General features: G+C 45.0%; 1 protein-coding gene across 1 annotated transcript; it reads right to left on the reverse strand.

Annotated features, from left to right (window-relative positions):
- Positions 1–11,222: 11,222 nt before the first annotated feature.
- Positions 11,223–57,596, reverse strand: SCML4 (Scm polycomb group protein like 4). The gene is made up of 7 exons (XM_075089848.1): positions 57,388–57,596; positions 50,271–50,400; positions 47,479–47,679; positions 44,335–44,529; positions 26,537–26,803; positions 17,826–17,971; positions 11,223–12,601 (listed from the first exon to the last, which is right to left on the reverse strand). Exons 1-7 carry the CDS (start codon positions 57,586–57,588, stop codon positions 12,476–12,478), a joined length of 1,266 nt encoding a protein of 421 aa, XP_074945949.1. The 5' UTR covers positions 57,589–57,596; the 3' UTR covers positions 11,223–12,475.
- Between the last annotated feature and the right edge of the window lie 14,493 nt (positions 57,597–72,089).

The raw sequence follows: 72,089 nt of genomic DNA on the forward strand, positions 1-72,089 counted from the left end.
AAGGGATTAGAAGTCTGCCTGTGTGTTGTACCCTTGCTTCAAATTGACACCCTAGCCTTAATTCAGTGGAGAACCAAAGAAACTGCTTGCCCTGCAAATGAGCATTGATGCTAATGTATTGCAGTGGGGATTTATCAACAGGCTGACACCTCGGTACCCATCTTTTATTTGCATAGCAGAGAAATGTGAATAAAAATGCGCGATTAGCTCTGCACTGGTGAAGGTAGGAGGTAATTCTGGCATTAGCAGAGCTGCAGGCTCAGCCATGGGGAGTTTGGTATGTAAAACTGCTTTGTGTGTCCGTGAACACTGCAGGTGTGTAGAGACTGAGACGAGGCCCTTATTTAAAAAATACAGTTTATTAGATAAAACATACATAGAACCAAGTAAGTCCAATTCTTTATTAAAAATACAGAAATAATTTTGCAATAATAAAAGAAAGAATTGGCTTCGTCTATGAAACGTAAATCTGAAGGTTTGGGACCTTTTTGCTTTATCACAGCTGGTCCCCCTCTATACTACATTCTTAGACATAAAGCCTCAAATTTTGAAACCCAAGCAAAAGTCTGTTGTACAAAATTAAGAACATTCAGACCAGTAAAACTCAGTTTAATTAAGATGCAAACAGTAGCATACAGCACACGGAACAGTCAATATACAGTTATACATTAAAACATGCCTCTAAATCGTGACAGAGAATCCACTGGAAGTAATAAGTAACAAATAATAAAAAAACAATGTCTGAAGAAATAAAAAAGGAATCACAGTTTGACACTATATTTGTTAAATGGTTGCATATGTATTGAAACACTGTACATATTAAGAATGAATATATTGGACCCACCCATACAGAACATACTAAACTGACAGTTACCATTTTGCTCGGATGCGTGAATATGTATGAGGTGTACATATGGTGGGCAGGTGTGTATCTGTGTGCATACATCAGACCTGTGCATACATACACATAGAAAGGCACACACCTCCGCAGCTGAAGACAAATCACTTCGATAAAACCCTTTGAGGCAGGGTGAGAGCAATACTAATACGCTGTTTGTCACAACCATGCTGCTCCTGGGACTCCAGGCGTTTTATTCGCATGTTATTCTCACCCGTAAGTTGCACATTCATTTTACGTCAGCTCTCCCTTGTTTGCATATTTGCCAAGTGAATACAGAACTATTCAATATAATACAATGTTCACTGTTGGAGATCATTTATTAGGGGAGGTTTTGATATCTGAGAAACAGTGAAGCATTAAAGGGTTTACATTGCTTTTCCAATAAGTGGAACTAAGGGGCAGATATCTTTTCCCTGATCATACAATGATAGAATGCCCTGAGTTGGAAGGGACCCGCAAGGATCACCAAATCCAACTCCTGTCCCCACACAGGACAACCCCAAATTCACACCATGTCTCTGAGGGCATTGTCCAAGTCCTTCTTGAATATTGCCAAGCTTGGTGCCATGACTACCTACCTGGGGATCCTGTTCCAGTGCTTAGCATCATATGGTAATCCTGGCATAATTAATAATATATCTTATATTTCATCTTTAGTAAGAATTCTTGGTCAAAAATGGAGGCGGCCTGCATTAAGAAAAGTCATAGGCATCTAAGCTGTTTCTGTAACCCCAAATTGTTTAGCACCTCCTAACAATAATAGAAAAATAAAGTAATGCTAAAACATTGTGCTAAGTAAAATGAATGGACAGCAGAATGAACATTAAGTGAAAGAATTACTCAGGGTTCACAGAATTAGAAATTTCCTAGATTCAGAAAAGCACATCGAGCAGTCGCCTGAAACAAGGCTCAAGACTCATTGCAGTGATACAAAGGTGTGTGCTTGGCTTCAAATGGCACAGAACGGCATCACTGCATTGGGACCTTGAGGTGGTCAGAGGGTAAGATGCTTTTTTCTTTCTCTCTCATTGAAAGAAAGTGAAACAGAACAGTGCTAAGGCAAAGATGTGTAAAAGATGAATACAGAAGTCCTGATGAGTGGGTGTGACAGTAGTACCCTCTCACTGACTCTGGTGGGATGCTCTAGATTTATATGAGTGTCTGAAAAGAAGTAGCCTAGGAAGGATTACACAGCAGGACATGATCAAAACACCCTGGAAAGCTGGGTGGTGCTGTGCATTGGGGACGGGGCAGGAGGCACCATCAGAGGGCAGTGGTAGATGCACTGAGGGGAGGTGACAGAGTCTTTTCTTTCCAAGGGGCCACCCAGGCAGCATCACTCATGTCGCAGCCCACGGGGCTGCCGCTGACAATGTTATACTGCCAGGAAAATAATCCCAGCTGCCTTTTGCCATCAGCAAGAGAGTAGGGGCCTGGTGACACCAGTGTGGCAGCACTGGGTGGAGTAAAACCAGGCAGAATGATGAAAACAAGTTGAACAGTCTGAGCCAAGGACTTTCAAAATACATCACCCTTGTATACACCTCACATCCGGTCACAAGACCTAAGACTGAAGTCAGCATCATTCAAGCCCATCATCTCATCACAACATCACATTTTTACTGAAAAGGAAAAAGGAAATCTCACGATTTACATTCTATTTTTAATATACACAGTGGCAGGTGAAGGAAGCCTGGAGAGCTAACATACACAAGCTGATTTCTCAGTTTTGAGAGCAGTCACAGAGAAGCAGCATGTACCACATACTGGACAGGCTTTTGTTAGCTCCTGTGGGATTTGAATGAGAGCAGTCACAAATGCATTCTTCTAATGATGTAAGATGTGGAAATGTGTCTATCAGTAGTAAGTGGTATGGGCTGTAATAAATTTGTGAGTGACAGTGCGAGTGTGAGTTTGAACTCCTGATTGTAACCAAATTGTTTGTATATTCAGCTTTTTTGTCTCTAGCAGATTTTGTATGTGCTTGAGAAGATTAAAATAACAATATTCACTTTATATCTGATGTCTCTTAGAAAATATCTGTTCCTAAGGTTGTACAGTACTGGGAAAGACATGTCATTTGCCATTCAAGGAGGGTGAGATTAATATATAGTAGATAGGTAAAAAAGTCGAAGATTGTAAAATACCTGCAAAATGTGATGAAGACAGCCCTGCTTATCCAGCCGCTGCAGAAACTGAGCCTTATCTAGCACATTACAGACCATTAAAAATCAAAGCTAACAAACTTTGAGCCCCATTAACAGTACAAAAACAGATAATAGCACATACATAAAAAAAAAAAAACCCTTGTACATGCTTCACTAGCCTTGGAAGCTAATGCTGAGGAATTGGAAGGGACCTCAGAGCAGCATTTAAAAAAAAAAGTGTGAGCAGGAGTTGCACTATTTTGTGGCCTGATTTAAGGCTGCCACTTTCCAGCTGGATCGAAACTGTTCTGCTCTCATCCTTCACACTGTTTGGAAACAGAGACCCAGAGCCAAAATCTGATCTCATTCCCACTGGTAGAAGAATGCAGTAGCCCCACAGAAGCTACAGTCATTACTCTAAACTCACACTTGTGCATCTATATGTGCAAATCTGCCCTGCGGTGTTGCACGTATTTCAGTACAAAGGATGACACTGTAAATATTGCAATGCCAGTTGCCACACAGATTTTCTCACAATGCTTAATGTAGACTTACAAGCGTGGCCTTCTCTCACTGCTGATTTTGTCTATCCCACCGCTGCCTCCCAGCTGGCCAACACCGCTTCTCTTCTTCATCCAGGCGGATGACTCTTTCCTACCTCCTGTTGCCGTTATCATTGGCAGTGGGCACCTCTTCTTTCCAACCAACTTTCTGATTCTGGCTGAAAGCAAGCTGGACCTTCTCCATGTCTGGGGGAGTGATGCTGGTGGCTCTGTTCTCAGCACACATGGATGCTCACACCTGCCTTATGGTGTGCCATCCGCAGGGCCAAGCCTGGCCCATGTGGCCTTAACGTGCATCAGCAACAGGGTGGGAGCCAAGGATTCATCCCAGTGAGCATCATAACTGGGACTGTTCAAACCAATAAGCATTTAATCAGCTTGAATATCAAGAGGCAGCACAGGAAAAGATGGAAGGTAGAGGGGGAAACTGCACTCACCCTGTGTAAAAGTGCTGAGCTTTTAATGAGGTATTTATTGCGAATAGTCATCAGCCAACTAGTTAAAAAGCATCCTCAAAAAGTGCCTTCCATGCTGGTGAATGAAAGCAGTGGAAGGTTTTTTGTGCAAGATAAAGAGTATGTCAAAAAAATACAGACAACCTAATTAAAAGATGTCAGCGCGTGGTAGTCTTTGTCACAGCAGAACTGTTACTAGACTCTCCTGTGAAGAGCACTTGATTGAAAGGAAAGAAAGGGTTGCAGAAAACTACAGAGAAAGAGAGAGGGGAAACAGATAGAAATGGAAGAGCAGGGAAGAGCCAAAAGGTAGAGAAGGAATTGCAGCAGGGGTGAAGGAGGTACACATATACGGTCACTGAAAGATGGAAAGGACGGAAAGGAAGGAAAAGAAGAAAAGAATGAAAGTAACTACAGTGGGGGAATAGGAATAGAAAGGGGTGAGAATTTCCAGGGGAAAGACTAGACAGCAGAAGAAGACTAAGATAGAGAAGAATGAGGGCAGGGTGAGGGACTAACTGATCTTTACAGGCCTGTGTGGGTGCTATCTTTCACACGTGTAAAGCAAGGGCTGTGTGAGGACTAAGTCAGACGTGGACAGCACAGGGAGAAAGGCTGGAGTATGGTGAGAGCAGATGGTCTTGTGGGTAAGGCACTAAGTTCAGACCAGGAAGTCTGGGTTCAAACTTCTGGCTTCACCAAAGGTCAGGTTTAACAATGCTGGGAAGGAGGCAAGACGGTTTACCTCCCTGGAAGTTTTGCTTCGTTTTTCTCAGCGTCCTGCTATTTTCCCCTCATGTGCCATTGACTTCTATCTGTTTTAATTGTTTATCTGCAACAGGGACGGAAAACTGCCCCTAGGAAACCCTTCTCCTTAGGTTGTCCCTTTTGCTGCAGGAGGCTGTCAACTCTCTAGAGCAGGCTGAGTGTCTCATGGTATGCCTGCACAATGCCAGACGCAACCTCTACATGCTGCTGTGACACAAATACTGATAGTGAGTTTTTGATAACAGTAGCCTAACGTGCTTGTATTTTAACTGTTAGTAGATCAGATATTGATCTCATTTACACTGGTAAAAATGTGGGATAACTCTCTAAATTTACTGTAGTGTCAATGGATGACTGGAATTTATATTGATTTCTTGTAAGCATATAGACTGGGTAAGCAAGAAACTTACTTTTACTACTAGGTTTCTTAGACGGATACAATAAAAAAGCCAGTGTATGTCGACCTGCTACACAACTATGGCTATAGCAGCTTATGAAGTTTTTGTGCCACAAGAAAAAGAAAAAAGGGTATTTTTCTTTAAATACTGACTTCTACCGAGCTGATCAGAAGCCTTCTGGATGCTACAGCACATTAGAAAAGCCATGAAGAAGACAGATAAGTTTTGGAGACAGTCATTTGGTTCTAGTGGAACCTGGACACATGGATCAAGTCACAATACTGCCACTGCAGCAAATGCTCAGGGCCATAAAACACATTGCAGATCAGGAAACCATCAAAGTGGGGGATAAAATTAGTCACTAGCCTTTCACTGGCTTGGATCCATTGCAACTCAGAAGTCCTTTTTCCCCCTTTCTCCTGTGTTTCAGCTGAAAGACATTGAAAGCTGTGAAACTGCTCCACTCTGAAGTGTCCTTATTCCTGTACTACTTGGACTTCAAGTTTTTCCCATTCCCCACTCTTTTTTTAAGATCTGACAATAGGAAGTTGGTTGTCCATATGTCATGTTCAAAAAGAAAAGGGCAGCACGATCCCAGTTCTTTGTAACACCAAGGGAAATCTCTGGGTAATAAAGACATACTGCTCTACACAGGGAAAGTTCAATACAAACCTGGAGGCAGGGCACAAACGACGTGGGGAGCCCAGTGAAACCTGAGACTTGCCCATTTTTGAACCCCGTGCTTTCTAGCTGCCCTGCCCTGCTCTTGTTTCACTCACTTCAGAGCCTGTCTGTGCAGCCAGGCAAGCCTCTCTGAGCAACTCACACAGACACGCGCACTCTCCTGTCCAGCCCCAAATGCTGCTTATTGGCAGCTACACATAGACCAAGAGGAGCACGACTCTGTAGTCAGAGACTGAGTCTCTTCTGAAGTCCTGTGAGCTATTCCTGTCCGATTATGGCACTACCAAGAGACTCAACCCTTTGAAGCATGATGAAGTGCTGTGGATGCTGAAGGAGCCAAAAACTGTGGATCACTGGGGCTGATTTTGAAAAGTTTTATTTTTACATTCCACCTAGGGTTTCACCTCAGGGATGTGTGGAAATCTCCCAGTGAAGTCATGTTCAAACCAGGGCGAGTTTCTGCCTAGTGGCACGGCTGAAATACTCAGCACACGGGCTTTGGTTTGCTGTGAAGTGGAAAACCCAAACCACCCTCCACGAAACTCAGAGCTAAAACATAAAGCTAACTGGAGAAGGTGTTGGGATCAGGTAGAGGTGCAGCTGGAAGAGCTCTCTTCCAGGAAGCTAGCAGCTCTCCTGGGAGCAGGGGTAGAGGGCTGGCCCGTGGCGGCTGTCTCTGCTCTTTTTAAGGGAGGATGAAATCGCTTGTTAGGCTATAGTTACTATGGGACGTGGCTGAAGCTTGACCTGTTTTATGAGCCAAGCTCTGGTCTTATGAATTCAATAGAAAAGCTTGCGCGGACCTCAGTGGGATCTGGGTTTGGCCTAACATGCTTTATTTAGCGTCTTGAATGAAGGAAACTTTTTTCTTTAGATTACAGTTGAAAGATTTTTGGGTTTCAGCTTGAGTCTTATGGTGGCAGTCTATCACACCCTAATATTTCTTTCTTTTTCTTTAATGAATCATACTACTTCTGCACTTAGCCTCTGACCAAAACCTGTCTGCTTGAACTGCAATAAACCTGGCCGGTCAGTGATGTCTCTGCTGAAAGGAATGATCTCCAACCACACCAAGCAGGCACTGGCTGACCTCCGGGGTACCACATCCCCACCCACCCCTCCAGCTCCAGGCACCTGGTGGGGAGCTGAGGCTCTGGGAACAAAGGGAGACAGAGACTGTAAATTCATGTTTGCATAGCCGTACTTCTGAGGCACAGGGATTTGCTGGAGCTGGGGCCGGAATGAGCGAGTTGTGCTAGAGTCTATCAGATTTGTGAAGTACAGATGTGATAATACCACTGCAACCACAAAAGAATTTACAACAGGAAGTGTTGCAGCTGTTGCTTATTAGCATTAGTACAAATTACACAAAGCAAATTGTTAGCAGACATGTTTCCATAATATTTAACTCATGGCAGTGAATAAAAGTGATTCTTTTTCAAGCAAAATTTTAGATTTCCAAGGGAATCGGTTTCCAATTGTCCATGAAGGGAGCGTGGATTAGAGAGCAGCATGCAACTATTGCAAGGGATCAGAGGCAATATGTGCAGTGACTTGCCTGCTTTCTCTGGCTAAGGTATGTGAATTTGGGACCATATTTCTTGGTGAGAGAAGGAAAATCCTTATGGCTCCATATGACCCGATTACCAGTGGCAGGGAGTGATGGTGTGTGGGCTCCATGCTGGGTCTGCCGCAGTAAGGTTCGGCAGACAGAAGTGCTTGGAAAGGGAAAGAGGCTCTTGCTGATCTTCCATTTCCCTGCATTTTTACCCCAAAAGTGCTTATTATGACTTATTTCCCTAGCAACCCCAAGCCTGCTGATGTGGAAGCAGCCCGGGCCAGGAGAACAATGCCTTAACAGTAGCTCACGAGGAGACAAAATCCTCACAGCAACAGACTGAACACGGAGACCAAACACTGGAGCGTGACCTAGGAACAACCGACAGCAAAACCTTCCAGACCAAAACCTGGGCCAGGCTGCCTCTCTCCAACCAAACCAGTTTCAAGCCAGGTTAGTGGCTGGCTTTGGTGCTGCCGTACCTGCTGCCCCACTGGGCCAGCCAGCGGTGGGCAGCCCATTCGGGCATCTCCTCTGCTTCCCTCCTTGTCCCATGAGTAGGAGCTGAGCAACCAGCCCTGGGGGGGGAGGCTGCGGATCAGAAAGGGGAACCACCTGAACAGCATTTAATTTTAATTAATAAAAAGGGGGCATTTGATCCTTGCCTCTCTTCCCAGCACTTGGGCAGGACCAGCTCCATCCTAGAGGATGTCTGACCCCAGAGATGCTCCTCCGAGGGGTGAGCTGGGGGGGGCCACCCACGGGTTCCTGGAGGGGCCTGGGGGCATCTCCCTCCTGATACCTTTTTCCAAGTAGAAGCCATTCAAAAGAAAAGAGAGAGAGAGAGACAAAAAGAAAAGAAGGCATTAACTAATTAACTGAATGCTTTGGGGTATTATCTGAGAGGGTAAGAGCTGACAAATTCCGCCCTGACCTCGCTTGGCCCCTGGATGGTGCAGCTGGGGAAGGGGAGAGCACCACAGCTCTCGAGCAGGAAAGGGCTGTGGGGTGACTGTGCCAGGGTGAGAGGAAAGGCCATCTGTGGCCACCAGAGTTGGGGCCAGGCTTCCGAGCCGCTCCCTCTCTAAAGCCTTACGCCTGCTCCCACGCTGTCCTTTCATCCTGCCTTGCCCAGGCAGCACTGGCTGAACTGGAGGATTGTTTGTGCTCCTGCCGCTAATCCAACAGAGGCACCTTTTCATGCCAAAACTTCATTAGCAATTTTCTCCTTGTTTTGCTGATTATTGCTGGTTTCGCTAATAATGTTCTACTTAATCTCTCGCAGCCATCCTTTCTTTAAGAAGGAAAGAAGTATAACTCATGAAGACTGCTGACAACCTGTAGAAGTTCAGCGATCAGTTTAAGGGCAGTAACAGCCCAAAGTGATGCTTCACACGCCAGTCCCAAGGGTACCTACCTGCATTAATTTTGTTGAGCAAAGATGCTAACGCTGCAAAGTCCGCTCTGCTCCTCAGCCTGCCAAGCAAGACAGTGGGCTCAGAGGGGTGGAGGCATTCCCAGAGGCATTTCTTGAAACTCAGTTAGGTCTGGCTGGGAAAGGAGGCATTTTCTGGTGCGAGAGAAGAAGCCGTGACAGCAGGTGGGTGGGAAGGCAGCATGGCTGGCCTGTGTCGCAGAAGAGGCTGAGCTGGTTGGCCGTGCCAGATGCAAGAAGGTGCTGTGCTTGGGACTGGCTCTTGAGCAAGAGAAGAGCTCTTCCCAAATCCTTAGACTTTGCCTGCTTGCTTTTATTCAATTAGAGTGTTGAAACTGAATGAAGCAACCAGAGTGGCTTTCGATCCAGCTATGAGTGCTTAGAAGTAGAAAAGAGGCACACATATTGTTTTAAGGCTATGCTCATCCACCCACCTGTTGGGAACAGTTCAAAAATACAACTGGTTGGCTGCAGTCTGACGCAAGAGCTACGGACGGAATAGCAAGCGAAGTAATTTGTACAAGCAACGTCTAAAGCAGCAGCTAATGGAGAAGCGGCTGACATGCATGTTCTGGCTCTTTAGTGCTTGTTCTGAGGAAATGGCCTGACACCCTTGGCACAGCAGAGCTGCTTAACTACCCTCACTGACAAGACTTGTAAGAGAAAAAGTAGTTATAATTGCGATATTAGTGCAGTTATGTTTGCCTCCTAATTGCCTTTCAGTGAAAAAAAAAAAACAAACCATGCAGTGAGGAATTTTTATTATAAGCGTTACTTACATGTAAAATGAATCCACTAACTGCCTCCCCTGCAAAAGACAGAATATTAAATATCATGGGCTGGACAGTTCTGTTATACCTACAAGCGTCATGTCGAATGAGATAGCACCACTGACTGTATACATCAGAATGATACACACATGAAAACTATTTCAGCATATTAAGTGTAGGAACATCATTGCCACCATTGAGTCTCTACATACTGCGTTGGCATTATCAGCCCTCTCAGCTGTAATGTCCAGAGTAGGGGAGGTGGAGGGAAGGGGTGAGACACAGAGCTCAATGGGAAGGATTCTTGGTCAGGAAAGTCTGTAGTTGTGGGTTTTTTCCCCCACACTCAGAACAAAATGTGAGGTTACAAATTCTCCAGAAAAATACAATAAAATGCAAAAAATCCTCTTGGAGCAAAAATGTTCCTTTTCCAAAATGTCAAATTATGTTTTGACATTACTGAAAGCTGTAGTTTCAGTTAAATAGAATTTTATGTTAGAAAGTGACATGCTTTTATGAAGTTTTGATTTTAATGAAGTGGGATTTTCCAGTGTTGAAGCCATCTGATAAAGCCTAACCAGCTCTGACTACTGATGTGCTACAGCAAGGTGGGTTTTTAAGTGGAGGAATTAAAATCACCTTTTGAAAAAAAAAAAGAGAAGTTAACTGAGTTCAAAATTATGGGGGAAAACAAAAACAAAAAGATTGTTTGAGGACTCTCTGAAGGTGACATTACTAATACAGCAAGATTTTCACATATTTTGGGGACCTTTGTGGGGAAAAGATTGCTTGTTTGTTTGTTTGTTTGTTTTAATATAAGAGTGAAAAATGAACTGTACAGGTTTGATGTTGATGTGAAGTCACCTCTGCCTCAACCAGACAGCCAGATGAACAGATTCCTGTTCTCTACACCCACCACGGACACAAAGTGACACGGGTGGGTGTCACCTTCCAGGCATCGGCATGTTTAGGGTTCAGTATATTACATCACTTGATAGTATACAACATTTCATTTAACACACTTGTTCAGCTATTCCTATTAAAGGTGTTTCAGTGTGCAGACAGGATTTGCTGAAAGCTGGTCAGTCCTGTAAAGATCCAATCCTGCAAACATATACAGACAACATTTTTCATTTGGGGGAGTAGTCCCCAAATGTTTAGTAAAAGTCTTGTGGGATATGGTTTATCATATTGTAAAGGATTTTCAGGTTTAGATCTTGAACCGGTATCTATTTGTAGGAGTTCTACTCTAGTGAAATGCATCAAGTTGGATTTTATTCCATGAGGTATTTTTGGTAATATTCTGCTCTGCATAAACAGGGTCAGACAGTATGACGTCCTGCGTATTATCAAGACCCTGTTCCTCACTTCAGCTGAGGCTAGCTCTAAAATAACCTGCATGACTTGCAAATACTTGCTACCTCTCCTTGTCATGCAGGAAGGGTTTAAACTGTATGGGTGTCTCCCTGCATCATCCTCCATTGTGAAGGATGAAAATGAGGGCGTACCCATGCCACAAATTACCCCCTCAGTTGAGACCTGTTGTTCTCCCACCTGGCTATGTGGAATACCGATGAGCACCTTTTGCATGTGTGTAAGAGAGGGAAGGGCATTATTTTTAATCCACTTGGGACAGAAAACCCAGCACACCTGCATATGTGCTGAAAGCTGTGGCACAATGAGGCACCGACTCCGCAGCGTCCACCCCAGACCTGACCATTGCTGCGAAGTGCAGAGATGTGCCCTGCATTGCCAGCTCCTCGTGGGGAACGCTCCCACCCGGCTCCCTCACTTTTTAAAAAGGCAAACAGAAACAAAACCAGAAATTCTGCTTTTTCTTAGAGTGCCACAAGCTGTACGCCAGACACAAATGGCTCAGGGAAGGGAGCTGACAGCTGAGCACGCCAGACACCGTGGGAGCCATCCACCCCCTCTTCGGCATAACGGGAAACATCCTGTCAGAAACACTCTCCACATTTGGGCTTTTCTTGAATTAATTATCTGTAAACGGTGACGGGCTTATCCTGCTGGGAGCCTGCAATTCCTAGGCGGTATTTATAGATGTGCTCAATAGGAAAGTCATGATGGTCAAAGCTAATCAGACAGAAAGCACCATGGCATCAGAGCTCCAGTCTCAAGTCTATTAGGGCTGCTCCCTCTAGTGGGAAAAAGTACTTTAGCTGCAAAAAAAACCTTTTTCCCCCTATTTTTTTTTTTTTTTTTTTTTTACTTTCTTTTTTCTCCCCCCCCTCCCCCCCCCCCTTTTTTCATTTTAAGTGAAGAATTCAAGTTTTCCAGATAGTGCAAGACATGGGGCAGTTCCTACCAGGCAATAGGAGACCAAATGCCATGCTTTTCTAGCCCTTTAGCATCAGTGGTGGAGCTGGAGCCCAGCCAATGCAGGTCAGCAGTTACTCCTCCGAGGCAGACCCGTGGCAAGTGAGGGACTCTTGGTTAGTCTTCCAGCAGTCCTCAGTGAATGCCATAGCTGTGATTGTTTTTGATTTCCACTTCTGATTACAAAAATAGGACTTACTATACTCATAATAATACTAATGGTACAAAATAATTATTGTAATTATATACTTTTTGGCAAACTATTAACACAAAGCAGCCCAAAGGACCCCATTGGATTAAAAAAAGGTGACAATGCACAAACATTAAAAAAGACAAAGTCTTTGTTAAAAAAAGAGGAAAAAAAACAATCTGCAACTGAATGCATTTCTGTAAGGCAACATGTTACCTTTAGTTTCCCATCTAGATTTAGGTCAGGTTCTGTTGTTGTTCAAGAAATTGTTAGAACTTGGCTTGCTTCAGCTTATCAATGTGGTAACACAGTTTCAGCGCAGGTCCCAGTTTCAGCCCCAGGTATTTCATGATCATGTCACTTTTCAGCAGCAACAAAGCATTGCCGTCAATCTCCTGGTTTCAAAAGAGGGAAGGAGAATCAAAATGTGTTAACCCCTTTCCAGTGCTGTGTCCTGACACAATAAAAAAAGTGAATCAGAAACAGTATGTCTTTTAGAGTAGAACTAACTGAAATGTCATGCATTTTAAAAAATTGAAATCTGAGGTGCGATATCAAAAAACTCTAAAGGAGGGGTTAATCAAACAGTACTTTTTATTCTTCAAGGGACTGTAAGGTTTGTCTAGGTTTTCAATTATTTTGCAATTAAAACATGAGGATTTTAAAAAAAATCAGGGTTTCTCTAAGCCAAATTCTGAGAAAAGCCAGTCAACCTTTAGAAAAAGGAGTGAGCGATGGGGAAAGGGAGAGGGTCATGGCCCCATGAACTGCTAATAGCGCATCTCTGAATCTCAGTTCCAGCTTTTTCCCTGGCTATCTGCATGTTTCACGTATCTCCAGTGCACTTATATATGGTGGGGTGTGTGTGTATATACAGATATATATTTCTTTTTCTCAATTTGAAGATAGTAGTAACTTGCTTATTTTATTGCATATATTAATAAAATTTGTTCAAATTTCATCTAACCATCATGTAAGTGGAGGAAATTACCACCAAGTTCAGTTTTTTATCCAGACCTGTTGGCTTGAAAACCTTTTGAAATCACAGAGTGAGCACAAAGTAGCTTGGGTGCACAGAGAAATGGACTGTGTTTTACTATGGACTGTAGAACACAGAAGCTTTCAGCTACACTGTCCTTCCTTGGACCCTGAGCTTGTCTGTTTTTTCCTGACTATATTAGTGGATCTGCTGAAAAATACTACTCCTCCCCACAGGCTCCACCACACTTACATACTTGGACCTTTGGAGCTAAAACACAGTAAGTGCGCTCTGTGTGTCCATAGATATACACACATACTAATGCTGTACATATTTTATTCTGTTTGAGATGGTCAGATCTTCCCTCTGTGATCCATTACCTAGTAATTAAGCAATACTATGGATCGTAATTTGCCCTGATCATTATTATTCCATTCAGTAGGTGATTTAGCTGATAAGCAGTTAAGGTCACTTTCCGATTAACTCAATCAATTAATGCTCTTCATTCTGCAGCCCCCACTCTATCCATAAGAGAAACTCCCTTCACCTTCCCCCTCTCCCTCCCATTATTTTAAGGAAGCTAAGGGAAAGTAAGAATAAGTATCGCATTTACTTAGTATTTGCATAAGAAAGAAAAACAAACTCCTGGAACTGTGGTGCCATAGGGTGAAAACGCTGTCAAGGGTTTGGCGCAGAGGCAGCTGTTTCTAAATGTTGAGTTCAGCATTTTATTATTTCATTTATTATTACCGTGTAGGGGTCAAATTTAAACTCCGTGACAAGAGTATGCCAGAGGGAGCGTTCATATCTAATTAAATATCCCATATTAGCCATGTCCCTGTGCAGATTGTTGGCTTGACTGCTCTACAGTATTACTGCGTCAGCCCTTTTAAAAATTATTTTAAAAAGAAGGATTCTATAGCATGGTCCCCAAATCTACAATAGCCCCACCAGAAGATCTTGAACCAGATCTGGAGCTGGTAAAATTCAGTGCCACTAGTGCAATTAGATTGTTTTACATGAGTTGAGATCTGGCTCAGTGCAAGTTAGAATATTGCAGATCATTGCCATGTTCCTGCAAGTGAATGGACACAGCAAACATATGAGCTGCTAGGTCATGATACAGTGGGTATAAACATACAGCTTCCACCTGCGATAATGAGTATTACTGTGTTCTGGCTTCTTGCAGCACTTGTTCTGCGCATCCTGTTCAAAAAGTAGAGTAGTCCCTAAACAAGCCCTGTGCCCTACAAACAAGAATTGAACCTGGTGGTGCATGTCCGCCAGGATGAGGCTTTTAATGAGAAAGATTAAAGTCCCCATCTTCACGGGTGTTTAAGCACTTAATTCTGAGTAAAATTAAAGACTTCAGGATCTATATCCTGCTTGGGTGCTATATATATATCTACCTCCCTACTTTCATGTTCTGCGATCTCATAAACAGACATCTACCCTGGTAAGGCCACCACCTGTGACAGGAATGCACTGAGTGGCAGCTCAGTGGTCAGTGCTCAAAGACTTGAGATGAAGAAGGTGTAGGGAGAGTTGCGTGCTCACAAGTCTGATGTCTTGCACTGGCAGAGACAGGTTTCTATTTGAATAAATCAGATTAATTATGTTAAACTCAAAGGTTTTTGTCTCCTTCATACATGCATTTGCCAATCACTGGCCGTAATTAAACTGTCAGACCATAACACTTCTTCAGTCCCTTCCACCTTGCATTTTCTACCTGCTAATTCCCTGTGTAACTCTTTCCTGTTCTTCATTTCCCTCCCTCAGTCTTTCTACCAAGTCTTTCTTGCTGAGTCAGCATTGCCTGGGACTTTCATAGTGGCAGGCAGTGCTGCTAGGAGGTTCTTGCCAGGGCGATGGCTCCTTTGCATGAGGCCAAAAGATCTATCAGTTATGGGCTAGGCTTTCCTTGGCACACGTCCCTACCGAGGGAGCAGGAACAGCAGAGTGGGGGGAGTAGGCAGTTTCATGGTCTTTGGCAGAAAACCTCAGGAACTGCCTGTCACAGAGCTCCTTGGGTGTCTTGGCAAGAAGAAAAGCTTCTGCTCCTTGTGGGAAGGTTAGAGCTGTGGTCATCCTGCAATGCATATGGTAGCTGTGGGGGATGCGGGCTGCACCTTCTTCCTGCACCTGGGAGAGCTGGATCTGGGGACTGCAGTCAGCACCCAAATGGCTTAATATAGCAGTGGGAAAGAGCACTGCCCACACACAGGATACCGCCCTTAGCCTTTTCTTCCTTGTGGTCCTGCCACCCTCTCCCTCCCAGTGTCATAGCTCAGATGAGTTGATTGCCAAAGCAACGATTTCAGGTGATAGCTGGGCCTGGTCAATGACAGTAAGTGCTTCTAAGTAAATTATGCACCTGCTTCATAGAAAGATTGAACAGACAGGAAGATATGGCTAAGGTTAATGGACTAATCACTTGTCTCTCACCCCTGGGGTCTCTGTGCTAATCCAGATGAGTTCTAAAGGCTGAAAAATTGCAGGGACATATATAACTCGAAGGCGTAATTGAATTGAGTTGTGATGCAATCTTACCCAGGTTCTCACAACTATGGAATATTTTACAAGGAAACCAATGATAAGTACAGCCCATGGGTGCTCAACAAAGGATGACAAGGACGGTCTTTAGTGACAATTTAGCTTGATCTTTCTGGTCACAGAGCAGCTGTAGTATTGTGGCATGCTTCCATGCAGCTGGCCCATGACTGCCTGGAGCGTGTCACTGCCCTGCTGCTAGATAAAAGCACGCTGTGCCATCCTTTGCTGCAAGTGGAAACTAGTCAAAATTGGTGCTTTTGCAGTGCCCATATTTACAAGATGAACTTTAAATGTTTCTCTTCTTTGGGATGTACCTGTATGCCTCAGACCATGGCAATTCTCTCTTTTGCATGAAGAGTGTTCTCTTGGTGCAAAGGCCCTTCTGACAGTCTCAGAAACTCATGCTAAAGCAAGTTTCTTTAAATCTGAAGGTGGCTTATTTGTCTGCCTGGTTACCCACATGTCCAACGGAGGCCCTGTTTTCATTATCAGCTTATAAGGCAGATCTGACTTCTCTGCAGAAGGCAGGGAAAGTAGGCTGACACCTGACCTGTAATTGCAGATTTCATCCTAGCACCAGTGTGCCAGCTCTGTTGTTCTCATCCCACCAGCCTGTCTGCAGAATGGCAGATGGCCTCAGTACCTTCCTAGGGTGAGCAGACATCAAGGACGATGTTCGTCTTCGTTTTCATCTGCTCCTCAGCCACCTCTCCTCAGTATCTGGAAACCCTGCATCCAGGGCGTAGCTGGAATTCCATCAGTTGTCTTCCTCAGTGCATGTCTGCAGCCCTACATTCCCACCCGTCCCTGCTGGCACATGGGAAAGGAGTGGGACCTGGTGATCGAGGCCTCTCACTTGCTTTGCAACCTGAGGCGCTGTTCAGGAGTCAGGGCTGGGGAGTTCTTCTCATTTAGACCTAGGTCCAGGCACTTACATCCAAAGCTATGAATTCCAGCTGAACACAAACGAGTCACAATTAGGGTAAAATCCATTTTCATAGCCAGACTGAATTGATCAAGGAGGGATGGAGAAGGAGGCTGAAGATGCTATTAGATGCATTGGTGCCAACTCCATATACAGCAGCAGAACAAGAAACTGCAGATCAGATGTGTGTTTACAGTCTTCCCCTTTACTAATTAAGGGTAATATCATTTCCACCACTGGTGATTGCCTAGCAAAAGCAACTATTGTATTCCTCAATGAGTCAGCAGGTCTGTTAAGTTTGGTTATGTAGTTACATAATACTGAGGGGAAAAAGATTAAAAGCTTGGCTGTTTTGCATTTTTCCTTCTAAATATCTAGAGAAACATAAAAAATGCTCTTCAGAGAAGCATCATAGGTACCCTGGGAAAAAATTCTCATTGAGACAAGGCTTTTTTGTGCCAACATAACAATGAAAAACGAGCACCAGATACTCTGTGCTTTCTCTTAGGCTTGGCATAGAAACAATTTACACTGGTGTAGTGGGGAACAAAAAGTGTGTTTTCTCAGGACATTGTTAGGGTCTCCCCTTTGAAGGACAAAGAGAAATAAGAAAAGAAGGGAAGAGAAGAGAAGGGAAGAGAAGGGAAGGGAAGGGAAGAGGAGAGGAGAGGAGAAGAGAAGAGAAGAGAAGAGAAGAGAAGAGAAGAGAAGAGAAGAGAAGAGAAGAGAAGAGAAGAGAAGAGAAGAGAAGAGAAGAGAAGAGAAGAGAAGAGAAGAGTTGGAAATGACATACAACGATCATCTAGTCCAACTGCCTGACCACTTACGGGCTGACCAAAAGCTAAAGCATGTTATTAAGGGCTTTGTCCAAATGCCTTTTAAACATTGACAGGCTTGGGGCATCGACCTCCTCTCCAGGAAGCCTGTTCCAGTGTTTGAGCACCCTCTCAGGTGATAAGTGAACATTGCTTCAACCAAACCCCCCAGTGGTTCTGAACACCTTGCAGGGCCCTGCGTTCAACCTGGATAAGCACAAACAGTGCCTGTAGCAGCCAAAAGCAGCTATGGGGGTGTGTGTGTGATGTGTACTGGCTAGCTCTTGGGACTGCCCATGCACTTGGATTAAATTACCCAGAGGCGGTAAGGGCAGTCTTCTACATACGTGTTTTCTGAAGAGCTCCACGTGGGGACCTAAGGCGTGTGGGTCTGCATCCTTCACAAACCAAACCACGTCATCCACCGTCCAAGTCAAAGGATTCTTGCTTGATGGCCGAGCTGTGTCTTGTTGTTCTGGTGAAGGACTTGAGGCTATCGGTACAAAAAAGCCCACAACAGCACATTACAATGGCACGCAGTGGTTTCCTTGGTTTGAGAGTGTGCAGTGATATGGCAGCCTCACTGCAGCATTGGACGTTGGATCTGTACGTGCAAGCATCAGCCTGAAATGGTGGGGCGGGGAGAGAAGGGGACTTGGAGCAGTTTCTGATCTGACTGCTTATCATGAGACACGATCCCAGCTGGTGAATTACGTTAAAAAACATGAAACCCTCAGGTTCCTGCTGGGGAAGGAAAAATGTGCCAGCTGCCAGGCTCTTAAACCGAGCTGCCCCTGCTGTCTGATCTGCAAGCAGCGGGGATCTTGGCTCAAGAAGACACCACCCTCCCACCTGGAGGGAAAGCACTTCAGCACTAAACAAAGGAGTTTGCCATTGAATGCAAAGGCTAGAGGATAAAAATCAGGATTTAGCAAATAGGTTTTTTTCCCTTTGCATTCAGATATTCAGACTTAGAACTTAAAGGCAGGTTTCTAGTCTGTATTCTGCTAATCTTATGCTCCCACAATGCTGATGGTCCCTAATGAATGCCTACTTGGAAATCTACTAAAACACAAGCAGATGAACATTGTACATGTGACTTTTTAATGGTATAAGCCCTGGATGATTTAAGGTCACTTCAGCTTGCTGTAGCTTTAAATCAAGTGAATAAAGGCACATTGGAATGAAAGTGCATTTATGTTTTTATTCTTAGTCTCCACAGAATTATAAATCTCAACCTCCACGTGAATATAATTTGCACCCCCACTTATGCTGCTTCACTATTACAAGATCTATATTATGCTAGGTTACAGGAAAGCTGTTCAAATTTCTTTATACCCACACCAAGCAAACTTTGCATTAGCAGGCAGCAGCACACATGTAACTTGCCCAGACCTGCTCCTCGCTTTCCATTAAGGCCTAGTTTTCAATGAAAGAGATGCAAATGGTAAGCAAGCAGGGACTACAGAAGGCAGACAAGGAAACAGAAAAGTGCAAGTAGAGGGAGACCAGAGGTACTTAAACTGGAGCCTGGAGAAGCCCCAGGTAGACAAGAGGGCAATCAGATCTGCTGAGGGGAGAAGGGCTGAAGTCTCCAGAGAAATACTGAGCTTACAGAGACTCAAAACACAATCCTAATGCATGTCAGCAAATGGAGTGGGCTGGGTTTGTGCCTTACGTAGATTGTCGTTCCATTGACTTCAACAGAGCCATGCTGATTTATATTAGCTGAGGTTCTGCCCATATATGCACAATAATGGCTTTATGTGCATATTGGTAATCTTTTTTCTTGCCACCATGCTCATCTTACAGTATAATGTAATGAGGTATATTTTTCAGTTACGAAGGATGAACTCCAGTAAGCAGCAGTGCTATGAATGTGCAAATCTGGTCGATGGGCTTCGTAATGGGATGTGATGTAAATATCATGATAATTACACTCTCATTTGCTAAGTCACTGTTCTGGATATAAAGGACAAGGAATAGCTGCAGGTCCTCTTAATTAGACAGTGAGGATTGGTGTTCATATGGACTCAGGCGACCCTGGGCTCCGCTCACAGAATAAGTGCAATACACAACGGTACAGGCACCATCTGGAGCCTTTGGCATGAAACGATGAAAACAAAGAGTGCAAAATGAGCAGGGTAATCTTGGCCAACCCCTGGATCATCAGTAATGTTGAGTAACTTTGTCAGGGACAAGTGGGAGAACTGAGACTTGTCTTGGAGGCAGAGGGGTGAGCGTTTGTCCCCTACCTGATCTGCTGATGGTCTGGGTGCCAGCTGATGTGTGGAGATATTGGGCACCTCGGGACCCCAGACCAAAGGTTTCACAAAACAGCTGGAAAATACAGCGGGGAGAAAATGGTCTGGCCGTGCCCAAAGGATTGCAGAAGTTTCTGCGCTACTGCCATAATGTGGTCAGGGGAGATGTACCACGACTGAGGATCATATTTTTTCCCTTAAATTTGTATGAATGTAAGGAAAGCCCAGGGGGCTTAGCCTGGGATTCACACCAGGCACAGAGAGAGCAGCCCCTGGCCCAGTGACTTCTGCCTGCAACCTGCTGCTTCCAGAAATGCCAGGAAAGGGCAAAGGGAAACAGAGACAGCCGAGAGCGGTTGGGAGCCTTCACAGGTATTGAAAATATCTGTAATGAAAGGAAGGGGGATGAGAAGAAAAGGTTGAAATGACAGGGGGATTCTATTCATTCCTTCGCAATCTAGCAATCAATAGCATAAATCTGATTTATTTAAGGACAAATATAAAAATGACCTTTCTAAAGAGACTGCATGGCTAGTACTCTTTGAGGTCCTAGCAGGTGAAAATAACCCTTTCAAATCCCTACCTGAGGTATAATATAATATAAAATCAAGAATTATCTGTAGATACTAGTTGTTCAAAGATTGTTTTGTCTTTATTTACCTATCTAGAGTCAAGTCCTGGATTCTCTGCTGCTTTTTCATGAATTAAGATGTGTTATTTTACATGTGTGTAATGGGCTACCTTTAAATGTTGTTAATAAAACTGGCATACCACCAGCTTGCAGACAAATATCTTGAGCACAGTGTGTAGCTGGTGAGTCTAGAAACAATCTGTTTTTCCATATCTTTTAAAATGTATTTTGTTGTTTAATTTACTCTGGCTTTTTAACATTGTAGCTTTCACATTTAAGTGTAATCTCTCTATTTACAAAAGAAAATAAATCATTTCATGTCTACACAAAGGCATGGGGTACAGGCAAAGCATCACTTTGCTGAAAGATTATATTACGCACAAAAGTGTTTGATGGCAGCAGGGCAAGCACTATACATTTTTTTCTTATCTGAAGGTATTCACACTTAACCTAAGAATTAGATAAATGAGGAAGTCTCATGTCTCCCGGGTATCCTATGCCATCCTGTCATCAGAATTAATCAAGATGATAATGAATACTCAGATTACAAAGAGATGGGAGTGCTCACGACCAATAATTATTTTTAGAGATCGTAATCTAGGTCAAATCCAATTTCCTGTTTTTGACAGGTGGCAAAAATTTGTCAAATTAATGGAATGGGATATGGAAATTTAGGTAATCAGAGGGAAGCACTTCCCCCTCCTGCCTGAAGCGGTGTTGGGGAAGGAGAATGAAGAGGTTCCTCTGCAGGGGAAGGTCTCAGGGCATCCCAGTTGAGGCCATTGCCTGTGCAGAAATGGCTGGAGATACCAGGTCAGTGTCCAAAGGGTAGCGAAGCCAATGGAACGACTTGGCCTGGCTTGGTCTGAACTCTAACCCCATGCAGGCTTTTTTCTGCCTCCCACCTCTGGCCTCAGCACCTTCCTGAGAAGGAGGATAGAGAGAGAGAAAGCCAATGGCCAAATGACTGCAGAGGCATGACAAGGAAATCCAATGCTAAAATGGAGTTAAACCTGCAAAAGAAGGAAAGATAAATAACAGACTCCCTAAATACATTCTTGGCAAACAAACAGAGCCCAGAGGGAGTACGGTCATTGATAGATAAGAGTGGAAAGGGAGTGACAGATGAACTTTAATATTGCTGCAGGCCTAAATGATTTCTTTGCCTCAGGGGAAGGGGGTGGGAATGAAATTTTAAAAGGTTCTCTCTGATTGCACTGGAGCAGATAATAAGGAACAGCAGATCTACTGAAACTAAGCAGAAGTAACAGACCCTCAAAGACACAGAGAAATGGGAATTATTTTTAAAAACAAACCATCTCCCACTATAAACAAGGACAGAAGGAAAGCTTTGTAGAAGACACTTTTTCTAAAAGTCTAGGGCAAACCAAGCAGGAGAAGAGGAGAGGCATCAGAAAGCAGGTGTGTGGGAGAACACAGTTACGGGATATTTATGGGCGCGGCGGGGGGTTGACAAGCAACGATCAGCAGAGAACTCTGGAAAGAAGATTGAGTTTAGCACATCTGTTTGCACTGGCAGGTGCTTGCAGGAGATGCCGTGCACCACCTGGCTGGTGGCCTCAGCCCTGTGGCGTGGCAGGGCAGAGTCCTTGTCCCACCAGCGCAGTGGCTGCTCCCACTCCCGGCATGGCACGAACCGTGTGGGGATGCAACGTTGCAGGTGCTCCTCTGACTGCTGCAAGAGCAGCCTAGCATCCAGCTGCATGAGATGCAGCCATGGGCTAGCATTAAATATTTATTTGGGCTTTTGTTGATTTGCCTCTCTTTTGCAGGGGCAGGGGGAAAATAGGCAGCTCACTGAAAGCATCGAACTCTTCAGGCTGTAAATGTCCTCGAAAGTTAACAGGCAGGCTGTGTTCGCTGAAGAATTGGTACCCAGTGCTGAGCCCCGCAATGCCGTCGGCAGCTCCTTTGCCACTGCCTTGGGGAGATGCTGGATCTGGCCCCCGCAGGGTGCTTGCAGGATTATTCTGGAAAAAGAGAAGCTTCAAACCCTGTGCACCCAAATGTTTTCAGGAAATAAATGTATTAGCAAGCAGGATTGCTTCTTTAACAAAGGCCCTCAGGCGATAATAATTAACTGCTAATATTGGATAATAAAATCTACATAAAAATAACAAGCTACAGGGCAAGGTTAAGGTTATTATGTTGTGGTTGAACACACAATTCTTCATACTTGGAATAAAGGCTTTGTTATGTAAGCAGGCTTGGAAAGGTTTATGATGTCCTTGACTATTCCTTTCCTGATTTAAGAGCTTCAATTTGGCAAATGATGACAGGAAAGTGCATGTTTATCTATTAGCAGCCCCAACTGGCTTTCTGAAATGAGGATTTTTGTTTTTGGAATTTTTTAGCATAATCATGGAGAATTAGGCATCAAGCTTCCAATCGCATTAATGAGAGCTTTGAGGTTTAATCTCATCCATTCTGCTTGAAAGACACGTTCTGCTATGCACTGAGATATGTTTTATGGTTATGGTTTTTTCCATGATATTTGCCCACCATGATAAATAAGGCAAGCTATTTTTCAAAAATATCCATAAATAAAGAGGATTGGTTTGAGGTTTCAGAGAGAAATTCTTCCTTTTTTTAATGAGTCCTGCCCATCCCTGCCTTGTAAGTATGCAAACTGAGGAGGATAAGAACAGAGACTGGCACGCACCACTTACTCATCTTTGCTCACTTATGATTCAGCAGCTTATAAATTATCCCTAGAAAGAGCAAAAACACACAGAGAAGCATCGTAGTGAGAGCGCAGATTCCAAAGACCTTTGCAGGAAAGACTGTGTGAAAACAGTAATCAAATTCTAGTGTGGCTGCACTAAGGCAACTGCAAAAAGATGTGTATATTAGAAGTGTGGGATTGCTAGTAAAAGTGAAAGCTGCATGGTGGGTGAAAGTACGATGGCTGCGAAGAAACAGTCTCTAATTTTAAGAAGGAGCAGGCGATGCTTTGTAGGACTCTATGGTGGGAATTCCAGTGTTACAGAGCTGACGCTATCGCAAACCGAGTAGGAGATGAAACCAGGCTGTGACTGGAAACAGCACAGTTTCTTTAATGCTAGAATTTGTATTGTAATCTGTGGGCACCTTGACTTCATGGGTGTGACTGTGTTGCACATCACAACCACTGAAAACTGCCTGGCTGTGTCTGAGAGCAAATGGCTCTGCTCTGCCTCAGAGGGCCCAGCTCCTGCTGTAGACTGCAGGAGACTCTCTGCTGAAGGCTCCAGAAAGCATCTGGGTGGATCAGAAGAAATGCAATGAATGGTGGAGGCACAAACGTGCACTAGCTGTTAGTGCTGATGTAAAGTGATGCATACTGGTAGAGCACAAGGGTTGCTATTTCTCCTGTTGGAGACCTTGAGAGCAAACCCACCTCCATATGGGTTTGCACGTACCCTTATGGTAGACCGTAATCTACAATGGATGATACTGGGACTAATAAATTGTTAATAATTATAAATGATCAATATCAACAAATTAATAGCCATTTTCATTATGTTCACTGCATAACTGTTAGTTTACTATTGAGCTGGTCAAACATCCCAGAGATCCCAGATGAGCTAGACTTTGCAAGTGTCAAATGTGTGTCACATAAAAGATACTAAGCAGTTTTGGGATGAGTCCTGTTACCCCAAATTATCATATGTAGCAGCTTAAAGTCACCTGTAACTGCCTCAAAGCAAGAAAGTATCATGGGTGTCTGGTCCAAAAGCATTATCTTCCTCTTTGCTCCTCAAAGTGCTTTAGTATGTCTCAAGGTAGAGAAATATAGGAACCTGCAAAGCCTATTGCATGGCCACTGTATGACTCTTCTGAGACAGGGAAACAGTGGCACTCACAGTCAGAAACAGGAAGGGAAAGTCATTTAGATGAGCAAGGTTAAGGAGCTCTGATTTTACACTTCATCCCCTTGAACATAGATTCAAACCCCTGATACCAAGGCTTTTCTCCACACAACACATTTTTAAGCACAGAAACCCTACCATGGTATTTTGTGGGTGCTAAAAATGTGCAAAGCATTCAATAAGCCATTGGGTGATTCAGGGAAGAAAGATCTATCAAGGGTTACTAAATATGAATCCACCACTTCTGGTTCAGGAAACCCTGAGCCACAACTTTCTGAAGGTAAGCACCACCATCTCTGCACTTATCCTTTTCCTGGGGGTGTGCTGCTGTCTCATGCTGGAGACAGGATGCATGGCTAGACAGGCCTTTGCTCTGAACTGGTCTGACCCTCCCTATGTATTACATAGAGATAACAACTAATCTCAAGCAGAATGATATTTTCAAAGCAAGCAAGTAATAACGTTGTTAAATCTTGAGTCCTCACAGATGCCAACTAAAAAGCTTGACGAAAGGGTTCCAGTTCTGCTAGGAGGCTCTAGGGAAGCAGTGGGAGAGGGGAAAACTAATCCTGTGCACAGTAAGCCTCTTGTCCTCCCAGCACCTGATTATGCCTGCCCAAGAGGCACTGAACAAGATCTGAAAGAAAGTGGGTTTTCATTTCCTTTTCTTTGTAACTGAGGCCCCCGGTTCTTAGTGACAATCTTTTAAAAGTTGTTTGCAGTAGTGTATTTCTATACTATCCACTTTGCTTTGAATAAAGTTGACTGTATAAGTAAAGAAAAAATAATTATGAGAACCAAACGCTTAGTTGTGCTCTGTATAATAGAGTAACATGGGGATAAACCAAGGAAACAAGTATGAGAGAATAATAACAGAGTGAGCGATGGTTTGGGGTAGGTATTGAATATTTAGGAAGGCAAACTTAGATAAACAATGAAATACAAGGGTCAATACTGGCAATAAGTATCTTGGAAGAATAATATTCTAAAATACTAAGTAGCTGAAGTTCAGGAACAAGAAATAATACAGGTGTTGGGGAGGTGAGGGATGTAAAGGAATTATACAAAGTAGTCTGCAGCTACTGGAGAGAGGCTCTGGAGTGGCTACCAAGCAAGAATATGCAGAATCACTTGCAGTTTCCAGGGGAAATGAAAGGGCAGAAAGACAGTGTAATGAGCTAATGGTAGACAAAGGGGCTAGGGGAACCAGCAAGGCTTCTGCAAATATATCAAGATTTAAAAAAATATAGACTAGAGTGACAGTAGATTCGATTATTAAATAAGGAAGGGAAAGAAATTAATGACTTAAGAATGGCTGAGACTCAAATCCTTTGTTAGATCTATCTTCAAGATGAAAAATGCATAAATGAAGTTTGAATAATTAGTAAGGGGTGAAGACACTGTTTGAATCACTACTGATAAAGACCTGCTAATGCAGAGCTTGGAAAATGCAAACAAAGACAAAGTTAACAGAAGTTTAGGAAATTAGCTAACCCTTTTATTGAACCCAGGTCATTTCTAAAGAAAAAAAATCATGGCTACTAGGGAATAGAGGTAATGGGCAGAGCAACTGACGCAGCAAACGTAAATCCTAGCAGGGTAGCTGGACAAAAATACAAAGAGAGGGAAGAAGATGAGATATTGAATGCAGTGGTTCCCATGGCATCCCTTGAATTTGCAGATAAACTTGTGACTTTGCTTCCTGAAAGATAGAAGAGCCTTGAGCAATAGCTGGATGATTTCTTAAAATATATGTTTTGCTGGGCACTCTTTTTCAAGGAAAATCTGGCCTGATTCATGATTAAAGGGGCAGGATGGGCCACACAGCTAGGAAGCAAAACCTTTTGCTAAAATGGTTTGAGGTAGGCACTAATATTTAGGTTTGCTCAGCATCATATCTTGTACACAACTGGTGTCACACAAATGACAGGTACCTGCCTGCAGGCAGTACCAATCTAATGTATAAGGAATGCCTTAACGTTAATATTTATATTTATACCTGTAAGTTGATAATGGCAGTTGTGATTGCCACACAATTATACATAATACATATGTTTACATAATTAATAACAGCATTAGAAAACATTCACCTTTTTACTTAATGATGAACAGATTGATTTTGTGTTTACACAGGTTATTATTTCTCCTTCTAAATGAAAGCGTGTGTGGTCTGGATGGATTTCAACCCAGATCAACCTCACTAATTTTCCTGGGAATCTGGGAGTGAGTTAAGACTCCAGCATGGCACCAGCATACCAACCCACATTGCTAAATGGAAGATGTTATATTACCACTTCTGTTTCCTTCGAGATAGGTCCCATTCCTCGTTGGGCTGGAGGTCTGATGTTGCAGGCCAGTAGACGAGGACCCTCCTGAAGATATCTGGGCAGGACGATGGCTACAGGAGGAAGAGGAGCCTCCAGCAGGGCGTCCATCTGCAGCACTCTGCCGCATGGCATACATGGACCCCATGCAACTGAAGGCAGAATCGGCAGGATCCACACTGTACCGCTTCATGTTCGCAGGATCAACCAGGTAGTCCTCAGGTATGACTGTTTCTGCTCAGGAAGCCAAGACATAAAAGAAACATCAGTAAAACAGAACCAATTTTAATTTAGCCCTTGAAATTTTTTTTTTTTTTTTTTTGCCAAAATTCCCTTTTTTTTGGCAAAAAGTTTAACTCTATTTCTCACTTCCTGTACAGACAGCTGGCTTCAGGAGGGATCCTTGCTGAGAATTAATAATTAATGAAGGGAAGCACAGCTACTCGGAAGTCAGTAGAGTCACAACAGGGAAAATATGGCTTGATGTGTGACTTATCTGTGTTGGCTTATGGCAATATTCTCCATAAAATCCTGGGCCACTGACTGGCAGGTCCCTTTTGCCTCATGGTGCTCCCTGAATACTGCTAAGACTGGAGGATTGTGCAGCTATTGTTTGCTTTGTCTTTCATTTAAAAACATGAAAGTTGAAAGGAAGAACGCAGAGGAGGACAACGGGACAGGCAGTTTGTTGGGTTCATAACACCTGACAGCCAGTAGACAGGAGTGAAGGTAATAAACCAAAGCGTTCTGGCTGCAATTACCAAAATTAATCAGAAAATATCCTCAGCTGGAGAAATCCATCAGTCCTAGTATCCCACAAGGAGAAGAGGCTTGATAGCTGATGAGCACACCCAAGGTTTATCATGGGCAGAGACAAGTGATTGAGTCACTTGGACCTGGCTCAGGTTCAGACACACATGCCAGCATCACGGACCTAAGTCCAGGTCCATCTTGCTTCGCTCTCTGACTGAGACCTCCACGTCAGTGTCGTTGTCCTCCTCTGGCCAGTCCCAGTCTCCTTCCAACAGGCTTCGATGTCCAAGCTCCTTCCTACTTGCCTTTTTTGTCTTCACAAAACATAGTCAAAGGTCTTCCTCCTCCTCATTCCCATTGCCATTTTCCCTCCCTTCGCCCAGCCCCAGCACCCTCTACACCACCACCGGGATACAAGCAGAGTCCCTGGAAACCTATCTGATATCCAAACCTTCATGTAACCCCTACCAATACTGGCAACCTGTGCTCCAGAGATTCCCACTCTCACTGGCTGAAACAAGGTATTAACGTCAGGCAGGCAGGGAATCCCCAGATTAGGAAAGTGCCTCCCATTGCCCTTTGACATATCTTTGAGCTCTTGGAAATGCCACTTTCCTCACCATGCATACTGTCCCTCCAGACAAATCTGAGTAGGGTGAAACTGCCCCATGTGGTGTTGCACATTTCCTTACCTGCCTGAGTAACACTCTCCTCCCAATGTATTGTGTAGCCTTATTGAGTAACAAGAATTTATGCTGTAATTTATGCTACAAGACCCAAACCTCATTGCTAATACATGTTGAGGCTGTATATATTAGAGCTTTCCTTTTAACTTACATTTTTACTCTTTTCCTTTGAAAAAAAAAAACAACCTTGGCAGCTGCATACAGTAGTTGACATTAAACAAACATGATTTAGTTTGACAAGTCAAATACTCAAGAGTTGTGCCATGCCAGCATCCTGGCTTGTGTGTCAAGCCACAGCACAGATGTTTGTTACATGATTGCCTGACTTTGTATTTTCTTGCTGCTCTCTTTTAAAACTTTGTCCTGTTGTGGGCCAAGGCTGAACTTGCCATATGGCAAATATCAGATCTGAAGGCTTGCTGTAAATGTGAAGTTTCCTCACTTTTGGGCACTTGCTTTTGCAAACACAAGTAACTTCCCATTAGCAAGGCTTTTCTCCCTTAGATAATTTGGATTCCTACAGCATGCGTTCAGGTATCCTGCTGCTTTCTGCCAGGGGTTTCTGAGCTTGATTCTCACACAAATACAGATAGGGTATAGTTCAATTGAATTCAACAGAGTTTAGCTAACATAACACTGGCATAATAGAAATGGGAATCAGACGCTCTGAACCTTTCTCCCTAACCTCCAACAGATGCCAAAATTGTATAGGAATCGAGCTAAATACCTTGCTTTTCAGACTCCTCCCAATAAACCAAAGAAAATCCAATCAAGCCTTCTCGTTCAAAGGAATTTAATTACTGTGTAGAACACTTGCAATAAAAGCCTCTTACGCATAAAGAAGACAGCTCTTTCTGCAGCATCCTGCCTGCACCGCATGGAATAATTATGCCTCTTGTGAATCATTACCTCTTTATTCCAGGAAAAGAATGCTCTTTTAATATGATTACAATATGAAGAAGACACAGACTATCACAACAACAAACAGCACATTAAAAAATCCCTGCTAAATAAACAGCACACAGCTTTTATTACTATGGATATAAATGACTCCAAAATTTGTGAGCAGACACCAGGGATTTTTTGACTGATGTCAGACTCTCTCAGTAGTTTATGTTAAATAAGACGTGTGTGTGAAAGCTCCCCGTAGAAGGACACCCATGAGTTGGGTGTGAGACTATGCCTATGATGAGGGGCCAGATGCCATCAGTTCTCTTCCTGACTCTGCCTAAGACTATTTTCTTGATCCAGATCGATTTATTTCACATGTTTCTGCTTTGGGCCCCAAAATGGGAGTAATGATGCCTGTTGCCACAGACCAAGCAGGAGCCTCCATTCATTACTGTTTGAAACATGCCCCGGTGGAAGGTGCTCCGGGAATTTGAAAAGTGATATTCATGTCTTCATTGGACAGGGGGGAGCAGGGATCGTGTCAAGCAGCCAGTTTTCTAAGCAAGCCTTTTCAGAGCTCCTGATCTTCAAGTTGACAGGAGCGGTCAGTAGATTACTGGAGCAGCTCATCAGACTCACCTCCTGACCAAAAGAAGCTCCTGAGGAAATGCAGGTCACAATTAGATTAGGGAAAATGAGACTGTGCGTTCAAGGATTTGTGGTTACAGGTTTTAACTTGTACAGTTTTAAAAGGTGCTGGTCAGCTTCTGTGCTCCCTGCTGAGTGTGGACTGCTTTGTAAAACTGCACAAACTGACGCACCTTGAGCGACTGTGTCTCTGTGAGCCCATGCCCTGCAGCAGTCTGCCCAGCCCCAGGAGAGATCCCCACATGGGAGGGAAGAGGCAGGCAGGCCCAGGGGACTTTCAGCACACAGAGAGAGCCATTATGCCCCTGAAAGGTGACACAGCTCCTGATGACACTTCAGTGCAGGAGAAGACAGCTGCATTTCATGACCCCCCCTCCCAGCAATAGAGCAGGAGATGGAGGTGACTGGGGACAATCTGTACGGATTCACCAAGGATGAATCACACCTGACCAACCTAACTTTCTTGTATCATAAACCAACTGGATTTATGGGCAAAGGGAGAGCGGTGGGTGTCATTTGCCTTGACTTTAGCAAGGCTTTCAACACCATCTCCCACAATATTCTTGCATCCAAGTTAGAACATTATGTTTGGGATGAGTGAGAAACTGGTTGGATGACCAGGCTTAGCGGGTGGCAGTTAATGGGTTGTATGGAGACCAGTAAAAAGTGGCGTACCACAGGGGTCTAAGTTGGCATCCAGGTTTGGTCGCTGCGATACCAGACAGAAATGGGCAAATGGGTAAGTTCAGCAGAGGGCCATCAAAATGCCTGGGGCCTGGAGCACTTGCCCTGTGAGGAGAGGCTGGGGGAACAGGTCTTGTTCAACCTAGGGGAGAGGCATCTTGGGGGTAGGAATCTGACAGCAGCCCCACAGGACCCATGGGGACGTCACCAAGAAGATGGAGCCAGTCTATTCACAGTGGTACATGGCAGGAGAACAAGAGACAATAGGCAAAAATTGAAATGAAAGCTTCAGATTGGATGTCAAGAGAAACCTTTTCCCTGTGAGGACAGCAGGGCAGTGGCAGGTGTTGCCCAGAGAGGTTGTGCAGTCTCTGGCACTGGAAGATTTCCAGACCCAGCACAGCCCTAAGACCTGGTCTGACCCCATAGCTGACCCTGCTTTCGACAAGGGGTTGGACGAGAGACCTCCTGTTGTCCCTTCCCACATGAATTGTCCTCTGATCCTATGACAGACATCTCCTCCACTCTGAGAAGGAGCTGCAGAGGGTGGGAGAGGACCATGGTGAGGGCTCAGGTAAGTGGTCCAGGGCCCCTTATGGTGGCACGGGAGGCAGCAGGAGGGACGGGCTCCACTGTCCAGAAGCTACAAAAGAGTATGGAAGCTTTTTGTCTTCATATTTCTCCAGCTCCCTGTTAGTATGTATCACAGAGAAGCTGCGCAAGTTGGGGCTCGACCAACGATATGTATAAAAATTTCTGCATTTTGTAAGCTCCCAGAAGACCTTGTAAAGTGCATGGCTTTCACAGCTACTAAGCCCGCTTTGACCAATTAGGGAAAAACATGTTTTCTAAGACAATAGAAGAAAACATAACTCTCTACTGAGGTTTAAAATGAACAGTTTCATAAATCTGTGGCTTAGCCCTTCTGTATTCCGTTGCACTTCTGTATTTTATTTTCTAATAGTCAGCAGAAGGGCACACACTACTGAGAAATTACTACGCAATGTTTTAAAGCAGGATTTATGAGAAAGCTGTTTCGAGCCTTTGCTCTGAGCACAGTAGTCTCCGTTACAACTGTTCACTACCCTGAGATGCTCAAGCCATTTTGGCAGTTTTCCTCTCCATGAATGGTCCACAGGCAACCAGACTGAAAAGTGCAAGTCTGTTACATCCAGCACACCTTAAAATGCAGCAAAGGAGATGAGAAAAAAAGCAGCTGCTTTCCCAATTTAAAAATGCACATTTCTTTAAAGTAGCAGCCTGTATGGTTCCTAGCCAAATTCCTGAAGATGGGTGAGCTGAGAGTTAAAACAGCATGAGAACCTGGAACTCGCATCCCAGCTCTGCTGCAGACCTCTGGGGTGACCTTGGTCAGGTTATCTGTCGTCTGTGGACCACAGTTCTCCATTAGGATGAAGAAAAATACTTGTTTTGTCTTTCACCTCTGTAACCTTTGCCTCAACAGTATCTGTATGCCACTACAGAGTGCTGCATGGATGTGTACTTCATGTGTGAATGCAGAACACATACAGTGAACTTTTGGGAGTGTCTGGGAATAGAGACACTCCAGAAAGCCAAAGAAATTATGCCTTCCATTGTGCATTAGGAAAGCAAATGAAAATAAATTTCAAGTCAAGCAGGAGATGGAGAAGATTGTATACCCATGAAGATGATCCTTAGCTAATGTTTTCCTCAGCAGATCTAATCTCTCACTTTTCTTCTTTACCTTATATTTTAAAAACCCAACCAACTTATTCTGCTAAATTTCTCCTAAGGGTAAAAGCTCTTTCTGCACTCCAGAGACATTCCTGTCCTCTCCAGTCTGCCTTTTCTCCAATCCTCCCAGGCCAAACATGTCTTGTGCTGCTTTCCTCACCTATTGCTGCCTCCACATCACTTCTCATGTTACATCCCTCTCTACCTTTATCTGTTTTGGGCTCCCTTCTCTTATACCACCCACCTGCTCCTCCCTCCATTCTTCCCCATCATCTCTTCCTACTGCTTTCTCCACCACATTCCCACTGTCTCAACCTTGCACCAGCTCTAATGCTGCTTTCCCATGCCAGCAGCATCACCCTTTTCCCATTTTGCCAGCTCTTTTCCTATCCCCCTTTTCTATTTTCCCTCCTCCTGTGCCACCGCCCTGCATAGCTGTTTCTTCCCCAAGCTGTTCCCCTTCCATGCATCTCACTCATTTATCCAGCTTTCCCTTTCCTGATACCCTTATGCCTTCCTCTGGGTTTGTCCCCACATTGCTGCTTGGATGGCAAAGCTTGAGTTCAGGGTAATGAACTGGGACCAGGGTCCCTGTTCCCAACTAACAGGCCAAATCCTGCACAGCCACAGAGCAGCTGCATCTGGGTGAAGGTTGCATGGGGCACCAATGGAAACCTGCACCCCCACCTCTGAGCATGCTGGACACTGATCCCCAAATCAGGGAGGTCCTCTTTTACACACTGGTAGCTCCCCAGGACAACAGCCCTTCCTTCTAGGCTAATAGTTTTGTGTCATTTCATAACCTTTTACTCCATGACCTGCTCAATCATATGTATTTGCTCCAACTAAATTCCCCATTAACTTCTTTTCCTCACAGTCAATACAGATCTTTTCTTCCTTTCTTTCTTCCTTCCTTTCTTTCTTTCTTCCTTTCTTTCTTTCTTTCTTTCTTTCTTTCTTTCTTTCTTTCTTTCTTTCTTTCTTTCTTTCTTTCTTTCTTTCTTTCTTTCTTTCTTTCTTTCTTTCTTTCTTTCTTTCTTTCTTTCTTTCTTTCTTTCTTTCTTTCTTTCTTTCTTTCTTTCTTTCTTTCTTTCTTTCTTTCTTTCTTTCTTTCTTTCTTCTTCCTTTTCTTTCTCTTTCTTTTCTTTTTCTACCCCCACTCTTCCTTTTTTTATGTCTTGTCTTCTATTCCTCATATCATTTAGTGATGGGCTTTGCCCTCCGACCCTTCCCTGTAACTTTTTAAGTGCTACCATATATTTTCTATAATGGGTTGACCAGCTGTGAACTCCGTATTTTAAGCTGCATGATATCATAGCTTCCTCAGACCTCTCATCTCCCCCAGCCAGGGATGGTCTTTTCTCATTTTCTGGTCATTTTGAGAGGAGCCAGCCACAGTGTCAAAATCCCACTGAGAGACTCCTTGTATGGTTTTATCTTTGCTTGTATTTTATAGTTCCTGAGCTTGGCTCCAGCTCCCCACCCAAGGATGGCATTTGCCCTGTCTGGGAGGCATTGGGGAAGAGTGGAAGGGGACAGTTCTAACCAGCTGTGGATGTTAGAAACCCTGCATTACAGCCTTCATGGAAGGCAAAATAAAAGTGGAGAAGCACAAAAATAAAATGCAGAAACGCAGAAGGAGATACTTCAGGTGAGTTTAACCTAGTGTAAGCCATAGAGGGAAAGAGCAGAGATCTAAACAGTATTTAAAAGTGTGAAAGATATGCCTTGGTTCTGAACTGCTATCTTATCTTTTAGTATCAGATTTAAAAATACCTTTTCCTGTGTCTGCCAAACAGCCTCACACATTTCTGTCCAGTCAGAAGCAGACCATGCACCTTATCTTCCTTGTAGCTTGAGCCTGCATGCATCTATCTAAAGATAAGAGCTTCCTATGATGGATTAAGACTTTCCAGCTCTGTCTGCTGTGATTTACTCTGGGATTACAGCACCAGCCCATCCCTTTTAGCTCCATTGCCCATCCAGACATGCAGTGCGATGAAAATATGATGTCACTCCTTAGTAGGCATTTCTACACCATGTCAACACCACTCCCTGGTGCATGCATCTGCACTCTGCACAGCTGGGCAACGACTGGACCTTTTCCACACCAGCCTGTGGCTACCATGGTTTGGCTGGACAAGGAAAGTGTTACAGGGAGCAACATCTGGTTCGTGGCAGTGGAGCTGAGCTGCTCACTGCTTGTAAAGGCAGACGTGCCCCCAAGGAGCCACAGCATCCCTGAGGCTGCTACAGAGAGACAGCAAGTGAGCAGGCAGCCCAGGGCATCTGCCGACAGTGGTTCAGGGCTGTCACGCCTCTGTTTTTTGGTCTATGGGATAACTTTTGCATGGGTTATAGGAACACACAATTGTATCCATGGGGGAGAAAAGGGGGGGCTGGTACTAATCAGTCAGAACAGGAAAATGTAAATAAGCCTCATCCACTTGTGAATGCAGATTCTATGAACACTGAAACCGTGGTCACACTGTGGAGATAAAACCTGCAGTGAATTCTCCAGGGTTTAGTCTGAGGCTTTACTGTGCCATGTATCATCTCGTTGTGTCCTAGCTGCTAAAAAATATTTTGTGGTAACTGAAATGCCGAATCCCCCAAGGAGAAGCTGCCAGTCAGTTAACATCAAGAATCTAAATTTTTTAGTGGATTTTCCAAAATCCAATGTTGTCCTGATTACAAGAACTTCAGCATATGGAATTTTTTTTTCATTATTTAAACGATTTCCCTGGAGTGTTTGCAGCCCAGACAACAGCCACATTGTGTTTAATGCAGTAGAACCAGGGAATGAAACTGGCTGGGAACAGATCAACACGGTTTTATTGTCCAAACTGAGTAAAAAGGTAGAGTAAATTCACAAGCTAGCTGCTGACAAATGTATTAGATTTAATAATAAAAGGTTCTCATGTGTATAAATAACCCACCGAGGATTTTTTTTTAACTGCTTGTGGATGAGTGAGTAAATGTCTTGTGTTGCAATGGAGAGGCTTCAGTCCTATCTTACAGCACAGGCAAATTGTTTAGGCACTGCCTACCCATGAGTGAAGGCAAAGGGATTTCGATGACATAGGGATCCAGCCCTTAGAAGAAGTTTTTCTTTGGTCTGTTCCTCCTGATTTCAGACCAGCTCCTCCATTCTCTCTTGCCTTTATATTACACCAAAGTGTACATCATGAAAAGGAGATTTATCGGGGTTGTATAGTTTTGTGTCTTAGCACAGCAACACAGCAACAGTTCTGCACTGGCAGAGGGAGACGGGAGAGGCTGCAATCGATCTTTTCTGCCTCCAGCTTCTAGCAGTACCTAAAGAGGCTTTTCTATCCAGGTAGTTTATAATGTACTTCGTATGCTTATAAATCAGCATTGATAAAATTCACAAAAAGCTCTATCTAGAACAGACTAGATGGAAATGACTGTGTTATTTGAAAGTTTCAAGGTGTTATATACTGGGATTCTCTGCAGCTGACGTACTTAGTGCATTTCTGTTCTGCTACCACCATGATGAATCTCCCTGATTTATATTGCTTAGTACTGGCTTAAAATATTTAACAGCAATTTTTTGATTGCAAAACAAATAATTTGAGACACAAGAAGTGAGATAGCTAGAGCAAAGTGCAGTAACTGCAAAATAAGCTGCATTCACCCATTAATAACTAATAATCTCATCCAGAAATTAGGAAGAGCACATATAGAGCATGAACCTGTGCATGTGTTTATATGTAGGTATAAGATCTTTTATGAAGTCTTTGCTTCATTTCTCCCTGCCCAGTGCTGCAGCTCAGCTGGATTTTCTGATATGTCTTCTGGGGTTTATTCTGCCATATAAATACAACATACCTGGGCCCCAAAGCTTTAGTTCCCCTTCACAAATCTTTTATTTTCCCACCTTCTCTGCTGCTGCTTGATGTCCCTGGTCAATCTCAGTCCCAGCAGCTAGGAACTCACCAGTTCCCCTTTCTTGGGTCTTTTTATCCCCTCGTCTCCCCATGATCCCACAGAACCAGTTTCCCTTCACACTGGTGCGCTGCGCTGCACCGCACCATGCTGCCGGGAAGCTGGGCTTGCCCCAGGACCCCATCCCAGGACTCACCCCCAGCCTCACTACATTTTCCTTAACTTCGGCTTCTCTGCTGAAGTGAAGCAAACCACTGCCCCCTTTCTGTTTAAATCTCTTCTGTAACCTTACCTCCTCCATGAAGAAACCCACCATAAAGTACCTGATTCCTCAAACCTCCATATGCAGCTTATTTTTAGTGAGAGGTGGGGACGTATTTCTCTTGCCCAGCTTGCCCAGCTGCTGGTGGTGCAACTCCTCACCTTGCACCCTTACTTTTCTCATTGCTGCCCACAGCCAGCACCGTCCCAGCACAAACAGCAAACTGCACATCACCACCAACAGTTTTCTTCTGTTACTCTCTTAATTGCTTTAATCTCCTGCTCTGCACTCATTTTGCCAACAGATGAATGTTCTTCAGGCAGATGCTGTGTGTTACTACTTTCTGAAAGGCACTTTGATGTACTCTGTATAATTACTGCAAACAAATAAATCCTAAGGAGCTGGGGAATGCTGCTGATTAAACAGGGACCAAGACTTTTCAAGGAAAAAAATGCATATTTTATTTCCATGGAACTGGAAATGCCATTGTGTGTGTGTTTCCATTTATTTTGTAGTGAGCTGGAAAAGGATAGAGAGAAACAGAAGATAGATAAAGACAGATAAAGGAGGAAAAGCCTTTTAATCTTTTAATCTAAAAGGCTAAAAAAGAGAGCAAGATGGGGGAGGAGAAAAACTGAAGAACAACCAAGCAAAAATCAGTAATGCTTCCTGAAAAAGATTCTGAATCTGCTTTGAAACCTGTCAAATGGAAATAGCTTAAACACAAGCTATTTTGGTTTCCCCCCTTTCAGCTGGCTCAGCTTCCTCCCATGGAGGTGCAAGCCTGGGCCCTGCTGTAGGCACCATGTACCAGGCAGTCCCAGAAGCAAGGGCCCTCCTGTCCAGATTCACAAAACACGAGCACGTGTTCATCTGTCTTCCAAAGCATTTCTTGTTTTGTCTTTTACTTAGCAAGTTCTGGCTTTGCTAACTTTCATAGCCCCCTCCACTGCCATAGCCAGTCTTTCTATTACCCTGGCTGCCACAGCAACCCAGCAGTGAGGAGCTACACGTCTAATTGCCTACAGCTTTCATGGGCTATCAGAGCCTACACCAACATATCACATGCGGCTCCCAGGTGATATTATCTAATATGGCTTGAACCGGCACAAGGTAAGGATCCTGCGGCTCACCTTTTCCCCCCTTCACATCTATGAAAAATCTGGTGGGTCATGCTGGCTAATGCACATGGCGCTTGGATGCGGGATAGATTTTTTGTGATCAGTTCTGCCCTGTGGCCTGCTGATATGTCTGTTTGAAGTATGGATATATTGGATCACAGGTATTTGTATCAATATTTTTAAAGTTTAGGAATGGAAATCCTGTTTCAACTTTAATTTAAGCTATTTAAAATCAAAGCCTGGGATCCTAACTTCAGACATCTCCTAAAGGAAACATATAGATCTATGGAAAAGCCTTAACCAGCTAAAAAAATGTTAAAGCTGAAACTGAACCTAAATCAGAGTTACAATCACATGATTTACCTGACTGGGGCCCTAAAAGAGTGTCCATGTTTCCTCCACGTGACTTGTACATGTAAAGCTTGAATTAAATGCTTATACCCAGGGGTGTTTTTTTCTGTAGTGGATATAATCTCATCCATCATGCTTCATGAATTTATGCCCATCATTTCATCCACTTTCTTTACGCATACCCTTTGATATGGAAAAATAAAGCACCTTTTTTCCCTTCATTAAACTCCATTTCATAGCTTAGCTTTCTCTTCTAACCTCCATGGCTGCAGTCTGGGCAATCTCCAGCACTGCCAGTTCCTGTGTCATGGCTCTGAGCACACCTTGGGTTGAAGGACAGAAGGGCCTTTGGGCTTCTCCTCATCCACTGCTGGGATCAGAGTGCCTACCCTCCTGGGTGGTGTCTTTTGCTGGGATGGATTTTCTTGCACCCCCTCAAGCCTGTGGAGGTAAAACAGCCTGGCAGAAGGTGGGAAGGAGGATTTCCCTTGGACTGACTGCTGGAAGGATGTCTGCTTATAGCTTTGTTGCTTAGCATCCACAGGGAGATACAATTTCATATACCTGAAAGGACAGAAAGGGACTCTTTCTTCATTTGGCGGTTATCAAACAGTAATCACACAGCTTAAAGGTCAGAAGGGTCAATTTATCCAATTCTGCCGATTTTATAGAGTTCAGGCAAATTATGTTGCAGGTGAATTTCATCTCTCTCATCCATCTCTTATTTTTCTTCCTGCCAGGATTTGCCCCTTAGAGTACATTTTATTAGTTTCTTCTGGTCTAGGTTTAAAGGGCCTGAAAGCTAAAGCCTCTACTACCACGCTCATGAAACCCCTCCACAGGAGCATTGCCTGTCTCTTCTTTCTCCCTCCTGCTTTTACTTCTTACATTTTGTACCATCCTAAACTGTTCCTGTCCCTCCCCAGGTTTCCGAATGACCACATGCAGCTCAGCTGCAGTTGCCTCTCTTTCTGCTCTGCCACAGAGTTACCACACTGGCGACCTCATTTCAGGGTGCCAGTCCTGGGGATGGCTCTCCAGCTGCAGGCAGGACCTCAGTGTGGGGGTCCTCAGTGGGATGCCCTGCCCCGGGGCCAGCTGCGTCAGGTCTGGAGAGCCAGGAGGCACCCAGCCTGCTGTTGGATGCACAGACTCATGCATGCATGGAAGGAAGGAATGCCTGCAGCCATCCCACCCTTTCTCTGCTCTACTGCAGGCTCTGCTGTCAATTCTAATGCCCCAAAGACCAGCCAAACCTTTTATATTAGACTTTGCTGTGGCTGGGTGGCTTGTGCAGTTCCTCTGCTCCCTCTTTAAGAGTGACCTTAATATTCTATTTATTGTTTAAAGGATAATGTTCATGGTAGAGGAATATATGAGGCAATAAATGGCCTTTGCAGGTAATTAAATGCTGAAGAGGGCTGAAGCTATTGATAGCCGTAAAAGCTATTTATTCTGAGTGTGCTGAGAAGCCAGGAGCACTGTTCCTCATAGCATGCAACAAGACATGATTAAACAAGCCACAGTAGTAGAAAGGGGAAAGACAACATTTTTCATGCCCTCTCAGGGCTTGAAATTTCTGAGCTGCTGTTTATTTGGTGCTTGGAACAGAAAATATTGATTGTAATAATATGTGGTTTTCTATCGTGTTATTCTTTTCTTCCTAGCTGTTTTAGAAGGACTTTGCACATGGTGGCAAGAATTATTGCCCTTCCTGGATAGATGTTCAAATAAAGGCGAAGCAGGCCAGAGTGAGTTGCCCACACAATCAGTGGGAAAGTCTCTGACAGAATCCAACTCCCAGCCTAGTGTCTTGCCTACTAGTCACATTCTTATAGTGCATTGCTATAGCAGTTCTCATACCGCCTTTTCAAGTGCTTGTAGATAGGAAAAGCCCACCTTCCTATCTATAGAGGCACTGAGGTAGCGTAGGGTAACTCTACCTCCTGCTGTTCTTCTGGTCCATATGGGGCCCTACCTCCAGCCACAGCCATATTGGTGCTGTTCTCCTGTGGACAGTGGCAGGGGACACCATATGGTATCTACACATACAAATTTGACTTGGCTGTTGGGAGAGGAGCCAGGCTGGGGACCTTATTCACAGACCTTCCTGTCTTCACCCCCAATGATGACAAGGATACAGGGTGGCCACAGGAGTCCTTGCATGAAGAAAGATTTGCTGCAGCTACATGCAGCCGTGCTCTGCATGGAGAATAGCAATTGTCTAACAGCACAAAATAACCAAAATCCAAGGTTCAGGACAGAAAGAGCAAGGAAACAATTGACTGAAAGGGGAAAGATGAAGTTATCAAGTTTGATGCTTCTCACATAAGAGAAGCTACTTCAATTTCTTTGCTCACCACCAGATTGGTGAGAATTTTTATAGCAAACATGTTTTCCTCTGAAAAATAACGGTCTAATGTTGCATAGGTGCATGTCAACAATATGTAGGTGTTCCAGAAATGTCCCTTTCCTGTGCTCACATCCAAGCCTCCATTATCTCAGCGTGGAGGGACAAAGGAAAGCTGAACACAGAGGGTGTGGATGGAAGCACTTCACAGGATCTCTGCTGGCTTCCCATCCATGTAGTCCCTGGCACACTTCACAGCATTTTCTGCAGAGTTCACCCATATCTTGCCATCATTTTATTTCAAACTGCACTACCATGCTCATGGAAAATTCTGGGGTGCAGATCCAGCGGTGCTTTGAACCCAGGTGCCATGAGGCCAGGTAACGTCTCAGAATTTGCTATAATGCAGACCTGAAGCCGGGCACTTCCCAGATGAAGTCCTGGGAGTCATCCCACAGTTGCTCCCAACAAATTGCTCTCATGAGCCAGAAAGTCCCCTCACAGCTGAGAAAGAGCAGTGGGGTATGTCCCCAGATGTGCTAAGACAAGCAGTGAAGCCACTGATGTTGGGAAAGGGCTGGAGAGGTAATCTCGCCCCACGTTTAGCGCCACTGGGTGCTGGTGCAAGAGGCATTGGCAGAGCAGGCAGAGTGCAGGGGTTCAGGTGCAGGGAGGGTGATGCACAGCTAACAAGGCTCATTGCAGAGGCTGGTGCTGGGTACAGCCCAGTAAGTGCATACATCTTAGGCAAGTAAAACATCATTGTAAGTGATATATGCGTATATCAACTAATCCCACCTGGCCTGTACGCAGCCATTAGCATCTGGCAGTTTGCTGTGAGCACAAGTGAATAATGGCTTAGGGGCATGTGCTTCAGGGCAAGGTTAAAAGGTGACTCCTGTATGGTGTAAGTGGATTAATATGACTGGACACGATGCCGGCTTCTCCTCTCACTTCTGCCAGTGTAAATCAAGAGTAACTGCACCAAAGTCAATACACGAATTAAATTCATTGGTACACAGGGGCTGAAAAGCACATGATTTTAAAAGAAAGAACATCTCGATTACAAGCTAGAGAACAGAAACAATGAGAAATGTGGCTGCTTTGCATGGCTTCCTGTGGTGCTTTATTATGGCTCTGCTCCTTCCATGCAAGCTCTATCCCAACAGGCGCCCTCACAGACCCGTCTGTGAGAAGAGCTCCTACTGTTATCCTCATTATTGCCACTACAGGGAAACCCTATCTCTGTTCTCTGTAGCAGAGGTCCCCCCTGTGCTGACCTTGCTGCAGAGAAACCCTGGCTCCCGGGGACATGCAAGGAAGTTTAGGCAATACAGCAGTAAACATAGACTCAGTGGCTCAAGCCCCAGTACCTAAAACTGGAGTTATTCCACTGGTGCCAACAAAGCTGTTGAATACAGTCTGACATGATGAGCAGGAATACTATGTATCTGCCTGGCTCTGGCTGAGCATGAAGGGTGTGAGGCTGTCACTCCAGTTCCTCTGCCACACAGCCACGGACAGACAGCTCCTGAGCTGGGCACAAGTTGCCCTGGGCAAGAGGCAGCTTTTCACCTCTCCAAAATTCCCCATTTCAAGGGCTTTATGTGACAGAGTTAATTTCTCCTTCCATGCCTTCATGTGTGCTCTGGGGCTGAGCAGTACTCTTGTAGGTGGGCTTTCCAGACAACTACTTGGCTGCACTGAAACCAGCCCCCAGCTCTCTAGCCTGTATTGTGGGGCCCACAGCGATGCAGACAGTGGGTTCGCTGGTGAAGCTGCTGAGCTCACCCCCAGGAACTCCTAGGCCCATGGACAGGGTTTGGCAGAGCAACCCTGGTTCACCAAATTTGGTACACCAGGTCAGTGGTCAGCAGGGTGCTGAAAGTGTCCTCAAATCCTGTCTCACTATATTTCTGTTAATCTTTGGTGGAAGGAGAGTCCCCTTTAGGGGCTGCCAGCTCAGAGAGACACCTGAGCACCCAGCTGCTCTGGAAACAGCACTGCTCATCATGGCCTCCCTCACTGTGGGACCAGGTGGCTCCTCTATCGCCTCTCCCGTGTCCCCACTTCAATAGGGAAGCACCCCACTTTCTGCAGGTCATGCTGACCCACGCTACAGCCCTCTGTCTAGCAGGCCAGCGGCTATCAGACCCAGGGTGAGCAAGATGGAGCCTGGTGGGGGAGTTTTAACCCCGTGTATAACCCCTGCCTTCAGCTATTTCACAGCTTGCATTCTCCACTCTACTAAAGTGTTGCTGGTGATGGAGATACAAAAGCCCCAGGAGCCACTGCCTCTTCCCCCCATCCCACTCCCAGAAGAGGGGAGGAGACCCCCAGGCCAGCACTAGCTGTGCCTAGCCCAGGCTGCCCAGCCCATGCTGCTTCCAGGGGGCTATTAATTTCCCCCCAGCAGTGGGAGAGCCAGGGAAGAGAAGCCTTCCCTATATCCATATCTCCTGCCTGTTCTGGGACAAAACCAGTTATTTTGGCCCTTCCTCAGTGCTGGGCAGAGGCAGTGGGAATGGTGTCAGGGACATCTGCACTGAAATTGTGTAGGGAGGGAGGTACTCAGAGTGCAACAGCCACTGTAAGAACTCTGGTTGTGGAGTTGCTTTCCATCACATACAGCCTTGCTGTGCAAACGTAAATGCAAATGTACATGCAAATTAAAATGCAAATGCAAACACAAATGCCAGGCCTCCTGGGCTGCGCTCACTCAGTGCTACAGAAATCCCTTGACCTCTCAGAAATATTCAGGTTGTTGCAAATGTCCTAGTCCAGAGGAAAAAAAATATTGCTTTTGAATTTGGGTTCCTGCCTTTCGTCCCCTATGTGTAAGAGTGGCAGCTGGATTTCTTTACACAAAAAGGCATTTCTGCACTGTGTGCACCGCCCACTCCCAGCTATGGTTTGCTTCCTGGCAAACAAGTGATTCATAGATCTTAATTGCGGACACTAAAACACCTTTCTCTCAGCTGCCAGTTTGTAGCTGCCATTAAACTGAATGCACACGAGACAGTGTGCTCCCCAAACACCCACAGTGTTGTTAATAAAAAATAAGGAAAAGTAATTTAAGTCAGGAGGAAGCCTGCAGGTGAAGCAGAGGTTCAGGACCATAACTTTGTGGCTTTCTTTTTTTCTAAACTAACTTTTGTGTTGTCCATAGTAGGGCCCCAGGGTGCTCTGGCAACTGATTGCAGATGGGGGCTGCAGGCATGTCCCAGCTGCATGGGGGCTGCACAAAGCCAGCACACTGTCCCAGCACGCTGGGGTCTGGGCAAGAAGGAAGCTCAGACATGCCATCCACCTGGGAGCCTAGTGCTGCTCAGGGCTGGTGCCCCTCTAGACCATCACCACCCTTGTGTGTATCTGCCCCACGCGCAGCCCCTCCAGGCTTTGCCCCACATGGTCAGGCACTAAGGCAGGGATCTTGCTGGTGCAAGATTTTAAGCTAGGAGAAATGCTCCTGCAAGTCGCAAAGCAAACCCCTTAGCAGTCACGACTCTCATTTAGGTTCACACTCACAGGTGGAGGTGACAGATTGAGATCCAGGCTCAGTGCGCTACAGCTAATAACATTTCCTTAGATTTATGCTGACGGCACTGACCCAAAACTGCATTGCTGTGAGTGGCTTTCTCCCCTCGCCCAGTAAGAGGTCCCAGTAAGACTGTGCTGTTTGGCAGGTGATCCTTAAAACGAGTGGCGTGCAAGTGGGGAAGCACACAGGTAATGAAGCGCTGGGGCAGTGCTGGGGCAGAGCTTACCCATTATGGTGGTGATTTCCTGTTCATGCCACAGTGACATCTCCCGCTGCAACCCACGAGCCGAGGCAGTGCATGAGCAGAGGGGACTGGTGTGTCTGGACAGGCAACACACTGCAGCGGGTCCGCAAGCAGAGGAGGCTTGGTAGTCAGTGGTAATACTTCAGTGTCTAATATGGTGGTTGAGTTGGATGGAGAGAGATTTCCCCTCTACCTTCCTGCCTGCCTGAAACTTGATGGAACTTAATCCCTTCGAGGCTTCTACCCCAGGGCCAGGTGCGCTTGAGGAGACCGTAATTTATGGGAGAGAATTGACAGAAACAAGGACAATGGGATCATATGAGCCTTATTTCCTTAGGAAAAGAGATGAAAGAAACAGAAAGATATAAAATAATAATTTTAAAAATCCCTATCACTGCTGGGTCTCCTCAACACAGTGGTTCTCACCCACTAGAGAAAGCCTTCCCTATAGCCACTGGGAAAAGTACTGCAAATCAGCCTGCTGCCTCCCACTGGAAAGGTCCCATACAGACCTGCAGTTCTCTAGCACATACAGTACAGGACCAAAAAAAAGACAGACATTTCTTCAGGCCTTTTAAATCTTGAGCTCAAGCTGATCAAGCAGCCTACCTGCCTCCATTCGTCTGTTTTCATATACCTCTGGGCTTTCCGACACGGCGTTGTACTGCTGGAAAGGCTGGTTGCTGAAGAGATTGTCACACAAAAGGCTGCGACAGAGCTTCTTCAGGAAGCGCAGGACATACCCGATGCTATTCACTACCAGCAGGCTCAGGAGATGCTGCTTCCCCTCAAAAGAAGCTGAAACTGGAAAGCAAGCAGGAGCAATTCAATACCTGGGGATGCACAGCATGAGGAAGAATGAAAGCAGGGGGAAAGATTTCACGCACATATTTATATGTCTTAAAATATTTTACATAATGACACCACCTGAAGTACAAAACAAACTGGAGGAGCTTAAGGAGCTGAGTTTGTGTGACCCAGGTCACCTTCCCCATGGAACACTGAAAGATGCTGACTGGCATGGCCAGCAGTGCAAGGATTTCGAATATATGCATCCAACTGAAAACTATTGTATGATTGGAAAGAGGCAATTATGATACTCTGGTCTAAGGAAGGGGAAAGAAAGTGATCTGCCAATGATGGGCTATTAGGCTGACTTCAGCAACACCCAAGGTTTTAAAAGATAATGGGGAGACAAGAATTAAAGACATGGCTGAGAATGAATAAAAGGTACCAGAGTTGTACTGAAGAGAGGGCTACCAGCTTCATCATGGATCTTTGATTACTGATTTAATTGCATTTATAGGCACAGGAAGGTTGCACTGGTAGTCTATCTGGAATTTAGTAAAGTATGAGAAATCTTTTGTTAAACTGGAAATGATTGCATGTGTAAGGTGGGTGAGGAGGCAACAACAGGCTCTGCTGGCAGGAGACCCCAAGCACTGGAGAGGAACTGGCAGTGGTCTGTGCTGGCACAAAAGATTTTGTTGATGCTCTCAGCTAGGAGGCATTATCAATGGAGAAGAGAACTGGGAGACTGCACAGAAAGGACTGGCTGATTTTAAGCTCTGCAATAATAAAAATGGGTGGACAAAAATACTCGAAAGTACATGGCAATCCATAATATTTTGAGGAGGTTCAACATGACCTGATGGGAGGAGAAATGATGGGAGGGGCTCACCAGATGCCCGTGAGCCACCAAGGTGACACACTGATGAAAAAGTCAGATATATTTTAAGGATATATTGCACAAAGCATGTCCAGGAGAGACAAGGGACTGTCAATTCCACTATATAAAGTCCTGCTGAAACATGAGCTGGACCGATGGGCTCATTCTGGTCCTCCAGGCTTGAGAAGGGTGAATTCACACTTGAAGAGGTGCACAGGCAGGCCACAGCAATGTTCAGGGAACAGAAAGTTTCCCCTGTGGCACTGAAGCTACCACCATCTCTGCTACATGGGGCTGTGGGAAGACACTTGCACTTCTTTCACTAATCCAGCGATCTTTCTCACAATGCAGAGAGGACCTGAAAGAAACTGTATTTCAGCCTAGCAGGATGAGGAGTGCTCTCTAGAAATACATCTAAGATTGAACTCAAGGGTGAGAGCAGAGCAACTAAAATTCCTGGACAAAGCTGTCAGGGAATGTATTTAGCCAAGAATCAAAAAGGGCATAGGTCCCATCCATGAGAGAGGTGGAGGGGTCACCACAGACCCACCAGGATCAACTGTAGCAGGACACTTTCAGATGTCAATAGGTTTACATGATATGGCTGCCTGAACTCCACCACCTGGAAGGTTTTTTCCAGTCTTACAGCCTCCAGTCACTACTAACAAGTACAAATTGCAATGTTAGGCTTATAATCTTTGGGATCACTTCAGAGATTTCCTGCTGACCTGAGCTGCTGTAAGGGATCATGCTCCACAGCCAGTTGAGCATCTGTGAGCCAAGCCGTGGGAAGACTGGAAAGCCCATGACAAAATCTACGCTGCTGCTGGGCTGGGATTGAGCTGCAATCTCAGAGCCACACCGTGACTAGGAGGCCATTCACCCCTCCTCAATGATTAGAAGAGGCATGAAGTTGGAAGCAATGTTGACCAGGTGCATTTAGCTCAGGTACCTGAAGCTAAGCCAGCTCTGAGGACCAAAGGGTTTGGCAGGCTCGGTGTACAACGCAACTTCTCTGCTTGTCATGAAAATCATATACGCAGCACAGAGCCAGGCAAAAATGAAGCTTTGCACTAAATTGCTTCAGTCTTGTGTTTCTGTGAACAAATCTGGATCATTCTTGGTGTATTTCTGATGCCCCTTAGGGAAGTCACATCTGTGATTAGAGAGAGCTAGAGGAGAGAGAGGAAGCAGGATTTATATGCTGCACAGCAGGCCAGAGCCTGGGTTCCCACAGAAGAGGGTCCCAGTGGCACAGCTGAGTTGCTGTGGTCCCTGCGAAACTGACTGGACTTGCAAACCTTGGCTTCGTGTTTGTGCCTTTCTCATCTGCAGCATCTCATTGGAGAGTGCTGTTCCCATATTCCCATCATTGTTTCATTCCCACTGCCTCCCCATGTGCTAAAACTGCGTTGTGACACAAAACTCATGCTGTGATTAAAAGTTCATGTTCAATCTGAGAGCCAGGCCAGGGGATTCAGTGTGGGACATGGGAGGCTCGTTGGGACACAGCTAAAAGTGTCATTGCGGGAAGATGAGGAGCTCCTGGGAAGTTCCCTCTGATCTCTGATTCTCTCTGATGTATTTGTATAGTCCTGCTGTATGGGCAATTGCCACAGGACTTTCGCAATTCCTACAGCTGAGAGCAGATTTGGCTCATAAAGTGCGGACAGAGGACACACCAGCAGCTGAACTCTCTGCGAGTTTTCCTTTAGGTCAATGTGTGGCTGCCACACGTGGCATGATGCAGGCTTGCAATGCTGCTCATCCTTGTACAGATGCAAAAAAACCCTCAGCTCAAAGGCCTGGCCTCAGCACTGTTTCAAAGCATGGTAAGCACAGGACTCTGGAGCTAGCCCTATTCCTCCCCTGAATCACCACTGCAATGCTCTTTATTGACAGACTTTCATTGGCACACAAGCAATTCCTGCAGCAGCTCATCTTACAAAGGCACAAGTGATGTTTAAAGCTGGTTGCCATCCTGCTGATGTGAACAGGATTGCTAGGACAGTCAGCACTGGGGATCAGGTTAAGATTTCAAGCACTTCCCAATTGGCCACAAACCCCTTACAAAAATGTTTTACCTGACACCATCTCTCCTCCATAGCCCTGTTTGATGAGCGAGAAGACAGCCTTTTGCTGGAGCGCGCAGTCGATGCAGGCCTGAACAGCCTGCTGCAGGGCTGCAGACGGTCTCTCGGGTCCAAAGTGCTCTGGGAGCTGCTGCACCTTTTTTCTGTCGAGGTACGGCCCCAGGTTTGCTTGTTTGTTGACGTAAATGCAGACTGTAGACACAAAATCCCAACAAGGTTACTACAGAATGGCCCAGAGAGCATCCTAGCACATGCTAGCTTTATGCTTTTCTATTTATTTAATGAGCTATTCCATTCATTGGTGAATTGCTGCCATTTGCGATGGCACAGCCAAGCTTCCTCGCGCTGATCACCCATTGCCTATGCGAAGTGAGCTGAGTTTGGGCCTTTGCTTGGTGTTACAGGTGAGGATAAGCTACACGCAACTAAAGAAGCTCCTGGAAGCCCCACTGTGTGTGCCTGGCATCTGCTCTCTTGCAGAGTACCTTGTACACCCAGCTGGTGACCAGAAAAAAATGCCCAGGGAGTGCAGGACAGTGACTAGCAGGGGTGACCTTACAGCAACGGGTAAACTTCAGCCTGAGGTGGTTTTGTTTGTTTATTTTCTGTATGTGTTTTTACACTGGTTCATTGACAGGACCTCTGAGAAGCACCGTTCTGAGCTGGGTTTCATTACACTTTGGTTCCTTGCTGCTTCTGACCTTAATGCAGCTGGAATTTCTGGAGGGTTGTGCTGCGCTGAGCTGCACAGTGCAATGCCAGAGACTCTGGTCTTTGGGAGCTTTCTGACCCCCAAGTCCAATCCAGCACTCTGCAAACTGCACCGCTTTGAGGGAAACTATACATCGCATGCAGTGCTACATCCTCATTTGGGACCACAGCTGCACCACTGTGCTGCACAAGGGGGTCTGCAAGGGATGCCCCAGCCTCTCCACAGCCAAGCCCTGCATGCCTCCTTAGAGTGTTGCCTGCGAAGGCAGTTTTTCTACATGCCATCAGGACTGATGGCAATAGCCAAAAAATCAGTGTTCTCTCTCTAGCGTTAACTTCTTTTAAGCTTGGCTGAGGCTAACTGCATCTCAGAGGAACCGGAGGTAACGCTGTGGTAACTAAGGGTGGCTAAGACACAGCCTAAAGTCAGGCTAAAGTGAGACATATTATAATGGCTGGCTGAGTGTGCTTGAGCTGTCATCTCTCAGACAATATAACATTATCCTCTGACAGAAATCAGATATGTGACAAAAAACCATCAAGCAGAGTGGAGGACATGGTGACAGCTGTGTAAATTTGGAAATAATTTACAGTTTGCATCACAGTAATGAAAATCTAGTGCGACTGTCACAAAGCACTCTGCTACCCAACCTCTCACTGAACAGCAGAAGGGGCTCAAGCAGTATATCCTGGATAAACAGAAGAATAATAGCAATCATACTTATCATTACATAGCACTTTACACCTCTCCAGTGCTAAACAAACAAAGGGATAACACACCAAAAGACAGCAGCAGCACACATGAATTGCAAGAAGTTGCCGGGGTGCAGCTTTCCAGGCGTGCCACCATGCCAAAACCTTGCTGAATCTGCAGGATGTGGCTTCTGCTGTGACAAGCCACAGTTTTTGCCTGGGGCTGGACTGTGGGAGGGACTCTGCAGCCTGCAAGCGGTCTGCTGGGTCCTTCACTGGGGAGCGGGGGCCTACTATGGTCCTTTCAGTGCAGATAGGGAGCTAAAGGTCAGCTTGAGCCTGCTGCCACCTCCTGCAAACCCTGCTCCGGTGGGAGCCTACATGTACCTTTGGGAAAGTGCTGGGAGACAAGGTGCCAGCGGCACAAGGATGGGCAGACAGAGTTGCAGGTCCCGCATCCGCAGAGCATGAAATAACCCACAGAACCCCTGCCTCTGTGGCCTCCCCAGTGATCTGGTGGGACTGGTGGACTGTGCCTCCCTGTCCTGGTCTGAAAGCAGAGCTGGGCACGCCTCTCAGGGCAGCTCTATGAAATGCCACTCGGCTGATGTTTGCCAAGCGCTTTGCAGTCTTTGTATGTGAAGGGATAAATGAGAATAAAATATATTATTATTGTCATCGTCGCTACGTTTAGTATCATTCTGCTACCAGAGCAGATGGAAAACTTCTCCTCTGTGCATCCCAGCTAAGAAATAATGGGATTTATGTGTTGTGTTTAGATTCTAATGTTATCTAATCAATTTCTCTGCTGAAATCTCAGGGTAAATCAACCATCTTGTTGATTTTCTTCTCATTTACATCAGTTTAAAAGCATTGACCTATGTTTCTTCTGGTAACAAAAGCAAAAAAAAAAAAAAAGAATAAGGCTATGTTTTGCCTGACTACAGTCAGAAATGACCAGGTTTGCTGTTGCTATATGGCATTGGGGTTTACATGCTGGCTAACCCTGCCTATAGTCAGACCATGGCTCCTCTGTCCTTCTCCCCACAGCTGTAACAGATGCTTCATGTTCATACTGGGGTTTAGCCTGGTCATTGCAACACATTTGATGGGGTAAATGTTGGGTGTAAAATGGTAGCATCCATGGGACATTGATGTCCGCATTTCAAGACCAATGGGTCTGAGGTCTCCACTAAACTTGACACATGGCGGTCAAAATATAGTCTTGCAGGACATCTGTGCTTTTTGTCACTGGCCATCAATCTAATCTGCAAACACCCATTTTCATGAGCTCTGCCTGTTCTGGAAAGCGCAGCATCTGGCTGCCATCCCATGGTTCCTGCTCACCCCTTGGCCAAGGAGCAATTGACGCTGGGTACCTGTGAGAGCCTGTGGGGTGGCCGAGTTGGGTATTGTAGCTGCATCCTGGGGGATTGAACTAATATCTGGCTCTGGTGTGCTTCTTGGCGGAGATATCGCTAAGGGAGTCATCAGGACACGAGACTTCAGCTGTAAAAAATAACCAGTTGGGCAATGAAAATATACACAAGATATTCCAGTTTTATTCCATATATGTAATTCCCTATGAACTCCCACTCATTAGCAATCTGCTATTGCATCACTTTCTCAGGCCTGGAGCATCCATTCTGTTCCCAGAAGGATACTGGAACCTGAACCTTGACTGATTTGGAGCAGACAGCAACGCCTTAAGTTACAGGATGCAAATATTACGCCACCCACTGGGTAGTTATTTACACCTGAGCAAATTGGGTGTAACACTCCAACAAATCAGTGCAATGGCATTTTACGACCCATTTCATGTGGGTGTAAACAATTCTCTGCAACTCAGAAGCACAGGGTCTTTAACTACATCATAATTTAGGGCCAAATTCTGCTCTTGGTTATAGGGATGTAAATCTTGTGTAAATCCAATGGCAACAAGAGGCTACTTTGGGCTGACACCCGTGTAAATAAGCTCAGACTGTGGTCCATAGTGTGTTATTACCAGATAGTAAATACAAACCGCTGCACTGTTGCACCCAGTAATCTTTGTGACCTGCTTGGCGAAGTGAAACATGATGGGAATTTACGGTGCAATATCACTATACCTTTACGCTGATGGTACCTGGCAATGTCTCACCAGCCAAGTGATGATCAAGTCCTCATAATTACAAAGGGCTGACACAATGGCTATGACCTGAAGGTATCACTGTTGCCTTTCCTTTTGCTACGAAGGGAAGCGGGGCGAAAGCAGAGACCCAGGCAGACAGCTGCCTAGTTTATATATTTGCATATACTACACTGAGCTGTTCTTCTGGCAGGTGATTTTTTTGTTGTTGTTTTTCAGTGGCTAGAAGTAAAAATACTATAAGTGACAAGTGTCAGAATGAAAAGGAATTTTTAGACCTGTTAAATTTGCAGAGTATTGCTTCTCTCAGAGCTTACGCCCAAGGTGGAAATAATATACAAAGTATATTGCAGGTAGAAATGAAGCCAGACCACTAGCTACAAACCCAAACCTTGAGCAAATCCTGGTGGAGAGTAGAGGTAATTTTGGATAAAGATTCGTGCTGTCCATGATTATAATTTCAACTGTCTAAAATAATGGTCACTGTTTTGGTGTAACAGTAAAAACAGAAAGCTTGGGAAGGGAGAGGGAAGGCTGTTGAGCTTAACGCCACCCAAGTGAGTTTTTTATCTTTAAATCTTTGGAAGTTGGATCATTCCCAATTACTGGCTTATCCCAGCAAGAGTTTCATTAAGAGAGAACTCAAGGTCTCTCTTGCTTTCAGTAGCACAGTAGGCTGTGCTGGGATGGTACCCACCAAATCAAAAAGGCCATCTTTGTTGAGATGGGTGTAATTTTTCCCTGCCAGATCTCCACCACTTACTCTTTCATGCAACCTAGTGTTTCCCTCAGACCAGCCTCTCTGGAAAGATGGGTGCCATAAATATGGACATAAAAGCTGGATCCTCATCCAGGAACCATCCCCTGCAGGGCTCTGTTTGGTGCCTGGGGCAGAGACTGTGTCCCACCTGTCTCAGAAGTGCCAGGCACCATCTCCACATGGTGCCACAGCCTCCCTTCCCCTGGGGTGGGCTAAATCCCTTTGGATTCAGCCTGAACAAGGGAGAAAATGTTCAACAAGCAATTCTAAGACAAGCTATGGATTTTACCTCCTGCTGTCTGGCAGCTGTAGGGGACTAGGGACCCTGAGCTGGCCCCTGGGTAATGCCAGTCCTCACTTGACTGCATTCCTCTGTTTTTATAGGGTTGTCTTGCATTCAGATTGGGGTCAGGAGAGACCAGCAGCAAAGTGTTGTCAGTTTGTTTTCACAGCAATTAAAATAAATGGGAGGAAAACAGTGTTTCAAAAACCAAGGTCCTTATCCAGTTTGGAGTATATGCCACATGGGAAGGTAAGAAGCAGCAAGGTTTGGTTTTGTTCTGTGGCAACAGGTCAATGACTCACTTTTCTATGCTGAAGTGGGCTGGCACTGTCAAACTTTGAGTGACCCTTATGCTAGGCTTTTGGGCTCACTTTTGATCATACGCACATATGCATATATACATACGTGTGTTTATACACAGGTATACAAGTATATACATTTATATTGAGCTGTACATATATACTTGTATATATATTTATGTATACATATATAGAGAATTCATCGAATCATAGAATTATTTAGGTTGGAAAAGAGCCTTAGGATCATCAGGTCCAACCGTAAACATAACACTGCCAAGTCCACCAATAAACCATGTCCCTAAGCACCACATCTACACGTCTTTTAAGTATTTCCAGGAATGGTGACTCAACCACTTCCCTGGGCAGCCTGTTCCAATGGTTGATAATCCTTTCAGTGAAAAAGATTTTCCTAATATCCAATCTAAACCTCTCCTGGCACAACTTGAGGCCATTTCCTCTCATTCTATATAAAACTATATATATGCACTCATACATGCACACACCCATATAGATGCTATTTTGGATACAGCACCTAATAACTTCTGTTTCACTTGCATATTGGCTCCTTGTCCCCCTTACTGTCTCACAGGCTGGTGGCCCCAAACACAGGTGCACAAGTCCCCTCTCCAGCCCTTGAGCCTCACACACCATCTGAGTGTACTGTCAGGCCGGTGGAGGTGGAGGTGGGACAGTGCCTGGTAGACCTCTTTCTCTGCCTCTTCCCTGGCTCTTGGAGGCCCAGGCAGGCTTACGTTCAAGAGCAAATGAGCAAAGGACATGTCTTGTGTAAACTCACTAGCTTGGAAGCCTCTTCTTGGCAGTTTGCTGTTTTAGCAAACAGTTTACTGCAAACTTAATTGCAACAGTATGTGCTCTACAGCCTCTGGATACAGATAAATGCCATTTTATTAGGGGCAGCAGAGAATGTACCTTCATTAGATCAAAATAAAACAATGCCTGATTACAGGAGACAGTACACTAGCAAACACAGCTTAAATACCTTCTGGACACTGAAACACTGAGTAGTCCCTGAATATCACTAAGTGTAGATCTCTGAGTATTTAATTTAAAGATGTCTTTTCTGGGACTGATCCTTCTCTATCAAAAAGCCAACCCAACCAACAGCCAACTAAGAGCTTGGCAGTAGAAAGCACACATGCATAAAAGTGAAAAGAAGCGGTGAAGAGAGAGGGAGAGAAAAGGAGACAGACCAAATGTGTCAGAGCACTTTGGGAAATCCTTGCTGTAAAGATTCAAATCAGCTTTTGAATATCAAATGTCACAGGTTTTAATGTGCACAGCATGAGATATAAAAGGCAATGGTTACTTTAATACAATATGTATAACCAGCCCCCTCAGTCTTATGGACCTTCTACCATGTAAAAGAGAGCAGAGAAAGGTGATCAGAGATTTAGGGAAGAAAATAAGTGTGTCTATTGTGCCAAAGTCATAGTGCATTAGATGCAGAGAGAACTTGGGCTTTCATGCCATTGATGTTGGCTGCAGGGTTATCTGCGCATGCAATGGCCCTGGACGGGGAGGCGCCTGTTGAGTCCTGGAGTTTCTGTTACAATCTGCACACCCTTTCAAAGCAGTCATTCCACACCAAAAAAAAGTGAAAGAGGGGGAAGAGCATTTCCCAGATAGATTTTTCTGCTTCTGAACAAGTTCTCTGCCAGCGTGTATAACAAAATACAAAGGAAAGAAACAAGATGAACCAAGATGCACTCTTTCCCTGTACTTTTCTTAAACCACTTAGATCAGAGGTCCTCGTCTTTAGGGCTCCCAGCTCCCCCATACTTGTCCCTTGTCCTGGCAAAACCCCTGCTAGGAAAGGATGGCTTCACCTCATCCCCACAGGCCTGTATCTTTCCAGCCAGGAGGACAGAGGCCCCTCCTGGACAGGAGAGCTTTCACTGCTAGAGAGAAAACTACCTCCAGCCCTAGCAGATGTGCACACAGATGTGCACCAAAGTGAGTGCTTGGGCCAGCCTGGTCCTGCCATGTGGGCTTCTGATGTCTGGGCAGAAAGGTGCCGTTAAACCTGCATCAGGGAAGCACAGAGCTTCCCAGTACATGTTTTGGGGTCCTTGACTATACCTTGCACTCTCCATGCATTTGGCTGTGGTTGAGGAGGCTCAGCATGAGGCAAGTCAGGGCTCAGCTCAGTCACCGGGGCAAAGAGGGGTCAGCACTGTGCTGGCAAAGGCAAAACACAGTCCAAGGTCTTTCCCAACGTTTCTTCTTGTGTCATGCAATATCTTTCTTCCACACAGCAAATATGCAGGGGAGTCTGCCTGCAGCCTCCTCCAGCCCCTAAGAGTTTTGCAATGAATGTGGCAGGTAACCTTAAGAGGAACGTATGCAACCTTGAAACCCATGGCTGCATCACAGGACAGGTGAATGATCAGGGTATTTTAAGCTTGTCTGTGCAACAACGGTCCCAGTGTGTCTGAATCCTGTCTGCTTATTTGTCATCATTAATAGTGGCTTCTAGGGCAGCAGGGGAACCTATGCCCTGTAATGGAAATTGTCATTCCACACATAGTCCTGCACAGGGCAACTCGCTGCCCACCCCACCTGGCAGGAGCTTGGAAGGTCCCAGCCGACCGCTCACCCTGGGCTGGGGCCTCCTCCCCAGGCAAGAGCTGCTGCAGTGGTGTGGCGCGAGAAACTGTCCTCAGGCTGCTCGGATGGGGCCATCATTTTGTTTCCCTCTGGGAGGGATGTGGCGGTCTTTCCTACAGCGCTGCCCCACACGCGTGTTGCTTTGGTGTCTAACACTGCGAATCCCCCCCCGATGCTAACACAGCCTTCCCTTGTACAGGATTTCTGTGTGGGTCTTTGGGGCTGCCCCTCACTTACAGCCAGAGAAATAAAACTGATCCATCTACTAACCACCCACCAGCTGCCAGAATAGACTTCTTCCTAACAAGATTCAGACAGTCAGAAAGAATATTGTATTTAGGGAAAATGTAGTATTTTATGGCAAATAGCTTCATATCAGGTACAAAACAGTTTTTGGAAAAACAGTTGATGAAATTTTATAACCAAAGCTGTGAAAAAATAAACAGGATAGAGAGGAAAAGGACTTTGCTTGGTGGTGAAGCATGATAAAATGTCATTTTAGGAAGACACAGCTATTTGCTTTAATATCAATGAAAACAGGCAATGGGTCATCTGGCTATAAAGAGCATGTGATTAAAAATGTCTGTTATTCACATCTCAGTCAAAATAAATTTAAATCTAGGCTGTAATTTCCTAGTTTGCTAAAAATTCAGAAGTATTTTTCCATCTGTTCTGTAATAATTCAGCTATCTGGTTGCTATAAAGGATTTGGTTGTCTGCCATTTGGGCAGGGAGTAATTTTTTAAAATGCATTTAAGTCTTGTGGTATCTGAAATTCGTACAATTAGCAGGCTAATTAAATCAAGCTAGAGTTCCCCATCAAAAAATGTAATCTTTGACTCGCGCTGCGGAAGTTTTTGTGGTGGAGAGGGGTTCACTTCAGCTGAGCACACAGCGTAAAAAAGCACCTCACAGAAAATGTTGCTGTGGTGTACGGATCCTATAGGGCAAATAAACAGCACCAGGCCAGATGCCTTGGATGCTACAGCTCATGAGTGTCAGCTCCAGAAACTTAAGCCATTGGTTATAAAAGGATGTCTTTTTGCTCGCCATCACTCACCGAGAAATAACCCATCCCCGATTCACCACTGAAGGAGGGATGCCGTCACCTGCCCACTAAGTCCCTGGGGATGGGGAGGAAGCATGTGTGGTACCCAGTGGGGGAAAAAGCTTTCCTTTGGAAGAGGAGGGGACAACAACAATCAACTCTTGGGCCAATCTAGGTCCAAAGTGAAATGTTACTGCAGCGTTTTAGGAAATTTAAGCTTCCCTTTTAACTTCTCCCACTTACAAATATGTGATGGTTGGTGAAAGGCTTTTTCACAGGTGGATGGGTGCATTTGGGGTGGAACAAAACATACTCCCCAGCAATTTCAATTAAATTTTTTTTTTCAAATTACAAATCAAATGTAAATGCAGCATAAGAAATGGGGGTCAGCAAGACAAGCAGGGGCAGAAGGGCTGGGGTCTGCTGAAACTCTGCATACAAGGTCATTGTGGTATTTGGCAAATCACTTAATCATCTCAGGGACTCAATTTCACCACATCCCCAAATTATTATTATCCCAGACTTGGGTGGTTTTGATCTAAAGAGCCTATAAGTGACCCAGTGTTACTGATAATAATTTAAATTATTGGTAATAACAAGTAATTCAAGTAAAACAATTCAGAAGTTTCTGTTCTGGAGTTCTAACCTAATACTGAAGTGAAAAATAATAAGTATTTCCATATTCCACGTTTTACAAAAGATTAGAGTAGTTGCCTCTGTCTTAGCTCAGACACACAGCTCTATTGTGGACTACTGCTATAAAATTCTGCGGTAATCCCAAGGAGGACACCTGAGCCTGCTGTTATGTTGGATCTGCTTGGCTGCTACTGTTATATCATTCATGTTACCAAAGTGAAGGCTTTTCAGAAGAAATCAGAATCAGAACTGCCTTTCCCTCAGTAAGTGAAATCTTACTACTTTCTAAAATGTCCCCCCCTTTTTTTTCCCCTTGGAAATTAGCTTTATTTTCTCCTTTTATTCCCACTCCCCTGTATTCCTTTCCTTTTCCTTACATTTTGGTTCATTCCCAATCACTCTTTGGGAGAGAGAAGAAAAAAGTGACAAATGAGAGAGAAACACTTCCCAGAAGGTGTGCAGCCATCTCACACAACACTGTGGGAGACAAGTTATTTTCAAACAACGCAAATTAAAATAAGTGTAAACTTTTAAAAAATGTATTCCCTCTACTTTTCACCATCTAAGGAAGAAGAGAAAATGGCTTCTCTTGCATTTCTCTGCCTGATGCTTGCACAAATTTGCCTCCGTTCCTGCATCTCACCTGAAATTCTAGGAGAAAACATAATAAACCCAGCAGGAGGTGGAGGAGGAGTGCGAAAAACACGTGTCTACCTTGTACCCAGGTTTTCTCCCTCTCTTCTTTGGGATCTTCACGACTGGCAAAGCACCGGCTGGTGGTGCGTAGAGGTTGTGAACGGCCATTTTGATGGGCGCTGGCTGGAGCGGGGGCCGCCCTCGCTTCCTCCCTGCCACTCTGGGGGACTGCATCTCCTCGGGGGCCAGGCTGGGGGGCAGGCACGGCAAGTGGCTCATCTGCCCAGGTGCTGCTGATCAACCAGAAGGGAGAGAAAGAAAGAAAAAAAATAAAAAGAGCTTTTTATTTATTTTTTTTTTTAGGTTTTTCATCCAAATGCAGTGCAGTAGCATTTTTTTTTTGCATAATGTCATTTTCTCTGTTACTGTCAATCATAAAGCAGCAAAAAATGCGCCACAGATGTGCACTCCTGGGTGGGATTCACCTGACCACAGCTGCCTCGGCTTCTTCAAAGTGGGACACACCCCTCTTTGTGTCCATTTCTCTCTGCTGATCATGAATATAGTACAGGGAACTGGGGCTCAGGTGGTGAGGTCTCTATTGCAGATGTCTAATAGCTGAACCCCACAACAGCCAACATAACCTGCATCCTGCAGATAAGCGTGATGAAGGCACATGATGAGCTTGCACCCATCAGTACCTGCTTTCAGAGAGGTTTGGAGTAGCTGACCTCCTGAGGCCCTTGCCAACCTGATTTCTTCCCAGATTCTGTGGTTTTGCAAATCCTTCCGCACCTTGGAAGTGCTACCGATACCAAAATGGACTTCCCTCTGCTTCATACACAGCACACCTGAGTGAGGAGGCAGAACTGGACCACGAGGTTGCCGGCACAAAGTAGCCACAGTAGGGGAGAATTGCCAAACATTTACTCTCTGCAATTTTATAGCATCTGTTACCACGCATGTTAGTGGTGGGCTTTTGGATGTACTCCATCAAAGGCTGTTATTTTGCCACAGCTCCGTGTAGCTGATTAAGTTGAGCAGGGGTAATGGAGTGGAATCTGGTCCATTTTCCCCTGTCCAGGTTTTAATAAAGAAAACAAATACACAACCATACACAGAGTATCGAGGGAATATACAGCATTCTTCACAGCTTCTGGCAAGGGTCACGTGCTAACAAAGGTCAATTAAACAAAAAAAACCAGCTGCAGAAATACATTTTCAAATGTTGGTTTGTCCAGACATCTGCTTTCCTGTGCGTGGGCAGAATACTAGTCCCAGTCCTGCCTGCATACATTGCTAGACTTAAGGGTCTAAGCAATTCTCATGCTTTTATGATAAGACTTGTGATGGCTGATGTTTTCAATTTCATGCTCCCTCAGGCCAGTGATAACAGAAGGCTCCCTGCTCTCCATTTTTACAGAGAAGACTCATAGCCCTCTCAGCTACAGAGAAGAGCCTAAAGATGTAGTCCAAGAGCATCCTCTAAGCTTAATGAACATAAAGCAAGTAAAGATTTGTTTATTACTACAAATGACTACAAATTTTTACAAAATCTGCAGACTATAAAATGTACAAATTTCTCACTATACTTCAAAATCCACAATTTCAGAACCCAGTGTGATCAGACTGATCAGACCAGATTGGTGGGAATGAAATCAGGATTGCTCACCCACATAGTGGGAAGGGTGCCACTTGATAGGGGCCTCTGGTGACAAGTGTCTGCAGCTGGGGGCTTCTTTGCTTCAAAGGCAAATATATTTCGCCTAGCTAAAACTTTGTAAGCCTGACTGACTAACAAGCGACTCACTTCTCCGGTCTTATCCAGTCAGTAGTTTACACAGTTTGCTGTAGGATAAGAAAAAGGGAGACCTCCCAGCCTTAACCTCCAGTAAATGCATTTATTTGCAATATATTAAAAACTGGGGGTTTTTACATAACATTAGGGTATCTGCTCGGTTCAGACAGACCTATTACAGATGGCAGGACTTACAGATTGACTATAAAATTTCTAGTCTTCAACATCAGCTGCCTAAAACTCTCAAGCAAACACAGAGTATCTAACATCAGATAAGAACAAACCTGCAGTGCCTAATTTACCATATTGTCCAGGACCGCTGTGGCTGCATTCTCCAAGCATGCTCAGCCAGCTCTGGAACCACCTGAAAGCCTGCCATGGGGCTCTGATTTTTCCAAATAAAAGTCTCATGTGACTTCAGTGTACTTTTAGGGTTAAAATCATCAGGCTTGCCACAGCAGGAGTCAAATGGAAAAGCTCTGTCTATCCTGAGCATCACTGCTTTCCTTCTGTCTTCAGCATTGTGCATTTTCCTCCCCGTAGTCCTTTCTGAAGGATACCTTTGGTGTCTCTTCCACCTCCTGAAACAAAACGTCCCCGAGACGTCTTCTTACAGGCTGACTGCAGGCAAGGAGTTTGGCAGGGAAGGGAAATGCAAGGATTTCACTGGGTTTGGCACAAAAACCCACTATGAAAGCCTAGTGTTTCAGGCTTTCATTTTTGGTCTGCTTTAAACAAATCCTGGCAACCCGAGCTTTCTTTCACAGAGGAGCTTGGTAGAGGCTGAGGAAGACAAGCCCAGCCCAGGTTTGCTCCCTACGTGGGGAAGAGCAGTAGTTCCCATGGTGGTGGCCGCTATGGCCATGAGGCTGTGAGACAGGGGATATGGACTGGCATTGAACACCACACTGCACTGCCTTTGTTGTATTCTCCTTTGATGGTAAAGGTAGCTGGTGGCAGCTCAGAAGTTAACAACCCCCAAAGCAAAAGAGCTGCTGACCTAGAGCACTTTGATTGAAATGTTGCTTTTCTTTTGCAACTGGTAAAGTATCAAACACATGGTGGTCAGGAAGCACACTAAATATTAGCAATCAATCACAGTTTTTCTGTCCTCTCTTTCTGCTCTTGACACTTGCAATGCTGTGTGTTGGCAAAACTCAAGCTCCTTCCTGCATGTGCTGACACACAAGATCCAACTGGACTGTGCATAAAATGATTTCAGCGCAACATATTTGAATTGATACAGCAAAGACAAGAAGTCAGCTGTGGTATACAAGCTGTTGCTATTACACTTAATTACAAATCCAACTGTGACTTGATTCTCCTTTCTTTTATGCTATGGGAAATGGAGAATGCCTTTGGTGTCATTTACTGTGCTATGCTGCTGCAGATCCTGGAAGGCAAGTGTGCTCCTGAGCAGCGGGGGAAGACAGCAGACAAGCAAAAACTGCCTGTGTCTCACAGGGGGTGACAGCAAAAACTCCTCTTACAGCCGGGAGAAAGCTCTTGGACAGGCTGGAAAAACACGCAGTCAAATTGCAGGTCGGCCAGAGGGACACAAGGGCTTGTCTGACAGGCCCCCGACAAAGTCAGGGTGTTACTTTGGAAGGACTTTCCTGCGGCAGCTCCGCCTGCTGCCACAGCCTGGGCTTGACCCAGAGCTCAGCTGCTGGAAAGCTTGGTGACTTCAAGGCAAGTTAAGAGAACTTGGTGCAATTTAAAGGCAAATTCAAGGAAGCAAATTACAGGCTACTAACAAAGGCACCCCATCAGTTCAGGAAATCACTGTGGTACAAATAGCCTGGGAGAGTATTTTGGGAGGGAAATCAGTATACGTTTGCCCCGTCCTTGTACTCTTCCGAAGCCACTATGGGTGGCCGAGCATGGCATAGCTTCAGTCTGACCTAGGTCTACCACTTCCTAGTCTTAGTACAAAAATAACAGCAGGAAACTGGTTTATGTTTATGGCTTCTTATCACTTAATGAAGGGCTAGACACGGGGTAACCTTTCCTTACTTGTCTCTCAGACGTTGTCATCTGGAAATTTAATTTCCAACCCTACCTTCCACATTGCCCCATCAGATCCCAGAGAGGAGGCAGCAGGGAAACACCTCTCCCCACCCTGCTGCCTGGGCAAGCACTGCAGGAAGGGTGAAGTCTTGTCCCCTCCAGGCAGCAGAGGTTCTGCCATGACTTCAGAAGATCCCAAGGAGCACCCTGTGTATGTACAGCAGTCTGCCCCCATGGAAGGCCAGGGGTGGAGAGAAAAACATGCCCTAGACCAACACTGGTGGACTCTAGGATGTTTCTAACAGCCCGTGCTTTGCACTGTGCTTGCACTGCATCATGTGTTGGTGTACATGCTGTATGATCAGCAACACAACTTGCCGTGCAGGCAACTACAGCTGGTAGTGGAGGAAGCGACAGTGCATTTCCTCGCAAGCTGAGTATTTTTGATGGACTGCAAAGAGCCATTCTTAATAAAAATAAATGCTTGCAATAAATGCAGCCTTTAACCTGCGCTCCAGTAACTGCAAGGGCTGAAGGTAAAAATATCACATTAAATTTTATATTGGTAATTCCAGAGGATGATCATTTAAACTCAGTTTACACCAGGTCTCTCACAAACCCGTGCCTGGGCTGGCACAGGGATGATGCACAGGGGAGGGACAAGCTATTCATGCCTTAAGCCAAAGCAAGGTGCAAAAGTGCAGTTGAGTAGAAAATGTGCCTGTTTCACAGCACCTGAAGGAGAATGCCCTTCACTCCTCGTATAGCCACTGGTCCCGGCTGCAGAATGGCTCTGACCCAGGAGTCCCTCCCAGCACTTGCAGCCCTGCCTCCAGCTCTTGACTCCTGCAGAGCTTCATGTTTCCCAGACCTACATACCCAACCGCCCTATGTGGAAAAGACAGAAACTTCTTGAAATCTGGTCTGTCTTTCCTTCAGCTGTTGTTCAGGAAAGCACACTCTGTGGGGGAATATCACATTATTAAATAGGAGGGAGGGGATACTTTTCAGCCAGTAACAGGACTATTTTCCCTTTCTTCTCTGTGCACAGCAGGGCAGACTTTTGACTGTGACCGCTCAGATATGATGACCTGTGGAGTAGGTGAGCAAAATGAGAAGCATTGCCTGATCTGGAAGCAAAGCTTTGTACTGGTGTGTTACTCTCGGGTAGTATTCAGGGACGTGAGGTGTTACACATCTCTTCATCATGAATACCAAAGCAGCACCGCATAGTCCATGAAAGGTAAGTGTTAAGTGAAGCAGACAGTAAGAATTTTTGCTAATAAAAGCACTGAACCAATATTCTCTGCATGTCTGGTTGTAATTGCCTAATGACATTCTATGGAAAGCACCCATCTCACCATGGCTCAAAGAAAGGTCAGTGTCATTTTTGTCCATGGCATGAAGTTCTCCTCCAGCGGTTTGCAAAGCTCTTATCTTTTCTTGCCTATCACCCTGGGGAAGAGAAGAATCTGCTTCTCTGAGGGACTCTCTTGCCCATTTTGACCCCACAAAGATATTTTCTACATGAAACCCTTGAGACTGTCCAGCCAACAGGATCTGAGTAGAAAGGCCCATTTTCCCAAACCAATCATTAAAGAAACGAACACCACAAATACCTGTGGTAGCTGTGGGAACAAAGAAGGGGATTCACCCCACCTAATTTCAAACCTCTGTTAGTCAGTCACCTCAGTATAGGTGCCTCCAGTTATTTCAGATGGGATCTCTCTTACACGCTGCCATGTGTCAAATTGTCTTGGGCACCTCAGGTCATCTCAGGTGGCACTAGATGACTATTTTAGGCAACAAGATTTAGCTATAGGGAAGAATTAAATCACAGATTAAGACACCTAAATGCCTACATTCAGACCCTTATACACAGGTGTCTCTGTGTGTGCTTGATATCTGACCTCCCACAGTATCAGTGGAGCTTTCTAGCGAATGTGGTTGAAGGTGTGCAGTCATTCAGCTGCCCAGACACAGATGTACTTTATGGTGGGACTCAGTGTCTCTAGGGTCCACTGACCAGGTGCAATTTGACTATCATGGGGGCTTTGTCACTTCCTTGTAGATACTTTTATTTAGGTGTCTTAAGCCAGAGTTTATCCCATTTGGATTTGACGCGTCTATTTTAGACCTAATATTAGGATGAGTTTAATGATGTACTATATATAAGTTTGTTCTTGTTATAAAGTAGGCCCAGGAAAACAAGTTCAGACCTAGGTATCTACAATGCCCAGGTGAATCCCACCCTTGGCCACTCATGCCTACCCACAATGGCCAGTTCTGTCTTATCCTGTGTTCAGGATATTTCTGGTTAACAGTACATTGCGTTGCAGAAGAAATCATTGCCTTTTTGGAAATGGAAACTCAAGCTTCACAGGTAAGAAAGACTGGAGATTCCTGGACTTGTCCCAGACTCCCTGTGAGGTCCTGACTGAGGGACTTCCTACCCTTTCAGTGTCTCACTTCTCCTACATGTCCTGCAGCATCCACTTCCAGGAGGCAGGAAGAGAACCAGACATGTGAAGTGATTGCTTGGGACAAGGCCAGCTGATAGCAGGGTCCAGGTTCCTTCTGCTCCCATCACCTATGTCCCAACCATGGCCACATACTGCTTCTCAAGGAAAAGTGGGCAAAATATTTCAGTACCTCTCACTAGGACAAAAGAATGTGTTTCCCCTCTTAGTTCCTAGAGCCGTTGAATTTTGCCAGCCATCTCGTGTTTTAAACATTCTCACAAGCATTTTAGAAAAGGCTGGAGAAAATACAGGCACCTTTTTTCTGCTTGGAGCCAATCCCAAGGAGACTGATCCTTAGGTATTCATAAGAGGTATTTGTGAGTACTCCTTACACAGAGCAGTGCTACAGCAAAGCCTGTAAGCAGATAGAAAAAGGAGTGAGTCTGGTTTTGTTCTGGGCTGTAAGAACATGGGTTTCTAATGAGCGATAATCTTCTGTTAGAGCTGGTAGCCATCTATAATTTTCTCCCTGCAACACAGCAGGGATTTAGCTCTCCTTGATAGAACTGAAAGTAGTAGCAGCATCCCAAACAGCATATACCAGCATCCCTCACTGTGTAGACTCTGTCTGCATTGCCATGGAGCCACTGTGTCAGGCAGAGAGACTATGGGAGACAGCAGCACCAGTGAGGGTGAGATGGGCAAGATTTCCTTCAGTGTTGTCAGTCTGTGTTGGGACACACGGCAAAAAGGTGGTCTGCATGTTTTTTAGTCTACTTTCCTGCTGAATAAGAGTTCATGTATTCACAAACTCATGCTCTCCTTCACTCCCCATATGACTTTTGGACTTGTTGACTCATTTCAAACAGACCTGATAAGGCATGAAAGCAAGGGGTGCAAAGGTTTGCAGGTATAGTGGAAATGTGTAAAAGATAGAGATGAGACCCACATTTATGCTCCCCCAGCTTTGGCCGGCTGTCTTATGAGATGTCATGAATGCATGCAAGTGAAAGCAGAAGATAGAATATAAAAGCTTCAACACTGAGAAAACTCAGACCTGACACCCTGTCAGACACCAGAGTCAGGCAGTTATAGGGCACAAAACTATAGAAAACTGAGCATCTTCTCTCTGCTCAGAAAACTACCTGGGACTGTTCTCTTAATTGCTTTGTGTTTGTCCCCTGCTTAATGTGTACTGAAGGAGGTGCAGCAGCCAGTCTGGACATGGCTGGCACACTGCTGCTTGGCTATTTGCATCTCGGGAAATAGCACATTTATTTTTGCAGCTAGTTTCGGCCCTTTTTAGCTACACTTCTCCAGCTGCAAAATGTGCTGAAAGTTACACTGCAATAGCAAGCGCATGATGCTTTATTAAATAAATTGCCAGAGGATCCAAATCAAACTGAGTTCAAACAAGAAGACATCTTTTTACTCTTGCAAATGTGTCCCAGTGCAGCAGAAACCCAACAACATCTCTGCCACAGGTGCTTTGCTGGCTGCTCCCTGCTTCAGAAAGGGCCCTGCAGCTGCTGAGAGCAGGTCCTGCAGAGCTGTGTTTGGTATTTTCACGGTCACTGTGTTGGGGTGGGAAAGGACCAGACATCACGCAAGCAGTGTCCCATGCTGTACCCTACCCTCTCCTCCCTCTCATGGTCTGGGTCCCTTAATGAAGGGGCAGGGCGCTGGTAAGGAACAGCACATGATTCTTCAAAATCCAGACAAAAAGTATTGATGGTGTCTGCTGCTTTCCTTGTTGCTAAGAGCAAAAGAAAGAAAAAATGGTTCCCAGTGTCATCTTATAGCCTGATTTTTTTTTTAAGTGAAATTCAGCAGCAGTGACAGTGCTGTCCTTGAGGAGGTGTTCTTTTGAAGGATAGCACCCTGGTGACAGTAGGTAGAGCAGTAGCTGTGTGCCCCCTCTCACTCAGGTTTGCTTAATGAGGCAGAAGAACTTGAAAACCCTGGTGAGAATGGGACCCCCAGGAGCAGCCGAGGCCAGCCTTGCCTCCTGATCTTACCTTTCTTCATTTGGCCTGACGTTTTTGTTGCAGACGAGTAGCCTGTGGCGGGGAATTGAGGAAATGAAACTTTACAGAGAGTGAATGAGCGCAGGCAGGGCACCAAAGGAAAGATGTGGAAAACGGATGCGACGAGGCCACGTGAGTGGCAAGGGTCCCTCTGTTGAGGTGGTCAAGCCAAATGTGTGCAAAAAGAAAAGAAAACAAAGGCAACTCGCTCCTCCTCTCTCTTACATGAAAGAAACATGCAGCTAGTATCATCACTTCTGATATTGCAGAGAAATAAGAAGAAAAACAGTGCCTAGGCTCAGTCTTCCACCTCGACTAGCTGCAGGAGAGCGTGGAGTTCCTCTTGCAGGTCTTCATCTCAGGCTGTGGTTTACCATTTGCAAGACAAGGTCCCAGCAAAACAACTTGAGTCCCTCCCCTCACTACCCCAAGGCCTCCTGCCTCAGCATCTGGGTATGCAGAGGTGCCATTCCAGTTTGCTAAAAAAAGCTTCTTAAAATCCCCTGTCCTGAAATCCTGAGGGTGTTAAAATGTAGTGGACTGCTGGTGGAGCAGCTGTACAAAACTCCCTCTGCCAGCTCAGAGGGACAGGATGGAAAGCTGAGGCTGAGAGCTGAGTATTGTAAGGTCAGTATTGATTATACAAGTAGTTAATCCTACAGGCTTGCAGTCTCAGGATTGCTGTTTGCCAGTCCTTCCCATCAGCCTACCTCCGCTTCACTTCCCCACCTCATCTGAGAGTCCTCCTCTTGGTGCTGACAGGCTGCAAAGTTTCCAAAGGAGGTAGGTCCTCTCCCCCGTTGCTTCTGCAGGCTGTTACACTCCTGCTCAGGAGGCTGATGGACCACTGCATCCCACACCAGTGTCACTCGGGGTGTAGGGAGGTGTAATGGAAGGCTGCTACCTTCCCAGGCTACAATCCGTTGAAGATACCTCCCCTGCTTCCCCGCTGCCCTGCCTCTGGCCTTCTGCAATCTGGGACCAAGTGATTTTTCCAGTGACTGGAAGGACTGTAATGCAGACCACATTGCTCTTTTCTCCTTGAACTACCAGACTTGATTTCTAACACCAAGATCCTCCAGCCTCAGTTTCCCCAGTTCATACCCTGAATGCTGGAGATGCAACGATGCCCAGGATGTCTGTTATTAATTAATTAGATGAGTCTGGGACAAATCTTTCCATAAATAAATGAATGTTTGTAGCCCGGATAGGGCTTCAGCCTGTAAAACTGAGGCTGTGATTCTGAACCAGCAATTAAATTTAAATTGGGCTTTGTATTGTCACAGGTCCTGTTTCTCATATCCAGCCAAGCAATTGCTAGTTGAGACGCCCTTGTTTCTGATCACACACTTTGCCAGTGTAATTTACAGGTTGCTTTCCAGAAGTCCCCTCCTGCTATTAGCTTTGTTACCAGGGAACTTGTGCAGTTAACAAGCTAACCCTCCTTGAACTACAGACATACAAAGCAATATCTTATTTATCTACAACCTTCAGAGCAGCAAAGAAAGCACCAACTTCTCTTTTGAATGCAGTTTCTTTCTTTCTCATCTTCTGTGTCTTGCGCAGAAGCCAGAAGCTTTCATCACCCATAAGCCACGGATCCTTTCTGCTCTCTGTTGAATTTTCAGGGGCAAAGATTTGGAACAAATGAATGTGAAATGAACAACATTTATATTATGGCCATTTCAGTTCTCCAGCTGAGTCTGTAATTGGCCGATACTCATATCATTTCCCTGTTTCTTGTCTGGCAGTACTCTGGCCTCTTCTTTTATAACTGCTTGCTTTCCTTCCCCAATCCCCCCCAGTTTTCTATAGTTTTTACATTTATGGGCCATTTTCAACCTATGTCTGCCATAAATGGATAAGCCTCACAAAGCTGCTAGCTCACTTCAAAGAAGGATTCAAATATCTAGATAATTTCCCTAAACTGTTCCAATGGTTTCTTGAACCAGCTATGCATTGCTCTTCCTGCAGAAAAAAAAAGGTTTTGACATTTATATGTAGCAAGAAGAAAGACCAGGTATCTAACTCAGAGAAGGTCGATGTATCCAAATCAGATGATGGGAGATGGGCAGGGAGAAGAGGCGATGTCCATATTATTCTTATTTTTCTAGATCTTACTTGCCATCTCACCACACAGAATCCCTCTCAGGAGCATTTGGGACAGGACAAGTTGAGGGGGGATTCTGCACACCTTTCTGTGGAGGTAATGAAGGAGAATAAACAGACATAGGCAGCAGAGAGAAAGTCTCAGTACTGTCATACCAACAAGCAGATCTGCAAGGATTCAGGATGGTTATCCCAACTTGCCTGGTGCACCCTGCAATGAGAGCTGGCCGGAAATTTCAGTAAAGAGCAAGGTGCAACAAAACTTTGTTGAAAATATTTCCTTGCATCGGGATGGAAGGGCTGGAAAGCAGCAGAAGAAACAGGCTCACCCCAGCCTCTCTCACCCCGTGCCTGGGCACTCCCCAGCACACAGGAGCATGAAACACCGGTCCCCATCACACTCAGGACCAAGAATGATTCTCTCTAACTACAGCTGTACTACTAAATAAAAGAGGAACAGAACTAATGCCTGTCTCCAGGGCTCGAGGGCACATTGGAGCTTGCATGCACATGGCTAAGGTTGGCCTCTGAGCAGCAGTTTTGTCTTTGGAGTGTTGGATGGAGCAGCCTGGATAAGAGCCAGGGAGGATGCAAATATTAAACAGAGTGGAGAAGGTTGAGAGCTCTCCCTCTTTTCTATTTATAAAAGGGGGACTCTGTTATGAGGAGATGCCCCCTTGATGGCAGACTGTTACCTAATGTGAGGTCCTGGCTTTTCATCATCTGCTCTCACGTCTCTCCCATGTTGTGTGTATTCCTCACAGGGTGACTCCGTCCTGACCTCACACGCTGGATACAAGGGCACTGGCTCAGTGACTTTCTCCCGCGCACATTGAAATGGCTGTGATTTAAATGCAGCACAGGATGAGAAAGAACTTTCTGCTCCCAAAATACTGTCAGGACATCAATCTGCTTCCCACCAAAGCAGCCGACTGTGCCCCAGCCCCAACCTTTCTGCAACACCTGCTGCGCCAGGGCCAATGTGGGCTGCACAGCCTGGGCTGATCCTTGAAATAACCTGGAATTAGCAGAAAGAGTCACTAGCACAAAAAACAGAGTCAAGTTGAAAAATTCCCTGTCTTCCCCAGATCCAGTGGACCTCCAGCGGTGTAACAAGAAATATGAGTTAACTTTATAGTGGAAAAGAGAAAATTGTCATGATCAGCAGCTTAAGGTTGTCTAGATGGTTTTTGCTGGCATTTATTGCCTCCTGTGCTACTCTAGGCATTTCATTATGGCTTACATACTATCATCCTCAATTACTTTGCCAAGTAAATACATTTTTAACACAGAGACAGCCCCTGTTCTTGGTAGAACCCCCATCATTCCGTACGTTTCTTGAGCCCACAATATGGTATAAAATTTCTGTGCTTCCTTGTTTGTCAAATTTTGTCCACTGAATGAAATCTCCAGGGCTAATGTGCCCACTTTGGAAAAAGAGGTGGGACACTCCCCTTTCCCATTAAAATGTGCTGTACAGACAGCCTGAGGGCTGAAGAAGCAGTCTGCTACTTCTCCTATCCCACAAAAATGATATCCCATTAGCATGCTGGGGACCCCCGGGGGGCTCGGCATCTGGGTCCGGTCCCCCTACTCCTGCATCATCCCATGCTTTTCCTCCCTTTCTGACACCAGTAATATCCAGCCATTGACTCCAGGATGATTTCTCTCCAACACCAACTCACTTGGCTGGATTGTGCATACCAGCTGATATGCCTACCACAGACATCTGTCCCAGGAAATAAATTAACCTCCTAAATCTGAAGAAGTGATATTACAAAAGTCAACAGGGAAATATCTTTTCTTAGACAGAGGACAGGAATTTCACACATTTCTCACATAAAGTTATCCTTATTCCTTACAGACCTACTGCACTTTTATATTACATTTTGAGAATACTTATGAAAGATTCATCCTTTTCCGGCATAAACTGGAGTAGCTCTTATGTTTCTGTCTTTGGAGACTTCAGGGACCACAGCTTCTGAAGACGCTCAAAGCTTTCACTTCCACACACGGGAAATAGGTTTATATTCAAACCACATTTTAACATTGTAATTGGATGGCATAAATGAAAGGATATTAATTTAGTCATTAAGTTCAGGAACAAGAAAAGCACATGCATCACTTGCTAGAGTCTGTTATGTTACCCAGGGCTGCTTGGGAACAAGACAGTCACCCCACTACCACCACTTCCCACTTCAGAAGAAAAACTCTGGTGCCTGAGTGACTGCTGGGCAGGCTGGCAGAGGTTGTTGGTGGTGTTTCAGGCCATCAGCTGTGATTTCACCCTGGTGCACCGCTTTTTGGGAAGGCGAGCTCTGGCTGCTCGCAGGCTTGCTGTCTGCATGGATGCTAAGTCTGTCTTTGGGGAAGGCAGCAGGTGGCTCTCAAGACGCAAAGCGGACACATCTGGAATAAAAATGTGCTGGGAAACTGCAAAACTTCCCAGGCCTAAGACTGAACTGTGGGAACGCCATGTGGCCAGCTAGCAAGGTGTGGCTCACTGAGACTGGGAAGAAAAACTTTGCTAACTGGGGCTGGTAACTAAAGAGTATAGCACACGAGAGTAAAGTTTGCCCCCATTTGATTGTATCTGTAATTCATTTTCTAAATAAACACATAACCTTCACTTTTCAGAGCTGTTTTTATCCATTTCCCCCTCCAACAAACCACCATTTCCTGTTTTCTAGATGATTTTTACATTGTGTTTGGCAACAACCCTCTTTTCATCACCTAGAAACACAATACTCTGAACAAAACCACTCCAGCTGGCTTGTGTGTCATCATATGCATACCTTGGGCAATAGATTTTGCAAAATTGTTCTGATTAAATATCTGATTTTTCTGTTCTTTAAAAAAAACACATCCCAGATGAAATGTCCCATTGAATGAATTTTCATTTGTTTTGTGCTTGCAGGTGTCAGTCAATAAAAGGCACACTTCCAAACCAGCTCCGAGGGCAACTAACAGAAAGCTTTCAGATACGTTGTGGAAACTATACACAAAGTTCAGCCTCCATGTAATTCCAACACTAATTGGTGAGAGCAACAGAGAGCCCTAGCAAAAGGTATATACGCTCTTGCAGTCCAGCTTAAGCCTCCAAAACAGCATTCTGTGGGACCACAGAAGAGCTCATATTGAACATTCACCCCCTGAACATGGTGATTTTTTCCCCACAATACAATGAATTGTTTAGTGGTTCTCAAGTTGTCATTATTTTCATTTTTTCTATGTCTGTATCATAAAATTGGCAAGATGTGTCCAGCACAGAATGGCAATGCCTTCCACTCCTGGCTACATTTCTTCTAACTAATTGGGACAACAATTTGAGTAGCAAAGACAACTCATCACAGATCTACAGAAATACCTGGGACTGCCAAGAAAGAAGTGTCTTCATGCACAGACTGAGGCACACAGCAGCCCTGAGCTAAGAACAGCCACCCACTGCATCATATTCTGATTTAGCACAGAGGTTTTCATGTTCAGTGGCAGTGGGTTCTCTGGGAGCTGCTCAGCGTCTGGGGATTGTCCCACTACACGAACCTCTAGAGAAGTGACACACAGCCCTGACCAGCGGCACCTGATTTCCCCAGGGAAGTAAGACCTCCACCACCTGCCAAGCACAGCAGGCACTCCGTGAGAAGCACACAGGGTGCCTGCATGAGCCCTGGACAAGAATGTGGTCTGCTCTGCTCCCCAATCCCACAAATCTGCCTAACCCAGAAGCCATCATAAGCACCTCCAGGTCCTGGGCACGTCTCTCCCCTGCAGACTCATTTCAAAATTGCTCAGTAACACATTTTGGCTTTTAATCACTTTCTTCTACCAGTGAGAAAGCATAAGTGATTATGAGACACGTAAAATATCTGCAGGTCATAGTCCAGTGCCTGTCCCTGTGTAGGGCATGGAGATGTTGGATGGAGGTAAGTCATCTTTTTTTGGTTTGTGTGTGTGACCATGTCACTCAGGGACAGGTTATAAGCTCTTTGGGGCAGTACAGTGTTTGAGACAATTAGTATGTATCTCTTCATAAAATCTCTGTGAAATTGCAAAGAAAAGAAAACAGCAGATTGAAATGCTCCTTGTACGTCTCTTGGAAATCCAAGGCAATTTCTAAATGCCAGTGAATTAGGAGTGTTTAAGACAGCTATAGTAGGACAGGCAAAGTACCCCACTGCAAACCCCAACCTCTGCATCTTAAAGCTCAAAGTCAGATTTACTCTCTTCTCTTGTAATTCATATAGGACCCAATCCCATCAATGTCATCATTATGCCCCAAATTCTTTGTCTGAAGACATTTTCTCCATGCAGTTTATCCTATTTTTTCCCCCAAGCTTTCTTAGCTCCCTTATCATCTCTGAGAACAGATGATTT

Source organism: Phalacrocorax aristotelis, chromosome 3 (assembly GCF_949628215.1).
Source record: "Phalacrocorax aristotelis chromosome 3, bGulAri2.1, whole genome shotgun sequence".
NCBI classification, from domain to species: Eukaryota; Metazoa; Chordata; class Aves; order Suliformes; family Phalacrocoracidae; genus Phalacrocorax; species Phalacrocorax aristotelis.

What these genes read in the sequence shown, in the direction of transcription:
- SCML4 (XM_075089848.1), bottom strand. Translation starts at nt 57,588, where the DNA reads ATGAGCCACTTGCCGTGCCTGCCCCCCAGCCTGGCCCCCGAGGAGATG. An exon ending in AAACAGACGAATGGAGGCAG is followed by an intron (nt 26,804 to 44,334) that starts GTAGGCTGCTTG and finishes CTTCCTGAGCAG; the next exon opens with AAACAGTCATACCTGAGGAC. An exon ending in TCTCGAAGGAAACAGAAGTG is followed by an intron (nt 17,972 to 26,536) that starts GTAATATAACAT and finishes TTGTACCGATAG; the next exon opens with CCTCAAGTCCTTCACCAGAA.